Below are 72,089 nucleotides of genomic sequence, written 5' to 3'. Positions count from 1 at the left end.
AATTACACAGGCTTTTGAGAATGCAAGTTTTATATAGGAAGACAGTTGGTGGGCTTAGAAAAAATATATGTGTAGAGTTTCAGAAAATGGGGGAAGGAAGCTTTGTTGAGAAAGATGTGCAGAACTGGTGTGTGGAAGCAGGCGTTCCTCTATTTCAGCAGTCAGGTATACAGGAAGTGGGAAGTATCCAGGGGATGTAAGGCTAAGCCTACTTCAGAGCCCCTCTCCTGAATTCATGGTCGTTCTATATATATATGCAGAAAAATGAGTTCTGAAATAAACTTCCCCCTATACCACCTGCAGAGGTGTATGAACTTTAGTTTTGCTTAGAGAAGGTATTAAAAGGATGGCTATGCATGAACCACATGTAGTGTATATGAAACTAATGCAAATAAGAACTGAATGTATGATTTTAAAATGTGAACAAAATGAGACCAAATCACTGCTTCCTACTGATATATTTCTTGTCTGATTGAACTTGTTTTCCATAACCTATACAAGAAGTTTTGCATTTTGCATGAACCATGCAAATAGTTTGATTTTTATGTACCAGTTCCAATATCCATAAGACAAGTAACATCTTATCCTACAAATGGTCCCACTACAATGGATCATTAGCAGAGCACAATGTTATAAGAACATTCATGTTACAATCTGAAGGTCTGACATACAGCCAATGATCTTTAATCCCGGGGGGGGGGGGGGGGGGGGGGGGATGATGTAGAATCACGTATGGGTGCAGATTTTATCTCAGTCAGGAGTTTCTGTTAAATTAGCCAGACCACATAAACCCAGAGCTTATGCTCATTTTATGTTTGTTGTGGAACAACAGATAGTACTGATTTGCCACAAAATTATGACAGTATGGACAGACTACAATGCTTAATCTCACCTGGGTTCTTCTGATTAAAAGTAAACATTCTCTTACTATCATTTCTGAATAAACAAACAAACTCTTACCATGTGAATAGTCATATAGTTATGTGTTTTAATCTTGGACTCTAAAATTGTATTTAATTTACTGCTGAACACCTGCCTGTTTGCCCACACAACCCAGCCAGGGCCACTGCTGCCTGAGAAGAGGATGAAGGCTGAAGATGGGAGAAGGTCTGAGCTGCATCTACACTGGCCATCTCAAATACTCTTCCCCAAGCCACTATCCTATTTTGGCTTAGCCCTTTCTATATTGGAAGCTATGAATTTATTTGCTGCTGATTGTCAGGGCTGACAGGCCTCCCTGTCCCTGCCAAGCCCCTTGAGGCCTCCCCCACCACCCTCATGGTTCATGGCCCATTTCAGCTCCGTCCCTCAGCCCTGCCCTGCCTGGTCACAGAGTCCTGTCAAGCTGAGGCCACCTGTGGGACTATGTCCCAGCCTGAGGTGGCCTGTACCTGTCCCAGAGAGGACGCCCAATGCCTGGGGCTGGGGCTGCCTGCACCACCCGCCAGGGCTGCCCTGCTCTTGGCTGGGGCTAGGACAGGCCCTGCCAGCCAGGCCCCAGGGACACACACCTCCCCGCACATTGCTCAAGAACTGCTCAATTCTTGGTACTTCTTATTTGTGGCCATCAAAGGCGCACGGCACTATTGCTCCCTCGTGTCTGGATGGCAAACTGTAAACAGAACAAAGTCTGTCATTAAAAACAAAGAGAGAAATATGTCCTTCTTGCACACAAATAATACCTTTGGTCTACAGTGGGCCACATGGAGAACCACTTGACCTCAAGCAGATACATGAGTAGAAAGCCATTGTGAAAATAACATGAAAATAAGTTCAAAGAGCAACCCAGATGGCTGAACACCAACAACCCTTTGCAGCATACCAGAGCTGCCGCTCCACAGGGGAAAGTGGCACCGCTCCTGCGCCCACAGGCCAGCGGCTCACCCAGCAAAGAGCACCGGTCCCAAGGGCTGCCCATCTGACCCACCGTGGAGCACCGGTCCCAAGGGCTGCCCATCTCACCCACCAAGGAGCACCAGCCCCGAGGGCTGCCCAGCGCTGGCAGGTGACTGCTGCTCTTCTATAACACGTATTTGTGTGAGGTACATTGAGTGCACCACTTCAGGTTCTTAAGCTCTTTCTCTGCTGACAAAATTGCTTTCTGTATCTACAGAGAAAGCACATTTTGACTGCCAAGATGTGTGAGATGTTCGGTACATAAGGAACATTTTTTACCTCCACCCACGCTGGCATTTTACACACAGAAGTTTTGGGAAAAGACTCCTTTTTAAAAGGGACTATCCAGTGAATATTTACAAGGAAAAGAGAACGTTTGTTAAACTTGTTTTCAAATGTTTTTAATGAGGCTACATAAACCACTCATGTTTTCAGCAAGGCAAATATATCTGATGGTACACAGAATTTATAAACACTGAAAATGATCAGGAAATTCCACACTGAAAGAAACATCCGTTTCTTTGCAGGTGAAGCCAAAAAAGTAAATTTTAGGCATGTTTATAGTACCCTCTGATGGAAATAGGAAGCATTACAACTCCCCCACAACATTTATTTCCTTAACTGTAAAGATAGCAAAGACATTTTTGTACCTTCTGTAACTTCATACACATCTGAAATAAAAATTGTTTTTAAAAATCCTAGAAACTTTTAGACACACACACACCCCCCTCTTAACCAATAGAATAACCTCTTATTTAAGTCTGACTTTCTGAAGAAAACAAACAAAACATAATATGAGTTCTTGTGAGCTAATCTGGGAGAAACCTTCCCAAAGATATAGTTTTGTTCTTTTCATTTTTACACAACTCATATTTTTATTTCTGTTTCAAAAGAATTGGAAAAAACATGATATTTTGAACATTCTGTTTATTAGATTACCTATCGGTATTCATCCCATTTGTTTGTTCAAATGAATCCTTAATAACCCTTAGAAAAACAGGTAAAAATTGCAAAACATCAAGGGATTTTTATGACAATGTAAATGAAAATTGTCAGAGAATTAGCTTTAACAAGCAGTACTACTTTTAAGGTTTAAAGTTGCCACCATTTCTTTTTTCCTTCTCACTGAGTCATAAAACACTTCAAAATTAACTTTCATCACTAACTGGCAGGTCACTGAGAAAGTATTTTACATATCAGCATTAGAAGGGTGAATATTTTTGAACTCCAACTAAAACTCCATTTCAGCAAAGCTTTCTTTAAGAGAAACAGTGCATTATTTTTACTTGATTGTTGTCGATAAGCCCTATTCTATAAACCATTCAAGCTGTTGCCTAAATCCTTTTTTCTGTAGTAAAATCTCATAAACATATGAGTAAATATCACAAAACCACTGACAGTTTTGAGCAACCGAAACTTTAAACGTACTGTTAATTGTTGTTGAATTAGGAACTTGTTATATTTATGACAAACAATAAATACCTGAAATTTTTTAAATCCAGTTCAAAACTAGAGTGAAGGAAATAATTTACTTTTTATTTGAGCTCATATGTCTTCCAAAAAGCAGTGTTACATTGGGAAATGTTCAACTATTTACCCACAAGACACTGAGAGAAAGCAAAACCCGCATACTTTACTCACATTAATTCAAAAAACACCTTGGCCTTCCTTGTCACCTCCCTGCATGATCTGACCACATCGCTATATCCCTCCTGAGTGGTCTCTCCCTTCTCCCACATCCTGTGAACTTTCTTCTTCTGTATGAGGTTTGCTAGTATCTCCTTGCTCATCCATGCAGGCCTCCTGCCTGCTTTGCTTGATTTCTTACTCATAAGGATGCACCAATCTTGAGCTTGGAAGAAGTGATGCTTGAATATTAGCCAGCTCTCTTGGACCCCCCCTACCTTCCAGAGCCCTAATCCATGGAATCCCTCCAAGCAGGTCCTTGAAGAGGCCAAAGTCAGGTCTCCTAAGTCCAGGGTTGCAATCCTACTTGTTGCCCTGCTTCCTCCACGCAGGATCCTGAACTCCACCATCTCATGGTCGCTGCAGCCAAGGCTGCTCCCAGCCTTCACATCCCCAACCAGTCCTTTGTGTGTGAATACAAGGTCTAAAAGCACACCTCGCCTTGTTGGCTTTTCCACCACCTGCATCAAAAAGTTATCATCAATGCTTTCTCCAGCGGGTGTTAGGGAGGTGGACATCCCTCATGACAACCAGGGCCTGTGATCATGAGGCTCCCTCCAGCTGTCTGTAGAAGGGCTCACCGACTGCCTCTGCCTGATCAGGTGGCCTGTAGCAAACACCCACAGCACCAAAATTTTTCATCTGCACCCCAGGGTTATATAGTTTTCCTTGATTCTGCCCGGGTTCTGGCTTACAGTGTTATTCCTACCCACATGAAAGAGTACCAGAGGATAGTAGCCTGTGCTTTTGTCTGATAGTAGTCCATGCTGAAGGCATGCCATATTTCAGCTTCATATGGGGCAATCCTTTGAACTGAAAGAATGACTTATACCATCATTTGTCAGCTATTAGGGTGAGACTTCAAATAAGCTGAAGATAAAAGTTTTAATGTTGTGGCCACAACTACATACTGCTGGCCAGGATGTTCCTTGTACTCTTGCCTGAAAAATAAGGAAGAAAATCTATATCAGGATTTTCTAAAGGTATTCATTGCATTATTGAGATCATCTAATAGCTCACCACTGTTTAGTACAACAATTTTCCTGATCTCTCAGTAAGCAGATACACCAAAATTACTTTTAAATTGTCATGTGTTGGTCTTCTGCTGGCTTAGTAAGCAGATTCAGCTCCTCCAGAACCTGACAAGCACCAGGAATGGTACAAGGGAAGACATGGAAGTCTGTGCCTCAGACCGAGGGAGAGGGCAGTAGCCAGGGAGTAGCACAGGGGAGAGCTGTTAGATCAACCAAAACACGATGTTAAATTCACCCTAACAGAGAATTGCCCATCAGTATATATTCACCTCCATGTTTATATTGCAAAAATTACAGTGCAAGATCTATCAGAGAAAAGATTAATCAGAATGTATATCCTACATGCTCATCTAATCCATTAGTAGGTCAGCAGAAAAAGGGAAAGGCACTGGAGATTTACTTTATGCTATTAAGCACAGTTCCATGAAAAATACCATGACAGAAAATAAAGAAGTAGGTGAGTGATCAAGTTCTTTAGGAAGTGGTCAGCAAAATTGCATTAACAGGAACTGCTATATTAGAATTAATGAAAACTGAGTATGCAGAAATCCTGGGAGCTCTGGAGTTCCTAGAAAAGATAGAACTGTGACTTTATTCAGTCAAGCTCAAGTCATTTAATCTTGGTTATGAGTTCATCACCATGGAATGTACATGTCTGGAAAATTAAATGAAGGAGATACATCGTCTGTGGAAGGACTTGTAAAGATCTTAGCAGAGCTAACTCAGTGGAATCTATGAAATATAAATATTTGGAAAGGCTTATCATTTTCAGTTATACAATAGGCATGTCAGAAAAGGGGTTACTGAAATGCCACGCAGGTTAGAGAATAGACCTGTTGCTTCCCTTACATATTTCAGTTGTGAATGTGTGTGGAAGTCACAATTATCAGTGAAGCTCTATTACTCTAGGTTCTATACAAACACATCATTGATTTGAAGAATGTGAAGCATTAATAAACAAGATATTATAAACTTAGGACAAAGGAAGCATTTTCCCTGTTTTACAGACAGGGGAATAAAGTAGGCAGTTTGAATGATTTGTTCAAGGTTGCAAAAGATACCTGTGGCAAAGCTAGGAATTTTATCATAAATTCATGAGACTCATTAAAATGAATCATGTTACAGTTTATTATAAACATGCTATACAGGTAATTCCTTTTGTAATAGTAAATTCCTTTCATGTTGCAGTTCTACCCTGAGTAAAAATAAAGGAAGAATTCCTAATGAGCTTGGTAGGATTTAGATCAGTCCGCTGAAAAGTCCACCAGTAAAAACATACTCTTAATTTTACAGATTGCTAAGAACAGTTTCATTGCCTTGTATTGAAATTGCAATCTAAATAATGGATAAGGGCACAAGTAGTTCTAAGCCTGCTTGTTAAAAGAAAATGTTCATATTCGTTTATGTGGAGAACTGAGTTTTATGAAATTGATTAATAATTGTGCTGCTTCTAAAATAAGTGCCACAGTTTATAATATATCCCTTAAAATTTTCATGTAATGTACAGTGCATAAAATCAAAACAAACACATATCATGATTCTGGATTTCCCTCGCTCTTGGTGTTGGCATGCTGCTATAACTGGCATCCTCCAATTCCTACCATAAATGCCAGTTAAAGCTATCTGGGAGAAATAGTCACGTAACACTTCAACTTTTACAACTCAGAAGTCAAAAGATGATTATTTATTTATCTGAAGAAAAGGATCAGCTTTAGCTATCCAACTAACAACTGACATTTTCTGTCTCCTAAGATATGAGAAAATTCTACGTCAAGGCTTTTAGACTGTATGTTCACAAGTCACCTACATCATGTAATGAAACAGACAGGCATTTGTTACAAGGACATGCAAGGGAAAAATATTTAAAAGCACCTATTTTTAAAACACAGTTGTCTAGAATTTGGAAATTATGTTAATCTCTAATCAAGCTCCTTTTTTTTTGTTATCTACATTTGAAAATTTATGCTAAACTGTAACGGTTTACATTGTTATCAAAAACATAGGTGCAAACAAAAAGAAGTCTTGGAAAATAAAATAAAGCACTCTTGCAGCCAGTGAAAATGGAGGAGGGAGGAAATGATTACTTATGGTTAATAGAAAAAACTTATTGGAAAAATAGGTACAAAATTGGATCATAAAAAGTTCTTAGGACATTGCTGTTGATCAAAACACATGGTAAAAAAATGAGCATCAGGCTTTCACGGGTTTATAATCTACTACATAGGAACCAACTCATCCAAGTCATATTGTTTTTATTCCATAAGAGCACTGATAAACTCTCCATTATGACTGCAAGCCCCTCTAGGGTCTGTCAGTCTCATTGTTGTTTAATCCTAAATGAAGTATGTCTTATCAATTCATTCCATGCCATGACCCTGGTCAAGGTTAGATGAGGGTCTAGCTATAAAAGAGCAGGAGGTAGCAAAAAGCGTTATTTTTCCTTGACAGACTAAGAAAGCGGTGATGTGCACAGAGGTAAAAATTCTTCACTGCAAATTCATTTCCCCAAATATGTTCCATTTACTCACTAAGAGAATATTTTCATTCTTCAATAACATTTTCAAATGCTAGAACATCACAGTAGGCTTTTTCTTTCCTGTACTTTTTAAAGATGAGATTAAAGCAAGGATTTTTTTTTTTATTTTTTTTTTTTTTTTAGTAAATCCTGTTTATGGGAAATCTATTTAAATTAATGCCACTCTTTTTTCAAATGTCTTTTAGAGTCAAAGAAGAAAGTAAGTCACGTGGCAAAATTATCCTGCATGCTATTATCAGTGGAGATAAGCCAGCCCTCCTACTGTTTGTTGATGCATCTGTCTAGTGAAGAGGGGGAAAAAAAAGAAGAAAAAATCCCTACTCTGGGAAACTGATCAGATCAAAATGGTTTGTGAAAACCAAGAACTAGATAAAAATTACTTATTGGGCAGTGTGTAACAGCATTGCAGCCGCACTGTATATTTTCCCCTATGGCAATGAAAGTCTAAGCAAATCTTCTCTAATTTTATGTTGTGCTTTCTGATTAATCAGCTACCAAGTGCAAAAGAACACCCACTATACTCGAGGTAAACTGGTACACTACCTGTGAATAAGGCCAGTAAACTACTGAACTGTTGCAACTTTTAAGAATAGTGACACTTTCTGCTACAGGGGAAAGCTACAATACATTTTCTGTCATAGATTTCTGGGATAAATTGCCACTTGAAAGCTGTGGGATTATGATCAAAGGTGTCAGCAGGATTTCACCAGGGGTACCTACTTTGTGTTAAGCTACCTTGTGCAACCTTGCTGACTTGTGCAACCAAACAGAAAACACAATAAAAGTTGTTTCATTCAAGCGATGTCCAGCATTACTAGAACCAGCATTGCTAGTTTTAAAGTCTCTCTTTAATTCAGGATTAGGTTATGCTGTCCTTATTAACAATGAGGTATGCTTGACAGGTGGACTTCAGTACTCTTCATACCTAGTGTAAACTGCAATTTATTGGTTGCATGTTAGCCAATAGTTTAATTTATTCCATGCTCCTAAGTAACAAAGCTCTGTCAACAAGAAAAATGAAGACAACGAGAAGAGACGTCATGCTAGGAAAAATATCTAAAATTAATATTTTGCCAAAGTACTTATTCAGTTTGAACAACTACATACTTTAGAATCTTAGCTGTCCTGGGAATGTCTTACTATCATAAACAAATGGAAAATCATTAACAGAATCAGAGCCCTGTGAATCAACCAGTCTTGTGAGTAAAGCAGAGGTTCCTACATCTGATATTTGAATACCAAGTAGTTCATAAAACAAACTGTTCTGAAAAAAACTAAAATGTTCTGAAGAAAAAAAAGATTTAAAGGCACCAGGGGTCATGGTAATGGATTCATTAGATCCTTGTGCTTCCAAAAAGTCAACTTTCAGAGTCTACGTATTGGGCCTGTGACTGACAGAGGACCATGACATTCCTTTTAGGGAGACTGGATCAAATTGTAACTCCTTGTACAACTCCTGTGGCCTTCCTTCTTCAATTGTCATTTATCAAGCCACCCATATTTTGCCTCCAGCCGCAGTTTTTGATCACCCACTTTAGAAAGAGGGCATGGACAATCTATTTTATCATGTTTCAGTGGCAGATCATGCTCTCCTAATACTAGATCCTTTGTGAATCGATATTATGAAAGCCCAGTTTCCAATGAGTTTTGGGCACCTGAATAATATTTACCAAGGAAATATTTATGTTGCAAAATGAAGCAGTGGAGATGTGGACTGTTATGACCACATGGCACAACACAGCATCAGGTAGGCTCCACCAGTCTAAGTCAGGAAAATCCACAAGTAACGTTCACACAATAGTCTGCTAGCAGGTTTTACTTACTCAGATGCAACAACTAGTTCATGAAAAGGCAGTGTTAAGGAGGACACACTGGAGAAGGACATGCTCCTTTGACACTCAGTTGTCAAGAAATCCTCACAGATGACCTAGCTGCTTTCTAGGAAAGCTTATTTAGGGAAAATATCTTCTATAACATCACACCACTGTACAGGGCAGGCTCAGAGTTTAGAAATTCTATAAATTCTGTATTTGTTGACCCATCATAAGACAGCACAAAAAAATGAAAGAAAAATTGGCACTATAGCGGTTAAATGCATATAAATACTTTGTCTGTATATTGATTTGTTGCAGGAAATTCCTCCATGCACGAATCAGAAGCAGTCAGCTTAAGGGAGACCCAGGGCTGGCAGAGCCAGAGGGCTTGCAGGGTGGGAAGGAACTGCAACAGTGCTCTCAAGACCCAGTAACAGGTTTTACCTTCCCTCAGCTTATCTATCAGCAGTTTTATCAGCCCCTTGTTTACTTAAACACTTTAAAAAAAATAAAACATTCAAATAGAAATATGAAATAAAGGGGGGAAAGATTAAATTACTCATTAATGAAAAGCAAGTGTTCAATCAAAAAGTGGTTTTGATGTTGTGCCATATCATATCATGATGAAACTATCAAAGCTGTTATTTAAAAAAAAAAAAAGAAAGAAAAAGAAAAATGGAAACTGTTCTGTCTCAGCTCTTCAAACAGACAAAAGCAGTGACAAAACAGTACAGTAATGTCTGTGTTATGTAGAAGACAGCAATAATAGCAAATCTGCTACTATCAATTTCTAGTTTAAATTATTCGGTACAATTCTTATTAAACCAGGAAAAGAAGAAAATGTCCTTTCTATCTCTTTTGTTTATAAAATATCTAGTAGTTTTTCACAACATTTAACTCAGCATATTAACTTTCAAAATTATCCAGTACAGATAATAACATAAAATTATTTTACAAGCACAATTAAATGAACTAAATTGTTCTGAAAAAAAATTGTTTTGAATAAAAAATTAAAAAGTTAAAAGAGTCATAGTAATATTCTGGTTTGCTGCTACTTATAGCAGCAAAATTCAGATTATTCTTTCTTTAAAAGCACCTGTGCCCACAGTAGGGACACACAGAGTAATAAGTGTTGTTATACACAATACTTGCTTAGCCATAGATGGACACATTTTTTAAGCTAGCTGACTGATTTATTCACAAAAGTTTTTTATATACATATCTATATATATTGGTATGACCTGAAAAACCTGAATTCTTTTGTGCAAATGGACATCTGAATGAAATAAAGAGCAACTCTAAACAATGTTTGATTCTATTATAGTACACAAAATAGCTCTCTAAGGACAAAGATATTGATGTACTAGAAACAGAACAGCAACACGGCTTGTCTTTTAAACATACAGCACTGTGCAAGGGGTGACTTAACTTTGTGCATATCTCTGTGGATATATGTATATAATTAATATTTAATAACATGGAAGATGAACTGTAGTGACTCTGTTGCAACAGTTAAAGAAATTACCACCCATGACTGTTCCAAATCTATCCTGGAGGACACTACCCTAACGGCAGTCATCAGAAGAAAATATGTGTGTGAGCTGCAGGAGCTCTGACTCCTGCAGAACAAAGTCAGATGCCTTTGCTCAGTCCCACCCTTATCAGTGGTCTGTGCTATGATGCTGGAGTGGAAAGGCCCTGAGGCACACACACATGCTCCCTCCTGCCAGCTGTTCTGCAGACATAACCTGTGGCAGATGTGTAAGTACAGAGAGCTGAGTTAAAAAACAGAAACAAAATTCTTTAAGGTCTTCAACTACAACCCTTAGAGGAAGTTTCAAAATACCTCTCTCCCTTAAAGGTTAAGTCTAGATATATACATAAGAAGATATATAACAATATTTTGAGAGAAAATATATTTGTTTTTAAGGAAAAAAAGAAATTCTACTCATTCCTTCCATAGATTGGGTCCAGAGAACATGTTTACATTGTACTTTGTGCTTTCTGCGTAGCTGATTAGTTATTTATGCACAGCTTAGACTGGCAGCTTTGTGTACAAACAGCAGAAACTGCCATTGGTTAAACAGACATAATTATATCTAAATATAAGCCCAGAAAGTTAGTGGCTGAATATTGACATCAAACCAGTATTGGTCTGGATTTAGTTTCAAAATTTGGTCAAGTAAAGTGTATCATCCAATTTAAAACCAATATAAGAAATCTATAAAATTAAATATAAAGGTTATAAGATGGCTGAAATTGAAGTAGAGGAAAAGCAAATAAAATAGAGATCTGTAAAGGAGAATAAGAAAAGTAGGAAAGTGAGAGCAATGCACAACGAATGTTTGAGATTTTGGGTTGTTCATTAGCAAAAATACTTGGATGTTGTTTGTTTGCTTGTGTTTTCTAACCTCCAGCAGTCTGAAGAACATCGAGTTTGCAACTCCAACACGCAGATTGTTACATTCTGTTTTCAAATGCTCATAGTAGTGTATTTCAGTGTTCAGAGAGTCTGTTCAAAGTATAAAGAACAGACAGATTCATAATGTGGTACCCACAAATCAGAGGAAACTCTCCTTTCCAATTACATTCCTCCACCTTTCATTCACTCATTACACTCAGGAATACCACTAACACAAGGGAAATACATAAATTACCTATCTTATATTAGAGAAGGATGTATGGGTAACATATAATGCTAACTCTTTGACAAAACAAAATTAATATTCTCTCTTCATTTCATGTTATTAAAATCATAATAAGCTGGTAGAACAGTTTCTCTCATCCCAGCTACAGAAAAATGTAAAAATAAAAATTCTTTTGCTATGTAAGTTTAGGTTTTTGTCTTTTTTAAGTGTTTGTTTACAAATAGCGTCAACATATTTTTCACAAAAAAACCCTATTCTCTGTTTTCAGAATTTCAGCTCATTTTAGGAGGGCATAGACTGATTTGGGAGAAATATTTTAACACTGGTAAAAAAAAAATCTAAAAATTGAAATATTCCAACATTAAGATGCAGAATACAGAAATTTCTCATGATTCTCAGCCCTTTTATAGGGACTGCTGCATCTTAGCTGGGTGCAGATGTGAGGAAATGCATTTCTATGAAGCTATTTTATACTAACAAGGCTCTGCCATGAGTTTGCAATGTTACTAAAGTTGCCTCAAGCAAGCACTAATTAGAATTTCCTTCATTTTTTTAATTCATATTCCTTAATTTCTTTCATTTGTCCTTATTATGTTTTTTCCCTTTGTGCTTTACCTGCTGTCATATTGTACTACTTTCTTCAGCTGTTTCCATTAATAACTATCCTATATGAAATGAATAGCAACTATTCTGCTTTAAAAGCTTATAGTGAAAAGAATTGGTAAACCTGTTAATCACAAGTGTATTTTGATGAATCATCATCTTCTGACCAAAATTACTCTAATTAAATGCATGCAACTACCATTTTGGCCAGTTCTAAAGTAGAACAAAAAGGGGAATTACAAGCTACAGCTGCTACATGGTGTTTCTTGCACACCATTATAGTAAGTTTGTTAAGGTGGAAAGGCCTACCAGCAAGAAGGGACAAAGTGGGAATGAGGCACTGCAGCTCGTGAGAGCACAAGCAGTTTGAAGCTATTGATATGTTCATTATTTATGTATTTTAAAATGTCCACTAAATATCCAAGTTATTTAAATGGAGCAAGGAAAAACAAGGAAGAGCTCTGTAGAGAAAAGAGTAAAATATCAAAATAATCTAAAATTATAAAATATACAATCAAGAAATAAGTGTAGGATGAGCTAATTTAGGTTCACTGAAATACATTTCATTCATCTTATATTGTCAGTTAACAGCAAGTGTGGGTTGTTCCAAAGGGAAAGTGAGCTAGAAGACAAAGGTGATGGCAAATCAGGCAGGGGTTGTGTCCCGCAAGACCCAAGCAAGAAAAGCAGCAGGTCTGATGATAATCAGCATCATCAGCCAGTCCAGTGATCTCCAGACAAGTCCTTGGGGGTGAGGAAGTCCTGTGGTCAAGATAAGGTAAGTCAGCAAGGCAAAGTCAGGATCAGCAAGGTTCAAGGCCAGGTGCAGGCATACCTACAGCATAGCCCAAACAAGGACCAAGCCTGAGGTTGCATGGGTGAGGATCCCAGATGAGACTTCTTACAGATCTTTCTCACATAGCTCATTTCACAAAAGTCTAATCCAGATTTACACAGTGGCTCCATATCTGAGAAGACCTTGAAGACTGTCAGCTAAACTGCTATGAGTGGGTACTGCTAGTACACTCAGGACCATGGAACAAATCCTGAAACTCCTGCTGCTGGATATCTCCAAGTTCAACAAGTGTCACTAAGACCCACTTGGTTCCTAAAGTGCTATTTGGAGGCAACTGTGAGTGACTGCCCGGGGGCTTCCATACCACCAGCTGATAGCCTTTCAAGTGCTCTACTGACTATACCAGCATTAGACCTGCTATGGTTTGAGGCAAAAGCTGGTGAAAGCATTCAATCAAGTTATGGCCAGAACTCTGAAGACATTACTTTGCTATGCACACCCTTGATGAATTACAGAATTTCTAAATTTATATTTAGATTTCTAAATGCATATATCTAAATTCTTCCTGAAAAAAAAAAAAATAAGAAAAGTTTCTCTCTTGGTAATGCTCTGTATCTAGAGACAGACCCTTGCAAAATGGTAGTGCAACTGTGAATCAACAGAGAGAGAGAGGAAAGAGCAAATCACCGGTGGATAGTGATGGGAAAGTAATAATTAATGTTAGATGTTCACACCTGAAAAATTATTCTCAAATCTGTTTCCACCTGTAGATTTGTTTTGATTAAGAAATAAATTACAGGTGCAAAAAGACTCTAGTTAGTGATCCAATTATACCAATCGGACATGCCTATTGCTCAGTGAGTAGAAGAGCAAAACCAACATCTGCAGTCTTAGCTGGAAACAACCTGAGCATAGCCAGAGTTCCAGTGTTCAATTGGGAGCAACAAAGGAAGGTTGGCACATGGCCCTCAACACTGTTACCATCGACATATGTTTCTATTATAATGAACGTCAAGCTCATTTAGGAAAAAATATTACATCTATCAAAATCGAATGGCCAGCTGAATGTTTTCTTGTAAATGGCCTTTGGGATAGATTTTGGGCATTTAAATCTTACCAGTGAAATATCTACATGTGTTAAATAGATTGAGTGGCCTCTTCTATGTCAGCAGTTATTCTATTTCCACCCTTGCTGAAGACCAGAACTAGAAAAGGAAATATATAAACCTGGGAACAGAACTGAGCTTATGAAGCTATGCTTCTTTCAGCTCACAACAGGAGACATAACACCGATTTTTTATGTGGCATTGCACAGCACTAAGGACGCCAAGTCAGACATTCTGCAATAGGCAAATACTAGTTTTTTGAGGATCATTTTCTAGATACTCATGAAGGTCTCCAAAACTATTCCTTTTATCTTTCTGCTCATCTTCTCTGTGCTCCTTACCTAAATAAATAAGACACTTAAGTGCTTGTTACCAGATTAGCTTCATAGACTTCAATAGTCATATCTAATGCTTAAGTTGAGCGTGTGCCCAAGTGTTTTTCTGAATTGTGTCATAAGACTCTCTTCCAGGCAGATGAGATGATATTCTCTAAGTTCAACCTCCCATGTCACCATGTCATTAGGGGCCAAAATTCAGGCAACACCAAGTCTAAAGTGTGTGTTAAGTACAAAATGTTACAAAATATATAGCTTTTGAATACAACACCTGATTTTTGTTTCAAGAATGCAAAAAGAAAATATTTTGATCAGGTTTACTCGTACTATATAAGTACTGATTTTTGTATTGCTATCTTCTCTCTGGTTTTTTGAAACTTATCTTCCTTCTGCCTATACAGACTCTCAAGAAGCTAGAGGTAATATGCTAATAAAATACTGCAGGATGGAACATTAGGAGGAAGATGTTCATAACTAAAAGACTCTGAGTCTGGTCCACCATTTCCATGTGGAACATGGACCAGAAGCCACCTGCCAAGTCACAGATTTCTAGCAGTCATCTGCCTGCCCCCTAAGACATCTCTTCCCATTTCCATTTTTGCACACAAAGTTTTTTTTGTGAGTCTATTCATGGCAGAATAAAAAAGGGCATTATGACATTTAAAGTTAAACCATCTAGATATTGCTCTGTAAAAGTGCTTCAGAGAATTTTCAGCTCCTCATTGACTTTTAGTGTCTGTATTAATTAAAATCAAACTTTATCCAATTAAACAGTTTCCAAAAGCAATGAACAAAAGTAATGAAAAAGTCCAATTCCTTATATAGCAACATTATCTGAAAACAAAAAAATAATAAATGAAGGTATTCATGAGGTATTTCTACGTATTTACAACTGCTGAGAAACCAGACCATCATTTTTTCTGAATTACTGAATGTGTGTACCGTATTTGCTCAGGGAACCACTGCTGTTTTCCTTGGCCTTGTTCTCCTAGTCTTAGATATTTAACCAAATAGCTACATTAGTAGACAAATAAACATAAAATTTGTAGAAACCCAATGCTGAGATTTTTGATTGAGCAATGACTGATTTTTATTATTTCTTCCCATGAGATACACTAAATTTCCTCGAATCAACAGGAAATACATAGATTTTGCCTAGTAGATATCACATTTTACCCCTGTTGCTCAAGACTAAAACTTGAAAGAATGAGTCATGCCTATGAAATTTTAGAAATTAAAGAGGATTTTTTTTTTTGCTGTATATTTGGTTAGGAACTGAACATCCCTTTATGCAAGGCTCCAGATACACCAGACTTTCCATATTACTCACATAGTAATAGATGATTATACTTAGATAGTCTGGCACAGTGTTTTTAAAGGCATTGAAGATCCGTGAAGACGGATGAGTTTTAATTCCTCCTATCAATAACAAGGACTATAAGACAAATATAAAAGTATAGAGATCACCTATTTTAGGTAAGAGCTTTAACAACCAAGTTGAGTCAACAATTTTCCTTAAGATGGACAAGGTTATTTGACCTTTCTGCATCAATCTACTTAGCTTACAGCACATGCACTGCTTTTATGAATGAAAAATTTCAGAGTGGCTACACATAAAGGAATTTTTTGGCCCGCCATGATTTCAGAGGCTTTACTAGTGGTGCAAAAACTGGAATCAAATCACAAGACTGTGGAATGGAATCCAAACATTCATCAGACAGAGGTCTTAATATAGTGCAATATATTTCATCTATACAAACACATTATTTGCCTCTGGGGGGGGAAAAAAAAAAACAAAAACCAAACCAAACCAAACCAAAAAAAACAACCAACCAAACATCACAACTTTCTCTCATGAAAAATTCATCTGCATTATAGTTTTATAATGCCCTCCATATTTACAGCAGCTGAACAACTTTTCAGCAATGCTAGAAACAGTAACAACAGTAAAGTCCCTACTGGACTTCAGCAAGTCTCCAGAACATCTTTCATGGGGTCGTAACTCTGCTTGGGGAACATAGCTTTTGTGCCACAGCATGTGTGTGAATAGAAAAATGGGATTTCCAACTGCAGAACATCATTTTTTTTGTTTAAATTTTATCTGATCTCCTGCTTTCAGTGGGTTTTGGCTCCAGTTCTCTTTGATCCTGTGGAAAGAGTAGTTAATTAAAAGAGCTCTGAGCACAAATAGGTTCAAAGTATTCTATCAGAAGTCAGTGACTACAGCTTATGGCTGATCCTTAATCATCTGCATTTCCTGCTTAATGAAATAGGACACAGCGTGAATTCAAAAATAGCCAAAGACTAATTTTTTACAGTTCTGGAAATGAATGTATTCAATTATTGACCAAAGACATAATGATTTACATATTTCTGGGATTTTTTATTTTGATATACATTTCTCAAAGGATTTTTCATCTAGATAAGTTATTCACAAATGAAAAATGAGTGCCACTCAGTTACACTCAGTTCTTTGAAAGAGAGTTTAGTTATGCACATTAGCATTTATGTATTCCTCGTCTCTCACAGGCCTTAAAGACAAATCCACTTCTGCTTAGAATTCAAGACTGGAAACTCCCTGCCCATCCAGTCACTGCACAGCTTCCAATCAGTAACAGTTATGTAGAGTTATGCTTTTCTTCCACATCTCACTCTTGATATACACACACACACACACACATACAGCAGTCACTCACAGCTCTGATAAGAGATCTGGAATGATACTTGCCATCTTTCTGAGAGGCCCATATAAAAACTCTGATTTTCAATATCTGCAATAAGCTACATGAAAACGTAGGTTCTGGTTAGAGGTCACTTTTCCTGGAAATCAATGTTTAGAAGAGTCACCCCATCTAAGGTCCATATTCATCTTAGAAATTAGAAAAATGCCTGCTTTTTGGATTGAGTTCTAAAAGAAACCCAAATGCACTTGTCTTTGAAAAGTTTCCAAGTTATCGACCCAGTAGGTCAAGAAGGGAAAGAGGAATGTTAGGGTAAAGAATTAAAAAATGTCATCTGTCTTCAGTAAAACACCTAACCCCTGAATGGTAAAAAAACCCCTAGTCTCATGACATTTCTACGCAAAAGGTCAACTACACGCAGGATGCTAACTGTGTAATCAGCACACCCTGGCATTTAAAAGAAGTAGCAGAAAAAGGCCTCATTGTTATACTCTTTATAATGAAATCATAGAAAGGCATTAGTCCAAAAATGATTACAACTAAGCTTTGCTGAACCACTATAAGTACAGAGTTCAGCATGTGGAGAGATCAAAGCCTTGTGCAATCACTGCCTGGAGACTGCATGTCATTTCACATCAATTGGCATGATGAATCTTTTACATAATGTGAATCACGGTCTAATTGTGAGTTTGATTGCATCTACTGTTGTTCTGATCACACAACCTCGGCACATAGAGGCGAACAGGGAACTAAGCTATTGTAAAGAGTTAAAGCAAGAAAGAAAAGCTGTGTAGCATGAAATGAAAGTGACATCTCACAGGTTATATATTACTAAAAGTTGCTGAGCAATTTAACAGCTATATGTAATATATATATTGACATAATCAAAAAAGGCAATTAGAGGAGCATCTTTTCCACCAATAGAAATACATCATTTCTGAAATCAGCAGGCTGCTGCCAGAAAACTCAGCCTGGAATCCTTGTTGCCAGTGAGGATGCATTTAAGACAATAACCTCTCCATTAGCTGCAATACAGGCAGAACGTAACTAACCCAGGATTCTCACAAGAGCTGGCAGAAAAAAATGGTACAATATGCTTCAAAGATACGTCTGAAGATCAGGTTCAGTCATGGATTTGTCATAAATCATACTGCAAAATAACGCAAAAATTGATCCTCTATGGAAATTATATTGCTTCTATTAACATAGTCGCTGAGACATACAAAATCTCTAATGCATTTGTTTCCCAATACCATTACAACTATTGTCTTCACTTTATAAAAGTAAAATAGAGTATCATCTAATTAAGGAACCTGTCCTAGGAACTAAAGGGAATCTACAGAATAGCAAGTGATGCTATCCAGATGGTCAGGTAGCAATTTAATACTCTGGTTACTAGATAGGTGCTGGACTCTAGCCCCTGCTTGCCTGTCAGTGAACCATCTGGCTACAGGGCACAAGGCATTATTACATTCATTACAGGACTATCCAAATTTTTAGTAGTGTCAAAAAGAGGTATGATCATCATGACTGAAATGGAGCCACTTATTTCAGATTTTAGGTAGGTTGCTTCACACTCAAAACCATTTTAATGTAGTCTTTGGATGCCAGTCCACATAGGATAGATGCAAGTTCATTATGATTAGTACTGATTAGCTCAAATTCATAGACTTTAAGGCATGGAAAAATAGTGAAGAAATTATTTGGTTTGCCCAGTCAGTTGCTATAGTATCTAGCTCACTGTTATTGCATTCATTAAGGATGTGCTTAAATCCTTCCCTATATTTACATGGAACCCCAAAAACTGCAAAACCCATATTTGGGAATGACAGGATTGTCAGCAAGACATTATAGGGTAACAATCGACAAATCTGCATAATGTAAGCAAGAGGCATGCCCTGGACACAAGTGACCATAAACTTGTCTTTCCTTGAAAGAAATTAAAAGATTGCAAAATGGAATCAAAACCAACTTTCACAGGGACATGCTTCTTATTTGATTATCAATTACAACATCTAAGAAGGAATTTTCAGTCCCACAAGAGTGTTAATGACACAAAAATTGGCTGTTACCCTCTGGCCTTCTAAATAAATTATATGTTTAAGGCAACAGAACATTTGGGTTGGTTTTGGTTGGGATTTTTTTATCTCTTGGGTTTTTTTCGACATGGCAACCCACTTTTTCTCTTGGCATCATTTCAGCTAAAGACCAGGGAGTCATTTCAAGCTTGGATTATGTGTAGGTGGTTATTTATGTGTTTATGTTGCTTCATTTTGATTTTAGATGAATGTATAAAGAATTTGAAATGTTTCTAAAACAAAGTGGTATCAATAGAAATAAATACAAGTCAAGGGCTGACATATCAGTTGACATAAATCATAACTCCAGTGATGGAACTATGCCATTTTACCACTGCTAGACAACTGTTCTGAGAATTCTGAAAATAAACTAGGACTCAGTGCAAAACTTTGCTATGCCAGCAGGTTTTTCTCTTATAAAGTTGATAGCTTGGCTTTATAAACTCTAAATGTTTATGGAGCCAGTAAAGATATTTGCACTAAATTTAAGTTTTGGGTTTTTTTTAGAGACTGATCTAGGATCTTTCTGCTAGATGCCTCTGCTAGGCCTCTTTCTAGCCTACATTTGAATGTTTTTCATGTGCTGACAGTCAACCATGCTACTTTGTCCTTAAGATTTTCTGACCCACCACAGGGTATAATTTAGTGTAACTAAGTTGTGTAAATCTGAGTATGGAATTACCACTGTTCCTCGGGGATTTGGATTCTATTTGTTAACAGGAAATTAAAAGCAGCACATCTCAGTTGTCACTACAGTGCACATTGATACTTACTTGAGAACTAGTTGGCAAGAAAAAGTACACTGAACTATATTTCACTTTTTAGAATTCAAATATTTAGCAAATGGAACATACAAAATCTTGCAGATAAGTAGTTCCTGAACTCTTTTTTTTCTGAGGTACTTCAACAGAAGTCAGAAATAAAGTTGATTATAGTGAGGTCCTCCTCATATAAGTTATTACACTATAAGGACTTCTTAAAACCCAGGAAAATGCATATAACAAAACCCCACAGGATTTAGTGAATACAAAAAGCAGAACTTGATCATGCAGACAGAGAGATGAAAAAAATCTGGAACTGGGTGATAAGAATGCCACATGAATTTCCCCTTATTTGATATCACAGATATCAAGCACCAGTTGGAGTACTGTGGTTTAGAGTGAAAGTGGTTTAGAGGAAAGTGGTTAAGGTAAAAAACATTGCTGGTAATGTGGATTTCATAAGGCAAACAACATTTTTCCTCAGTAATTCCATTGCCCATGTCTTGCAAGGATTCAGTATCATCATGAGAACTGAAAACACTGTCTTTTATCACAAACAGAACACAGAATAGGCTAATAGGTATCATTAAAATACAGGTCTGCCAAAAGTGATGACCTGAACTTCTAGATTTTAAAAGACTTCAAATTTCCCTAAGGCAGCCTCCACTCTCCTCATGCTAATGAAAAACTTCTTTACAAAATACTCAGGGAATCATACAGGTATACCCTAAAGAGCCTTATCATATATAAAGAACATTTCTACAAAACTTAATTATTACTTGTAAATGCTATTTGACTTGTCAGGTGCTGAAGGAAGATTCATACCTCTAGCTATAAACAAAGGGCACTCGTTAATTAGTTTCCCAACACAAAAATACTATGAGATGCAAACACAAGTCAGTGGCTCATGCCAGATGCCCAGGTAACAAATCATAGAACTGGACACATCTTGCACCATTATTGCTGGCATAAAAGCCATGGACCTCCTGAGAGGTAGCCAGTCAACCCAGACAGACTCATTACTGCAAGGAGCATTAAATTAAACAGTGGCATAAAGAGTCACACAATATCTCATAGTCTAACACATTGATAAGCTGATTACTTAAGCAAAATACTGTAGAGGGCTGTGTGTGCCAGTGTGCATGCATTTAAAGTACTACACATGCACAGGTCACTCAGATGCTGCATTAAATTCAATAAATTAAACATGAATCATTGGGCACGTTAAATGAATTGCAACCCATAATCATCTAAGTAGCAACAAGGCATTCATTTAAACTGATCTAGATGGATTGTATAAAGAGTTATTAAATATAATGGGAATACAAATTACAAGTTAGAATCCCTGGAACTCTTTTCTGGTTGAAGGGATTTTTATAAGAAATCAGCAACTGAAACTATTCATATGTCTTGTATTTTGGGAACTCCTTCACTAGACACTGGTTTACTGAGGTAGTTTATATGCAAATAAGATAATGTGAGGCTGTAAATAATGTACCTGCATGATGGTCCACTCTGAAATCCTGTGCTTTGTCTGGGATAACAGGGTGGTAGAATACAGAGCAGTATTGTTGATGAGTATACAAAACAGCCAGTTGGGTCAGGTATCTCCAGAATTTCAAAGCAGGCATATTTGGTCTAATGAAGAGGAAAAGGTTTATTTGAACTTATTCTGGAATATATTGCGGTTACTTAGATTTGCTTTATCTGCTTATTCAGAATGATTTCATGGTCCAGAGAGAAAAGCACTGTTCCTTTAGTCAAAAGATTTAGAGTGGAATTCATCCAGCTAAATGCAGAGGCCTGCTCTTTATCTGAGTCACCCCGCTCTCCATGTATAATCAGTAGAAATCTAGTCACTATCGACTGTGAAGTCTAAGACAGAATTCCTCTAACTCTAAAATAGACATTTTTAATACATCACATGGACTGAATCCTAAAAAGCTCTATTTCTCTACAATGAATATAAAGGGAGGCTTAGCAATAGCTGTGTTACATGTGTCTAAGGAAGATGAGGTGATTCCTATTCCTAGAATCTTCTCTTGGCTTTCTGGCTAACCTGATGGATGACTCTGGAAGTTGCAAAACTATTTAAAAAAATAATCAGGAATGCTATTTTAGACTTCATTACTCTATTGGTGACATCTATTAGGCAATATCTGTACCTTTCAGACATCTATATTTACCCATGGTGACTGCCACCTTTCATCTCTTTGTACTTGTGTTCTGCCTCCCGTTCTGTCTGTTTTGTATATTTACTGGGTAGTCTTTAAACAAAACCTGTTACTTTTGCATACAGGATGTAACAGGACAGAACTTCAGTATCAGATATGCCTCTTGGAGTAACACCATACAGGTAGCTAATAATGAATTTTAACTGTCATTGGTATTATCTGAGGTCAGGAAATTTTTCTTACCATCTGATGTGAATAGGCCATGGGATTAAAACTAAATCATTATTCACATTGGTATAAAAGAAAAATGCAATGCCTCACAGTATATTCCCAGCTGTACTAGGGAGGTGACACTGAAGATAAATATCATGGGCAGGTTACCTGAGGATAACAGAAAAAGGAATAATATAAAAAACCTGCCTAAACTTACACTTGGAATAGCATATTCTGAAGTGGATTGCTAAATTTATTAAAAAACAAACAAACAAACAAACAAACAAAATCCACAATGGAAAAACAGAGATTGTTTTAGACTGAACCATAATCTTTTTAAATAGAAGTTTAATTTAGTCACTAATTTCTAGTTGGTTACTAGCAATACTTTCCGGAAAATCTGAAAATTCAAGAGGCAGAATGCTACTCTAAGTTGCAACTGATAGTCTCAGATGATAACACAGGGGTAGCCTGCTCTGTGCACACTCTTCCTGGCCTGTTGTGCTTGCCTAGCATCAGAATTCTGCAAGCATTTTGCATAACTGTCCACGAACAGTGGCCACCTATGGTCCCTCCAGTGAAGCCTGGGAGTTTAGTGTGACCCTATCATTCATTATAGAACAGATAAGAACATACTGAAAGTAGAATTTGTAGAATTCCAAATTAACGTAAATGATGTCCTAACCAAAAGCTGCTTAAGATCATGTCTTAAAAGAGATTAGTAAGTTTTTTTATTTTAATTCATTTGCAAGACAGTAAAGAAAATGTGAATTATGAAATTTAGGAGAGTTACCTAAAGTTGGGTTTTGTATATAATATAAAAAAAAAGAGTGACTGAGGATCATTGATGAAGCATATTTTTAAATTTGATACTTTTTCATGTCTGTGACACATTACAAGAATGCTTTTACTTTTATTAGTTCAATGCAAGGCCAAATCAATCTCCAAGGAAAAATCCTGGAATGAAAGAGAAAGTATTTTTGTTACCGGGCAAAAAATAACAGAGAGGGATATTTAGGCAAATTTCAAAACTGCCTATAGTTTTTAATCGCTAAAACAATTTATTAATGGTTTAGAATTCAAATATCAACATATTTGTAGAATCATAGAATCACAGACATTCCACCCCTCTGCCACAGGCAGAGCCACCTTCCACTAGACCAGGTTGCTCCAAGCCCCATCCAACCTGGCCTTGAGCACTGCAGGAATGGTGCAGCCACAGCTTCTTCTGGGCAACCTTTGTCAGTGCCTCACCAACCTCACAGTAAATAATTTCTCCCTTATAAATAATCTAAATCTGCCCTCTTTTAGTTTGAAATCATTACCCCTTGTCCTATCACTACAGACCCTGGCAAAAAGTCTCACTCCATCATGAGTCCCCTTTAAGAATTGAAAGGCGGCAATAAGGTCTCCCCAGAGCCTTCTCTTAATCAATACTAGAGAAGATTATAAATAAAAGTTATTCAGAAAGGTATTCAGAAGGGTTACCAAAACCAAGCATGGTGGCAGAAGAAATGTGGCAGTAACTGTAAGGTTGCACATTTAAGGCAAGAATAACCTTGACTATTAGAATGCACTATAAATTATTATTTAACAGAAGCCAGCCACGGTAATGAGTTATGTGTCACTGCATGACCTCAGTCAAGTTCAATGTCCATGCAAGCAAATGAAGCAATATAACACAATAAAAAATGAAATAAAGATTATTATAATGTCATTACCGTATGTCATTCTTTCATCAAAGTGGCCAGGATTTCACCAGCTGAATTCATTCTACATCCCTAGCACTAATACACAAGGAATAAATACTTTTTGCATCAAGGTTGTGTTGCACAGCATGGTAAACAGCTTGGTTACCAAATAACAACCCATTAAGTCAATGCTAAAGCTTTTAGTACCCAAAGTAAATTACTGCAGGTCTCCAAAATAGCCTATACTGTGGTCAGCCTTCACGGCAGGATATTATTCTGAGCTAAATTCTATGTTGCTGTGAAATTAGATTGGACTTACTCAAGCCAGATAGTTTAAAGGTATCTTGGGTGTCTTTTTATTACAATACAGTCATCCTGAGTGGTTACAGCTCACAGATTTAGACATCTAAATTTAGATGTTTACATGCAAGCTAAGCTCCCATTGCACTCAATGGAGATCTAATCAGATAAATTCAGTGAAACCTAGAGATCTATTCAGTCAACCTAAACTAGACAGTTACTTTTGTATAATTCTTTTTAGGCTATCCATAGAATTTTCCTCAGCATAATATAAGTGCAGCATTGCCTGTTCAATGCAGTCTCAGGACCCTGGGGTGTTCCCTAATGTAACCCCAGTATTATCACTGTTATCTAAGCTTTGAAATTTCAGTCTTTATGGATGGAAACGCTACTCTTTTAATTTATTCCCTTGATTTGATTGCCATATAGAGCACTAGAAAGAATCAAGTACACAATGGTTATTCATTTCAATCTCAATTTGAAACCTCGAACGTGAAGCTCAGTTTATGCATAGGGTATCAAGAGAAAGATCAACAAAAAGCGGGGAAGGATAACACTCCTTTCTGACTAAAGGTTAGTTTCCACTAGGTGAGACATAGTCTCCTAAAACATCTGATGCATAAACCAAAGCCTGACATTTGAGTTAGTCCTTTACTCTTCTGGCTGTAGAAAACACTGTAAATTACCTCTCAGTCTTTCACAACAGTCCAGGCTGCCCAGGACTTACTTTCAGGCTACCAGACTAGTCACAGCAAAGAGCAAAACAGCTGCATGTGTTTGGTTTACTAATTTCTTATTGTACAGAAGGAAACTAAGAGATGGAAGAACAGTAAGATGGAATTAGAATTGCTAGGAAAGGAAATGAAGCTGTAACCAGAAATAAAGATTTCAGGACTTGTTCAGAAACCTGGAATTGGCGATATGATCTTGTCCCTTCACACCTTTCTTTTTAGGTCCAGGAAAATGATGCAGAGATAATGGGTGCTGTGGTCACAGTAGCAATGTTATTAATATAACCTGTGGGAATTACTTAGATCATAAAGATTGTTACATCTACCACAACTGACCACCAGTGTATATATTCTGCCTTCAGTACTAAACATGTCTAGACGTTGCTCTAACAATACTTTACCATCCTCTGGATCCATTAGACTTTCCAATAGTGCCGCGTCTTCTGAGAAACTTCTCTCTCTTTCTACCTTCTCTGACACATCCCCAGCTGTCAGTATAGTAGCACGTGTACAGCACATACCATGGGCCAATTCTCCGCAGAAATCTGTACTCTCTGGAAGGCCGTGCAGACCTCTGCCGATCAGTAGCATCATCTGTTGTGCAATACAAGGATTTAGCTGGCAAAAGTCTATCGATGCATACCTCAGACAGATAAAAAAGTTACCTAGTAGCTTTAAAATATTTTCTACAATGTGGATTGTGGGTGGTATGTGAATCTTTTCGTCTACTTGCTCATTTTAAATGACGGCATCAAATGCAAGTTTCTATGAAAAACCAGTCACGTAGAACTTTGTAGACAAGGATGGGTGAATTAGGTTCTAAATGTTATCTCTCAGGGAAGTTTGCAATGACTATCTAGATGGTAGTAAGGGAGATTAAGTCATCATAAAAACTTGAGTTGGAGTAAAGTCCCTACTAACCTATAGCAAGAATTTCAAAATGTATCCCAAATAGAGTATACCATTTTTGAAAATTTGAATACTATGCAAACCACTTTTATGTTAAATTTGAGAAGGATTAACTATTTTCTATTAAAATGTACCATTCTCTAATATCACATATATATGTTACAGTTTAAAACAATGTGCATTTTTCTTATACCTATAAATGGTTTATAGATGATAATTTATTAGATAGTACATTTCACAGAATCTCAGGATCACAGTACAGCTGAGGTTGTGGGGACCTCTCATGAGTGTGCAGTCGAACCCTGCTGCTCATCAGAGGGTCAGCCAGAGCAGGTTGCTCAGAACCATCTACGTCAGCTTTTGAGTATCTCCAAGTGTGGTGACTCCACCACCTCCCTGTGGACCCTGGCCAGTGCTCAGTCACCTTCACAGTGAAAGGGCTTCCTGAGGTCCAGAGGGACCCCCCTGTGTTTCAGCTGGTGCCCATTGCCTCTGGTCCTGTCACTGGGTCTGGGTCTCTCGCCTTTACATCCTGCCTTCAGGTATTTATGCACATTGGTAAGATCCCCCATGAGCCTTCTTTACTGAATTAATTCTACTTCATATTAGCATCTAAAAGTTATACTTCTAGCCTAACCGAGTCATATTGACTCCAAGTACTTAGGCCTATTTTTCCCTGTTAACGTATTCCCTCAGCAAGACAAAAGCTAAAAAGCTGAAATGAGAAGCTAAACAGGAACTAGTGACTGAGTACTTTACACAGGCATGTCTGTCAATATTAATTTTGGAAGAAAATATTTTCATTCCTATAAATGCAGTAACTCTATAATAAGATCAGTTCAAAAGAAAACCAATTTTGACAGCAGTTTTGAAGGTAACTGGAACCAGTGGACCAAAATCTATCTCCAGTAAGCATGGGAATAAGAAAATCTTACTTTGCTAGAATTTCTTTCTACATATTACAGGAAAATTAGTTAGAGAAGTGAAAAGTTATCAAGTGATTATAAGTTAGCAGATGATTATCAGGTGAAGAGTTTTACCCAGTTAAGTCAAATGCACATGTCTCTGATCGCATTTGGAGCAGCATATTGTGCATATGATTGCCTGCCAATGATTCCTCTGGCAGAAGGATCAAGTCCTAATTTGCTTCAGAGGGCTGCCAACAGGATGACAATCTAGCCTTGCATTTTAGCATTGACTAGAATTTAGCTTGCCACTAAAGAAAGGTATTTGACTAGTTATGTACAAATCATTTACAATGCATTTTAAGCCACGTTTACATATACATTATATATTTCATCTCCCTGATTCGTTCCTCCAGTTTCTCCTTGTTAGAAATCATGGCAGCATTTTGCCTCCATCAGGGAGAGCAGGTGAACAGTTCCAGCCATTCTATACACCTGCATTAATGCTAAATCAGCTCTCATGAATTGTGCATGAGATCCAATATGTTATAGTCATTAACTCTGGCACAAAGTAGAAAAGCTTCTTTAGACAAGGCTTTCCTTTACCATGTCAAGCCAGAAATAAAAACTACACAAGGTAGTGAATCAGACCTTAAAGATTTTTCCCTTTTACTTGTACTAAAGAAGGAACATGCTTAAATTAGGAAACAACAATTGCAGGAGAAGGGAAGAAAAGATGAAACCATGACACATAAGCATTACCTGCGATTAGTTTAATATATAATTTGCTCGGTTGTCCATGATCCATAACAGTAACTGAAGTTTTAAAGTACATTTATATCCGTTACAGGAAGAATAAGCCTCATAACCTACATTCATTTCCTTAGTCCGCTAATTGTGTTTTCTCCCTGAAAAAAATTGATATTGCCATTAAATGAGAGTCTATCAGTACAGCGACTGTTCCACCTTCCTCGTCAGGGTCACAAACTGCTGTAGCCCAGTTAAGTGTTTCCCTCTAGTGTCCACATACATCACATGCACTGAATCTTTAAAACCAGTGGGTATGACCGGAGTTCGGTTAATTTTCAGTGGTGGTTACATACTCATTATCCTCAATATCCCAGGCTGAGGCTCCAGGTCAAAGATAACATAGGATCAGGGTCATAGATTAAATTCTTCACCCCATAAATTGTAATGTTTTTCCTTCTTATGTCTGTTATTATATCAAAAAGTAACAACTATTAATCTCTTAGTTTTCCTTCCTTTTTTTTTTTAAACTCCATTTTACTTTAGTGATGCCAGACAGAAAGGTGGCATCTTCTCCCTTAATTCTTTTATAAGAAATTTGTAGAGATCACTTAGTATGCAGTTATAGATCCAATTAGCATAATAGACAACTTTATATAGCACAGTAAAATGATCAGATTATTAAACAGCCATGCCAACCAAAGTAGTGGACTGATTTTCATTTCTCCTGATTTACCTCCTCAGTCAAATCTGTATTATTTGGTTTGGGGGGGTGGGGGTGGGGGGGGTGGGTGCTGGGGGGAAGCCTTGTTTCAGTTTATTGAATAGACTTGGAGTGATTAATTTTGAGTTAGTTGCGTAACAAAATTATTTTCTCCATATTGACACTTTGTTTCATCTGAGTTTTAGTTGGAAATTCTATGTCCCACTTTTACTTATGCTCATTTACATCTTTTATTGAGCATCATGCAATTCAGAATGATTTCTCTGTGCGTTACTTCAGCTATCATTCTCCAGGACTGGCGAACAAAGCCAGTCTGGAAGCACAGTTTATAGCAGCTCAAAGGCAGTTTGCTGACAGAGCAATGTAATTGATTCATGTATTTTGCAATTGTTTCCTCGAATTGACTCATAATTAAATGCATTGGCTTGGTTTAACAATATGGAAATATTCTAAATCAGATCAACGAAGTCAAAGCAAATCAGTACATTTACATTTTCCCTTTAGAAAATAAGAGGTATCTGAAAATAAATACTTTTTTCCTAGCAGAAAATTTCAATTGTGCAAAATTATAATTTCCAGTTGCAAAATTTGCTTTGGCAGAACACACTTGTGCACTTGAATACTACAGCCCTCTCAGTAGCCATATATATTATGACCTCTTTTATGTTAATTATTATTTAGTATGTTGATGATGATTATTTAGGAATTATCAGCCAGCACACTAAGGTTCTTTAGATCACAGTGCTCCTTCACAGTCATAGTCTACAGATACCAAGTTTGTGATGAATGTATGTGTGGATGTGTGTGTAAGAAACAAAGAGAAAGATAATGTCTTTGAAAATCTGACTTGCCTTTAGGTAGCACATTTCTGTCTTATTGACCTTTCTTGCTTCTTTGTGTACTAGTCTGGGAATTTTATCAAGTCAGTATTTTCCTGTACTTACTAAAATAGTGAAGTCTCAGAGCTTCATAAAACACAAATGCCATTGCAACTGAAAAATGGTAGAAATGGTATAAGAGGCAAAGAATTTCAAGTCCCAGTTCAAGTACCTATGTTTTATTTGCTCAAGGGTATGATGCTGTGAGAGAGGGAGGAAATAAGGGGGAAAGAACATTTACGACTTTAGGAAAGATTTTACTTCTTAATGATTCAACTGAGTTTTAGAAATACCACTGCAGGCTTATGAATTTTTGCAGGACTAGTTTCAGTCACCTTTATAAACATTATCCTTCTATTTACAGCACAGTGCAAGGTGTGCTAGATGAAGAACTATAGAAAAATTACTGTTCTTTTCCTATGGATTTGTTTGTTTGTTTCTTTGTTTTTGCTTCTTCCTTGTTTCTTCTTGTTTCACTCGTTTCTTCCTCACTTCAGAAAATGAGCCTTGTGTGCCTGTACCATGTGGCAGTCCATCTGTCCATGTGGCAATCCTCTGATAACCATTTCAAGCTAATTTCACCTAATAAGGAAGAAGAGGCCTAAAAGACATGAAGAAATTGCAAGCTTTATAAAGCTTGAAAAGGAAGAGGGGAAAATTGAGTACCTTTGCAGAAAGACAGACTTCTATGCACAAGATGTCTGAGAACATGAGATCAAAATATAATTTCAAAAAATCCACACGTGCAGCCCAGAGCTAATGACAGCACGTAGGCCTACCCAGTGCCTAGACAGTAGCTGTGTGGGCAACTAGAGATGTGGCAGAAACTGGAGGTACTACAGAACATTGGCAAGAAAGTGATGTGTCATGTAAGAGTTCAAGAATAGTTATAAAAAAGACAATGCAAAAATCTGTAAAAGGTCATGTTTTCTTCAGTCTCGTGCTCATGGAACAACTCATTAGCAATTTGCTAATTTCAGAGGAAAGCTCAATGGAGGATCCAGCTTTTAGTGTCATTCATACTGCTTTGTTAACTGAACAGGTTTCATTTTTTTCCATAGTTTTCAGAAAAAAAATTAGGAATGTACCAAACCAAGTCTCATTAAGTCCATTATACAAGAATAAAAGCAACTTTCATTATCCTTTGTATGGAATTGTGAAATTTCCTTCCCCTCGCAGTGACCATGCAATCAAGGACAGGAGAAAGCCCAAGAAGCACAACTCCTCTGAAAATGAAAAGAACATAAGAAGAGAGGTCTATGGGTATGGGAAGAAGAGGTTTAGTGCTTAACATGGGATGTAGAATCTGGGTTCGTTTTCCACATGACTTTGGACAGGTCAGAATTCTCTAAGTATCTGTCTCCTTTAGAATGGCAGCTAGTTACCCTATATCTGTGTATCTGTGAGGAGCCATGATTGAGGTACCCATCCCTAAAATCAGTATAATAGCATTTCTCTCTCACAGGAATTATGTAAAAAAAGTATGTTAATGATGATGAAGCAATCAGATATTGCTGTAATCAATGTCTTACATTGTATTTGGGATGGCTGATGCAGCCACTCCAGAGGTAAGCAACAAAGAACTGTGAAAGATGTTTTCCGTATAAAACTTTTTTTTTTTTGAAAACTACTGTTGGGTTTCCTCAGGAAAGACATGATCTGAGTCTCAGTCTGACACCATACATGCTTGAAAGCTATTATAGCCCAGTTTCCTGTTGGTAAGTGATTTCCCATGTCCCCTTCTCTTTGCAGTAGCTCAGGTGACCTCACTAGTTCTCCCAAGCTGTACTGCCATCTGCACAAAGCACCAGCTTTCTTCTGTGCCCTGCTGGTGTCTAGGCACCCAGAGGCTGGTTCAGGGCTGGGCACACATCGAATGGCTGGCAAGCACACGTGGGCTGGGTCCTTACCTGGCAGGCTAAGGAGGACACATACTTTTTTTTGTACCTCCTATAGAATCCTTTTTTTCACTGTGTATTATTGGTACTTCTCTCTTGCCATGTTTCTGAATTTCTAACCTTGAAGTTGAAATTCAAAAGCTAGTAAGGGAAGGCTCTTGTAGCCCAGCAGTCCCATAAATATATCACTGTCATTGCTACTAACAGGCTACAGGCTAGCAGAACTTGAACTGACTTTTTGGAGCCCCAGGATGGAGGCCCAGCAGCCTTTGTTTGAACTGGGACTGGCTGGACCTTTGTTTTAGCTTGTTTAGGTGTAACAGCAATTTTTCTATGTGGACAGGTTGCTATGCCTAATTAGTTTTATTTTTGCTTGTCTTTTGATGGTACAACCATAGTTTTTCTATAGATAGAGTAACAAGTAATTCCTCTGTGTAAAGGCAAATATTTACCACTCCAGCATAGTGATGTAGTGGTGGAGCAGCACAGGGATGGTATGATGGCACTGGGAACACAGGATGCAGTGTGGAGGATTGCAGGGATGGGGGTGGTAAGAAAGAGGTCACAGGATAGCACTGGAAACGTCAAGGATGTAGACAATTCATCAGTGGTAGGTTAAAGAAATGGGCATATAGATCTGGACAAAACTGGATTTAGGGGTCACAAAGTGAGGAAAGAAAACGTACCTAATATCTGTAAAACAGTTTACATACAAAATATGGCTGTAACATGATGATGCAGACATTAACAAAGAACAAGGTGCAAATCTTTGCCAGAAAACACAAAAACTGCCCAAAGTGAACCACAGTGAAGAAGAAACCATCAACAGGATACTTCCCTGGCAAAAGGAAATCCATCTAAAAGATGAAAAGAAAAAAAATCCATCACCATCACTCCTCCCAGCAAAGAACACAGGACACTGAACCTTTCCACGACCCACTGCTCCCTGCCCTCTTCGTGAGAAAGGCTGGACCCATTGATCCAGGACCCAGAAGGGCAGTGGGTGACTGTGCACAACAATCTGAAGTACTTTGTTATTGCCAGACCTATTTGTAGTAATCTTAATTTCTTTATTTTCTTCCCTTTTTTCTGCATTAATTAGATATAACAGTTCTTTTGATTATTCTTTTGAGGTTTCAATTATACCAACAATAAATTCTTGGCTTTACTTGTGAGGTGTGTTTCTTTTTTGCATTACAAGATTTTGAATTTAGCAGAGTAACAGACAAACAAGTACAATGATTACATAAATTCTCTTTGGATGCCAGGCTTAGAACTGAAATCCAATTGTATCAACAGAGTAAAATCCACTCTCTTCTCTATTTCTCTTTTATTTTCTTTTGGTCTTGATATAACTCTTTGCTACTTAAGTCTCTTGTCAAAAATCACAAGAGCTAAGCCTTCCTTTCACAGAATTAGTGTGGATACTTTCACATCAACAATCTAAATAGCAGCACTAATTCAGCAACAAAATAAGAGGCTGGTAGGTTACTATCATTTATTTAAAACTGAATTAAGGGAGATTTACTTCAAAATGTAAGAGAAACTTTCATATGAAAAGAATAATTGAGGTTGGAACAGATTAGGTCTGGAGGTTGTGGAAAAGCTTTGTAATTTGAATTTTTGAATTACAAGTGAACCAGGGTACTACAGATTAATAGTTCGAATGGAGCCAAGTCTGAGCTGGGGCAGCAGGATGGAATAGATGGCCTCTTCAATCCTCTTCCTGCTGTATTTTCTCTGATAATTCTATACGTAATGCATTAACTTTTATTTCCTAGTGGACACTTTTTCATTTGTTGCTGTGTCTCAGACTGAGGCTAGAAGGTGGTTTTTTGTTGTTGTTTTGTGGCACAGAACGTAGAAGAATGTGCAAAACCACAGTGCCAGATACAGCAACTATCTCCCTGAGTGAAAAGCAGCAGCTAATGCTTCTGTGAACATCTAAATCAACTAGCGACCCCTGTATGTATCATTTCATTTCATTTCATTTCATAGGACCTGATGGCTTTTTATGATTTCTTTGAGACTCAATATCCTCCTTGTAAAAATGACATAGAGAAAGAATTTAGTTAGGGAGTTTCTTTTGCAGTGCATATATGCTGATATTTGAGGGAGGATGTTATGGGATATTTGAGGAGTCTTGTTGGACTTCACGAGTCATATTACGGGGCATTTTAAGGGGATTGCAAGAATGTGCAGAACCTACTATGGGATGTTTAGGAAAAAGGACAAAGGTAGGGGCAGGGATCAAGGTGGATTGGGAGGAGCAGGCATGGAAACTGAAGATGAATTGGAACTAAAAGAGGGCAGGTCACAGGTAAGCAGGTCAGTACTGTTGTGTGGCCAAGCCCTATACCTGGCCTCTCCATTAAACTCTATTTCTACCTACCATGTGCAAGCACGCTCTCTGTCCTCTGTGTGTGTGCATATGTATGCTTGTGCACATGCTCTGCTACTGAACTTCAGGCTGGACCACCTAGCAAATACAAGGACAGCATCTGGACAGGCCCAAGGACTGAGCAGTTGACAGCATGAATAGAAGAATTCCAGTGATGGATCCAGTATATTTAGGGTTTAACTGTACTGGTGAAACAGCAAAAAAACAACCACAAAATGTCTGAGCACCCTATAGGCCTCACGTTAATCTTTCCCTGCACTGAATATAAGCACGAGTGTGGTCAAAGTACAGTATGCAAAGAAGCTTGTACAGTTACTAAAATTATGCGTAAACCAATAGAAACATGTTATATACTTCAGGTTTATGGCAATATCTTTAGTGTCACTACAGGCTCTACTTTGATCTGATTACAAAAGGCTTGAAATAGTATAAGAAAATACTTAAAATATGCTCAGTAAATCTATGGGAATAGGTTGTTACCTAGACAACTTGACTCACCTGCAGCGCTAAAACCAAACAAGGAGTCTCTCGCAGCTGGAAGAGCTGTGACTAATGAAAATTCTTAGGGACTTCTATTAAAATTGACACTTAAAATGTAGGTTCTAGATTTGAAACATGAAAACATGCCAAAAAAGAATGGTATGACCAGTGGGTAGATAAAGTAGTTTTAATATTCTATTTATAGAATTGATAGCTTTTCTTTGAAAAAATTTTGATGCTGTAAATTATATTTGCCTAGTATAACACTCTTTGTTTTCTGTTATTCTCACTTTGTCCTAAGACAAGGAAAATCCTAAACACCTTTTTGCAAGCTACATGCTATTTTGAAGTCCAGTGTTTTACACTTCACTTTTTGTGTAGACTGAAAAGTCAAAAATTTCTGTGAGAACAAAATATTCGTCCAGGGGGCAAGAGTGCCATGCAGACACAAAATGTGCATTATAAGGTATGAGGGGTCCCCCTGCTGGAATTTTACATTATTGCAGTCCTAAGATAAATGCACACGAAAGATCACACTCCATAGTTCAAGCTATTTCTGAAGCATGCTGCAAAAAAATTAAGAAATCTGCTAGTCTAGTTGCAGTAATTCTTAGAATGTTGCAATGTGCACCTGTATGGAAGACCATAACCCTTGTCACAGCCATTTCTGAGGAAAATATATCAGCCACATTCATGTACATTTAAGCTATTGCAGAGGCATCTAGATTTCAACTCCAAGGAGAAGTTATACAAGTTGTAGTACTTCTCAGCTACCATTTTCAAGGAATCCATGCAAGTTGAGCACCGAAGATATGCCAGTCAGAGACCTAGCATTTGGTCTTTAAGGGTGTTATAAAAGCCTATACAAAAACAGGCTCAACTTCCAAGTCTCCTTTCAAACTACTCAAAATCTTAATCTTAGAATTTCAACATTATGATGCTAAACCAAACAGTCCTTACAATAAAAGGGAAGAAACTTAGGAATGTATAAAATGGTCAAATAGCAATCATAACTGGAACACAGATGCGTAAGAACACGCAGTCTTCAGGAAAAATACAAGCAAAGTAAGGTAACATGGGTAAAGCTAATCTGTGTCAAAATAATTTTCTAAGCAAAATTGTAAGAGATTCTCCTGGCATAGTGCCACACACGAGATTTAAAATAGAAACAGAGATACCCTGCCCATAATGCTATTAAATAGAGTAATTCTGCTGGGAATTGTATCATGAAGGGAGGCAAGAAGACATAACAGAAAGAATAAACAAAAGTAGTCAAGTAAGTAAGATTGCTTATAAATAATAAATTAGTTTATTGAATTAGCTGAACTATGGACTTCAGCATTCTGAAGGTGGAGGTGTCTTGCAGTTTCTGATAATGGTAAGGAATGCACTAGCAGCGGATCCAGAAAAGCTGAGAGGTGCACAAGTGTTATAGCATGTGCTGTCCAGTGTCTGAGTAACACAGGTACGGCACAGAACTGACTGACTCCCTGTGATGAGTATCTGGCAGTATATATTGAATTAAAAAAAAAATGAAATAGTATGCATTTGAAGCAAAGATTCAAGAGGAATTCTTTAAACTGTTCTGTGCATATCTGAGTTCTTCCAGACAATGATAGTTCCTGAAGTGCTTCTCCACGAACACCTACTGATATAGAGCAATTCATGTATTCTCAAAGAATTTTTGTTGTAAAATAGGAACATCAGATTTCACCTGCATGTTTCAACAGACGAGGCTGAGGTTTTCCCTTTGTACGCATGGCCCATTCCATACATGTACAACAGCTTCAGTTTCATTTTCCTCATTTTATCGTGCCATTTCAGGGATAACCTGTTCTCCTTCAGCAACAATTTGTGGTTTTCTATTGTAATCTGACAAGTGTGATAAAATATCTTACAAGGTCTCATTTCCTGTTGGATACTGGCTGTTTTAGTCATTTCAGCATGCACAATTTATGCAGCAGAGATGAAGTGGAAAGAAGAGAAGAACAGAAAATCTGCTGGATGCAAACAAAAAGCCCTCACGAAAGATCTAGGCTTAACACCGTAATTCAGCACCACTTTGATGCCTTTTTAAGGAGTTGTTAACTTCACATCAACCTGTTATCAACAAAGGTTTGTTTCTAGGAGTGAGGAATGTGAGGAATGCATTTCTAGCATGTGGGGAATAGCTCTATTCTGCCAATGGTGAAGAAGATCTTGAGAAAATGCCATTTAAGCACTACCTGTTGTTTCAAAAAACATTTTGCCTGCTTCCTATTCAGCAAGAAAATGTCTTCTATTCCTTTTTTCTTTTTCAGTCTAAGACAGCTAGAGAAAAGATTTGTATTTAAGTTGAATTCTTTGCAGCAAAAAATAGCTTGGAGAAGTCTTTAGGTCAGTACTTATTACATCTAAGGTGTGCAACACAGGACTAGTTTAGAGAATAAGAAACCTTATTTCCTGGAGCATTTCACAAAATGTCAAAAGGAACATACTGCAGCAACAGTCTTGGCTGTTTACTGGGTAGTTCTTATCTGAACTATTATCAGTGTACCTGCTGAGGTTAACTGCCAGTTACTTCTTTTCCCACATACGTATAATATGAGTTTTGCAATATTCAAAAAGACTATTTCAAATTACGGTCCACTCCAGTCTATTAGACAAAATATATTCTTTATTAGACCCATTCAGAAATATTCCTAAAGTTATTAAAAAAAGGCAAAACCACACAACCCCAAAAAAACCCTAACAAACCCCTAAAAGATAGGGAAAATTAAGTTTTAAGTACCACTTTAGGAAAACACATATTTGACTTTTCTTACAGATTAGCGGTTACATATGTGGATGTAAAGCTATGTAGGACAGGATTGGTATGTCTTCCTAGAGAGCAAAAATTTTGAGATCTTGGCCTTCTAGGGTTAAAAATATCAAGTAAGAGCAGGAGAGATGCTCTGCCACAATAAACCATCAGTCATGGAGCCTGCTAATATCCCTGCACCTACAGGGCAAATGAATGCAGTTCTAAGGCATACTGGATCCTCAGCTGGCCTTTAATGCTCTTTTGGCTTCTGTGAATGCATTTTCCTCAAATGGGAACAGAAGTACAGAAACAGGAAGGGAAACGGTGTTGCCTCATCCCAGCACAGATTCACTTCTTGTTCGAACAAGGTTAGGGCATGCACTAAGAGGTAATAGCAAGTAATTACTCAGGTGTCTGAACACAGCCTAAAAGAAACAAGACCACAAGTTCCATGGAAGATTTATCCACTTGAAGTACAGAATAGGCCTTGTAAATACTAAAGCTTTTGCTTGTAAATTCAGCCTTGTAGTACTAGTTAATCTGACTTTTAATCTGACCTTTACTAAAACACATGGGACACTATTGCATTTTAATTCGTTAAATATAAAAATCAGAATATCCATAAGTGGTGAGATTCACGCCCTAATTCACTAGATCCAAATACAGACGAAAACTATTTCCTGACTGAAACTACTGTGCACTCCTCTGGAATGCATATTCTACCTTTAACATATTCAAAGAAGGGAAAACAGCTGCTATACAAAAGGGTATAGAGTGAATATTGGGAGCTGCAAGGTGAGACAAGTATGAAGATGAATCATCAGGAATGCTTTGCTGAGCCTTTGTAGCTGTATTCCCATTTATCTAGAGCACTCAAATGGCTAAAAGCACAACGACCATGTGACAGTTTCAGATGCTGGCAAATTGCCTTCAAAGTTAATCATTTGACCTCATATTCTGTAGCTCTCTCTGATTACACTGTTGGGCTTGCACATTCCCAAACCTTCAACTAAAGTCTCTTTCTCTGTGCTTTTGTAACTCATTCAATTAATTTTAATATCTCAGCAATGCTTCTGGCATGATGTTCCAAGGTAGCCTTTAGTCAAATTGGTGAAATTCAGTTTTGATACATGGGCTATGAGTGGAAAATTGGCTGGGCAGGCTCAGAGGGTTGCAATTAACAGGATAAAGGGCAACTGACAGTGAGGACCCAACAGTGTTCCTCAGGAGTCGGTGCTGGGGACAGTACTGTCGATGAAAGTCTTTTCTAATGACTTGAACAACTGAAGTGAATAAACTCCCAGCAGGTTTGCAGAGAATATCAAACTGGGGGGAAGGGGTCAGTACACTGGAGGGTGGCAAAATTTCATTCAGAGGAATTTCAATAGACTAGAGATATGGACTGATCTCAAGTTCAACAAAAGCACAAGGAAAGTCCTGTACTTTCCTGTAACCCCGCTCAGCTGCACACACTGAGTGCTCTGGCTAGAAAGCAGCTTTGCAAAATGGACCTGTGGTCCTGGTGGGCATGAAAATGAGGCAAGGTTGCACCCTTCCAGTGAAGAAAACATACTGGCCTCTATTAGCAAATGTGGCAAGTAGGTCTAGAGAAATGATTATTCCCCTTTATTCAGCACTTGTGAGAACCCACCTGGAGTACTTTGTTCAGTTTTGAGCTTTCCAGCACAAAAGATGATACTGTCATTTTTTTTGTACTGTCATTTTGTCATTTTTATGTACTGTCATACATCATTTACCGAACTCGGAGCAAGTTCAGCAAAAGGGTCACCAAGATTATTAGGGGCCTGGAGCACAAGATATATGAGTAGTGACTGAGAGAACTGGGTTTGTAATCCTGAAAGAAAGAAAACTAAAGGGAGATCTACAACCTCTTAAAGAGAGAGTATAGAGAAGATAGAGTCAAATTCCTTTTAGAGGTGCAGAGTGAAAGGGCAGTTGGCAATGGACACATATTGCAATAAAGGAAATTCTGACTAGTAAGAAAAAAACATTCACAATGAGGATAAAAAAAAAAAAAATTAAAATGTGTCCACAGAGGCTGTATCTCTTCATAATGGAGATACTAAAAACTCAGCCAAATGCACCCCTGTGAAACCTGCCCTAAGGCTGATCCTACTTTGAGCAGGGACTTGGACCAGATGACCTCCAGAGGTCTTCCCTCATCTGTTTTATTCTGTTAAGAAGACAGAGTCCTCTATAGGTTAATTTATTCCACCTCTTGCACAAGTCCCACTCTCTTCATTGCCTAGAGAAGCAGCATAGAAAACTGCTTCTATAACTGCTAACTTGTAGATGGTAAATATTACACAAAATAAATTCATCTTTCATCCAGGAAATTGCTCATAACAAAATCCCTACACAACTAGCTTTTTAGTTATTTAATCCCCAGAACAATTTATGAACTTAAAAGAGAAATCCTGGAGAAAAACAAACTAAACCTTACATGAGAAATATGAAGATTAAGAAAATGAAGTAGCAACAACTCCATAAAAATATACTTTCTTGTATACAAAATTCATTTCAGATATATGAACCCATAGGCTAAAAAAATTCAAAGCTAAACTCCTTAGTCTATATACTGAATATTATAAATGTGTTTCAGAACACTCAACAATGATTTCTTTAAACACCAGCTTTTGAATAGATCCATTAGGAGATGGCTTTGGCTAAAACCCTCAAACTCTTGACAGCTGAGATTGATCAAAGAAAACGATGATCAATTTGAGAATAATAGGTTTATTTTAACTGTTAAGGTGATCTTTTGGGGGGGCAACTAAATAAGATATGTTAAACAGACTGATACCATAAGTCTGGATCCTAGCCCAAAGCTACAATTGTAGCTGTTAGACATCATCTGAGCTACTCATTGTAGATTCCTTTTATATCAATAAACAAATAAACATTTCAAGACATCAATCCTGAGAGAGTGTCTAAGTGCCAATAAATCACGTTCTGGAGTTGCCAGTTTACCTTCACTGATTATTAAGGAAGCCTCAGATAACTAAGAGTAAGGGCATGTAACTGTTTTTGGTCAGGAGTGTGTTTCTAAAACAGATCTCCTGATCGTAAGTGAGGACAACGCCTTCATCTGCATCTCAGAGTCATCTTGCAGCCTGTGAACTGAATTCCTTGAGAAGAAAGTAAAGCAGAAGATGCATTCCAAGATCACAACTGAATACTTCTTTGATCATTATTTGACAACGAGATTACAGTAAATCAGGAATAACCCCTCAAAATTTGCATAGTGTAGATCTTCACTCAGAATTACTTGTTTTGGTTCTAGAGATTCATTCCTATTGTTACCATCATTTTCTAATTAAGACATACTCCATGACAGAATTTTAGACCAATATGTTTACAGAGATTAATCTCATTTTAGGAATCCAGTCACTAACAACTCATTCATGTTTAAGACCACTCATTTCACTATGGGGGTGCAGCTGATCTAGTTTTCAGAATCAGATGTCACTGAAGCTCTCAACTGATTTTGTGATTTAGAATGTGTCTACATTTATTGAAAAAAGAAGAAATATTGGCAAAAAAAGTTTTATCTGTAAATATTAAAGGATGTACAGAGGCCTTCTATTGACTTTTGGAAGGTCCCCAAGAATGTCATATTAATGTGGGTTTTAAGAGACAGTGGCTTCCCAGATGATCATTGGCAAAAGAGTTTTTTGGGGTTTTTTTTTTCCTTCTCAGGAGTTCTTAGTTCTCATGTTTCCCACTTTACGGGGAACTTGAAAACAAAGTAAGTTTCCTAAGACAGACAGTGCAGAAGACTATGATCTCTAACTCTGACTGTTCATCAGTAAGATCCTGTCCTATAGGCATGATAATAATTCTAGTGAACTATTAGACAAGTGATTAAGCTTCATTTCAGGATGGACCAGTCAATCATGTCTACCAGACTTGAAACAGTTTCAAAAGTTGCAGCCTCCTGGTATACAATTCAGATGAAAGTGAATGATAAATGAAATGACTGAATCAAAATAATTTTACCTGCTGGAAATCTCGTGGTGTATCACAGGAAACAGATGGCGGCAGAATTCACTGGTGAGACATTTAATAATTAATTTCCATATGACTTTGTTGTATGTTTATATTTAAATTACTGCTGATATATTTGTTAGCGTTTGCTTCAATTTTTCAGGGTTTATTCAAGTTCTGGTGTTCCTCTTAACTTCACTCCATCACAAATTTGTATAATAAACCAAGATAGCTACATTTAGTAAAGATGTACTAAGTTTTGTCATATGACATTATCATTTTAATCCAGCATCACATAATTTACAAATATATTTTTTGCTACTTTTAGTATCCAGTGGAAAATACACACAGCAATGGTGCTAGACTTTGTAAGTTTTTCTGTCAAACTGCAGAGGCCAGTGAGGTGGTGATGCAAAATCCTGTGCCTTTAGTAAACTAAAATCTACATGACATAGCCATGAATTTCAACTTGCAAGATCCCCCAAGCTCGACAATTGACAAACACATTAGTCCTACATGAAAGATAGCATTTTGGGATGCAGCCTGGAGACCAAGTTTGAAATTATGAGTACTGTGTAATACCACACCTTGCCACTATTTAAAAGATGTTCTCTGGGGTCTTGAATCCCTCCACCGACCAAATTAAGCAGCTGGCCTAAGGGTTACAAGTCTTTCTTCCATGCTACAAAGCCCAGTACTACCTACTGAGCTGGGCATATAGCAAGGAAATGGTCAGGGGTAAGACAGAAGGAAAAGAAACTACATATGTCAGACTTTATCTCCATGTAGAGTCATGAAGTGTGGGGTAGGTGTGAAATTTCCCAAGTCTCACTGTTATATCATCGTCAGAGAAGTTCCACTTACTGCCAGGAAACTCACTAATGGAATTCAGTGAGTTAAAAAATAAGAAATTAAAATCAACCCAATCCCAGTCTGGAATTTACAGGAATGCAGTGCACAAACAATTGTTCATTTAGTGAAATGGAACTATAAAACAAAACAAAAACTGAGCTGGGCATTAAAAAGCTTCTGCAAGTTATTGTAAAGTGAGGCATCTAATTTATAGGAAGGGTGGAGAGTATTTTCCAGCTGCTGGTTAAAGCGAAACCATTCAGTGCTGCTCTGGAAAAGGAAAATGAAAGTTAGGAATTGTACATCATGATTTTGCACAGTGAAAATCAAAGTCCGTTAGGCAACTTGAACTATCTAAAGCATAAGAAATTAGAAAGTTTGCTATATAAATTGTTTTAGCTATGTACATATAGGAAGATTGTATATAACTATCCATGTCACACTACTGACATTGCTTTCAAAGCCCATGGTAAAGCTGACTAAACATTTATTACACAGACATAAGTTTTCCTACTTGGAATTAAGGTTTGTGTGTTTTTTGTAAAAAAAATGGAAGCTTTTTCAACCTTGTTTGTTGGTTCTCTTACTACCTTGAGGCTGTTTTTATCAACAAGTTGTGACTTAATTTTTAAGACCTCATTTTCCTCTAGTTCAAAAAAAACCAATCACTATAAAAGTTTGGTTTAAAGAATTATAACAAATGCCACCCTCAAATCTTCTTGCAAATTAGGTTTTTTTCCCCTGTGTAGTAAATCAACAGTGCAACTAATATTTTTATGTATGTGCATATATTTATATACATACACATCAGTTTAGAATATCTCACAATTATATATTTACCATTTAAAATATCTTCCTGAATTCTGATAGCAGCAAGAATGAAAATGAAATCTCATTTTATCTTCAATTAAAAGACAGGTAAATCTGCTATTTCATGGTGCTTTGAAAGATTCTGGATTTGGGGAAAACGGTATTTGTAGTTAACTATGAAAATCATAAACCTTTAAAAATACCTAATAATTAAATGCTATTTCAATTACCTCTTCTAAAAAACTTGAACAACTTGGTGCTAAAAATTTAAACTCATTGAAAGTGCATTGGTTATATATTTTCTATTCAGAAATAAAAGTTTCATACTTTAAGTTTCTAGGTTGTGTGAAGTCAGGTATAGTTTTCCAAGGCTAGACTTTATAAAATGCCTTTCCAATGATGGTGCATTTTCCCATAAGTACCCCATTAAAAAAAAAAAAAAACCAAAACCAAAAAAAACCTAAACTTGTGATTGTTACTGCAAGTCAAGACAGAGCTCCTTAGTACGGACAATCTAAACGCAGACTATACATACCCTCTAAATGTCCATTTCTGGGAACTGAAAACAAACTGGCTTTATTCTGTCCACATTTGTTACCTCCTCTTCCCATTCAGTACAAGAACTGTAAAGAAACAGAAACTGCAGAGTGCTTGATATATGTACCAATTTTAAAAGTATCTTCTATAATTTTGCCATCTGCAAATGATTAACATTAAATTTCATGAAAATCTCATTAATTTAACTCAGTCTTGTTATACAATCCATGGGTGGAGGCAGTCCAAAACTCTTTAGTAACAGTTTCCAAACTACCTTGGTTCACTTACCACATTGTGAAAAATCTATTTTATCATACTAATGTACTTGCCTTGGGTGCATCACCCTTAATTTAAGCATACCTGCATAAGCGCCATAAACCTAAAATATGTTAATACAAATGAGGCCGGCACTGTTTGGATTAGGAGGCTGCACTGTCTAAAGCAGAGGAGAGTTCTGACCTTAGGTCTCCTGCATTCAGGTTGCAGGTTTATTCACTGGGTGTTATATAAATATGAGTCACTTGCTATGAATTTTTAAAGAAATGAGTCCTACGTTTTCCCAAAAAACATAATGAAGTTGCTGGTCTGCAGGGACTTTGAATTACACTGTATGGCAATAAAAATGAGGCATTTGGGTTTTACTCCATACTCAGATATTTTCTCAAATCTAGATAAAAATGGAAAACAGAAGCAGCAGTCATTGTAACAGAAACCATTTTAGATGTTTCCATACTCTTCTACTATGTTTTTATAGATGAAAAAAACCCTAATTTCTGGAGTTGTACGTGAGAACTGAGGACATTAAATTTTCATTGGAAAAAAACTTTTCATTTTATAATGTATTATCCATTCTTCCTGGTTGCCCCCCTTTCTTCTTTAATCTTCAAGCTTTCCCATGCAATAATTAGTAATTAACTATGAACTTCTAAAAGGCTGTGAGTCCCCTAGACATTTCCAGTGTCATTCACTGTATAAATGTCAGAAGTCATGTAATGAAATTTTCCTGCAGGTGGGTGGAATCTTGTGAATAATAGGAGTTTTTTCAGGGTATAGATTAATGTATATTGACCAACTATTACAGTGTACACTACATATATATTTGGAGGGGGGGGAAAGTAGCTGTAACAGTAGGCAGTAATGTCTACTTCTGTAAAAATTATTCTTTTGGAATAATTCCAAAAAGGATTGAATTAATATTGGATTCATGCATTATTCACTTAGTTCAAAACTTCAGTTCTGGAAGTCTTAGAAATGTTTGATTTTCACAGAACTTCAGCTTTTGACATTTATTTATTCCAACCATTTAATGTTCACTTGCACTCTACTAAGCTTGTCCAGCATCCATCTCATTTTAAGCGTGGCACAGATCCAGCGTCTGAAACTCCCAATGGAGCCAAGCAAATGCTTTGGGAAGACAAAATGGATCAGCTCTACTTTGGGAAGGCAAAATGGATCGGCTCTCCAGAGAAGTCAATGAAGTCTGCTTTCAAAGCATATCTGGGGAAGAACAGCAGTGCCTCTTCCCCTTTGTAATAAATGAAACACTTATTCTTGAACGGGAAGGCCATACATCTCTCACATCGCCTGTAACTGCCATAGTTAGCAGTCACGAGGGCAGGCACAAGACTCAACTAAACATAACAGCAGTAACACAGGTTGGATGGTTATTATGGTCACCCCTAGTTGGTACAGCCTTGCTTAATCACCAGGTTACAGTTTATTCTAAACTGAGGGACATTACGCATGTTTCTGTCTCTTCCTCTGTACACGTACCTTTCTTTGGCATAGGGATACCAATTTAACATAACGGTTAGCATTCCTACTTGGATGAGGGTGAAGTTCTGTTACGGTATGTCCAACAGTTTACTCCAGGTCAAGTTCTCTGAGCGTCCCTTCTGTCTAACTGTCAGAGGTCCTGGGCTGATCTGCTACAGGGGAATGTTCAGGAACACTGAGCTTTGGTGCAGGGAGCTCATAAGCAATGCTAACAGCCCACACTGTGAAGGGCTCTGCCTTAATTCCTCCAAATCCACCAACTCACGTCCCACATTTATATGTGATGACTTAACCCACCACACCACATGCAAACCCCCATTGTCCTGTGCCCTACATTAGACATACTCTGCCGAGCCTTCACTGCACAGGCACACAGCATCGCATTTATAATCCTGAAACCACAATGAATGAGAGAGGTCAATTAACGTGAACACATTAGTCAGTCAGCAAACAACACAAAACAAGTAATAAACCATCACTCTCCTCCCCGTGTGGATGCGGTAGTCTCAAGAGATGCCCAAGATCAGCACCAGCATGCACCAACAGAACACAAGTGTACCAATGATGAATGAGAAGATTCAACAGACAAGCAGTGCCTGCTCATGTAGACTCTTCATGTTTGTAACCTACACTGTAAAGCAAAATAATTGTTCTTTCTTAATAATTCCCTCTTGTAATCAATCACAGAATTATAGAACGTTGAGGTTGGAAGGGGTCTCTGGAGGTCATCCACTCCAAACCTCTGCTCAGGGTTTGGCTCACCTACAGCCTGTTGCCCGGATTGTTCAGGTGGCTTTTGAGTAACTCCAAGATGGAGACTCCGCAATCTCCCTGGACAACCTCTGCCAGTGCTCAGTCACTCTCACAGTAAAAAAGTGTTTCCTGACGCTGAGAGGTAACCTCTCGTGTTTCAGTCTGTGCCCGTTGCCTCTGGTCCTGCCACCAGGCACCACTGGACAGAGCCTGGCTCCATCCTCTTTGCACTCTCCCTTCAGGTATTTATATACGTTGTAAGATCTCCCCCAAGCTGTTGCCTTCTCTAAGCTAAACAGTCTGAGCTCTCCCAGCCTTTCCTCATAGCAGAGATGCTCCAGTCCCTTAATTGTCTTACTAGCCCTTTGTTGGACTCTCTCCAGCATGCCTCTCTTGTACTGGAGAGCCCAGCACAGGACACAGGACTCCAGATGTGGCCTCGCCAATGCTGACTAGATGGGAAGGTTCACCTCCCATGACCTGCTGGCAGTACTGTTCCTAATGCAGCCCAGGGCACCATTAGCCTTCTTTGTCACAAGGGCACATTGCTGGCTCATGGTCAACTTGGTGTCCACCAGGAGCCCCAGGTCTGTTTCTGCAATGTTGCTCCCCAGCTGGGTGGCACCTACCATATATTGGTGCATGGGATTGTTCCTCCCCAGGGGCAGGATTTTGCACTTCCCTTTGCTGAACTTCATGAGGTTCCTCTTGGCCCATTTCTGCAGCTTGATGAAATACTTTTGGATGGCAGCACGACCCTCTGGTGTATCAGTGCTCCTCCCAGATTGGCATCATCTGCAGACTTGCTGACCAGGACTTTGTGCCATCATCCAGATCATTAATGAAGATGTTGGACAGGATTGGAGCCAGTACTGATCCCTGGAGTCCTCTGCTAGTTACTGGTCTATGACTAGACTTTTTGCCACTGACGATCATCCTCTGGGGCCAGCTGTTCAGTCAGCTTTCAATCCACCTCACTGCCTGCTCATCCAGCCCATACATACAGCTTCTCTATGAGGATATTACAGGAGACTGTTGAAAGCCCTACTGAAGTTTAGGTAGACAAGATCCACTGCTCCTCTCTCATCTACCAACCCTTCAAAATCCTTCACGTGGATTTTAAAAACTGTCTCTTTTCAACCTGTATTAACCTATTTCTTTCTTTATTCAATGGAAAGCAATGGAACTTGCTGCGTGTCTGGGAATCTAGCTGCACCTGCCAGTGACACCTGTCCTTCAACTGCAGGAGTAAAAGCACACAGCTCAATAAGTAGCAGACACTACCAGTCTCTAAGGAAGAATGCAAAAATTTCCTTTTTTAGCTTGGTCTCTCATTCTACCTAGTGTTTCAGATCTGTTTTGAAGCAGCTGACTTCTCCAGGAACCTTTGTGCCCTTCTCCAGAACCTCTGTGCCCAGCTCAGGAGCCCAGACTTCACATTAGGAATCATGTAAAGATACAAAATATGACAAGGCATAAGAGGTTTGCAGAGATTTGAAAATCGGTAGTTTTCCTATTAACAAACAAGTTTTCTCCTTGTTTTCTTCTGTTTCCATATTTTATTGGCTTTTCTGCTCTTTTATTAATTCTTTCCCAAAGCAGGAATTTCATCTGCCAATCACAAAACATGGGGGTTTTTTGATGAGATTTTTAGCGTTTTTCCACCATTTTAATATTCCTGTACAACAGTATAGGTTTTTCATGTATCTTGTCATAAACGTCAGTCATTTATATTTTCAGTACTGAAGTACATGGCTAACTCCTATGTTTTAATTGCATTTACCTTTATATAAGTGACATTCTACAGAACTGGATGGGAATTAAACAGTTAATTGATCAGGATCTTAATTTAACATTTTGAATTATGAACTCTACTGAATTGTAGAGCTAATTAACAGATTTTCCAAAAACTATTTCTGTATTATTTTCTGACAGAATTGAGTCAATTAATAAAAATTAAGTGCTACCAGGGCTTAGATCCATGCATGTTTTCATAGAAACAGGGTGAGTTCAAAGCAAGTTTTAAGAAAAGGTGCAAGGTTAGACATGGCCATAATTTTCCAAAGAATTGATATTTTTTTAATATTTTATTATTAAGAATGATTTTCAGAGACTGCATGATCAGCAGTTCCAGGAAGCCATGTCTTTTGACAGTGCCTCAGTCTGGATGCCAAAATAATGACAACTAAAACGTTTCACATTACAGTATTAGTAGAGAGATTACATAAACCACAAAGCTCTTCCAAATGTGAAGTCAGGAATACCTGGCACATCGAGCTTGGCCATTGCATGAAAAATTGCACACAGAAAGAAATGAATGAGAATTCTAAAACAGATGCATAAACCTCATGAATAGAAACCAGTGGGCATTAAATGCTATGGAAGGAAATGATACCAAAAGTGGTAAGGCTTAACCATTCTCAAACAAGGTTCAGGCCCAACTAGAATGTTTAACTAATCCAATAGTTTATTTTAATTAGGGAGTGATGCGATTGTAAGAACATCTGAAAAACAGGCAGCTTTTATTTTACTGTCATTTTCTAGCTTTCAGATCGGAACTCAACCTGGCTGAGTTAAAACATTCTCAAGGATGTTTACTCTAGCCCACACCTTATCAAAAACATATAAACAAACATTTAAAATCACCTTCAGCCTCCAGCCCTGGCGCATATTGTATTGCGTTACATTTTACACCAGCTTATAAAGCTTGTATGTTAATACAAAATATACCTTATCCCTACTCCAGTTAGAAAATTCTGCCAGAATCTAAGAGCTCCAGAGGCTGGGAACATTCAGAATGATAATTAAATATCAGTATGTTTTAAATGGTCTCCCTATAGTGCAGTATCCCCAAAACAGCTGTGCTAAGTACTCTGGAAGACCTAGCCCTAATGAAATCAGGAAGCCATCAGTCCTCTGCACTGTTTCCCTAAATACAGGGACCTTTCTTCAGCTTCCTACAAATATGAAGTCACCTGACTTGACATCTGAGGGGCAATGTCTTCAGAACATGTCCACAACTGTCATTCTCCATAACCTACCCATGCCACCTAATGATGCAACTTATTCACAGCTTCAGCACTCAAACAATACCTTGTTTTCAAAACAAATAAAACATTGGTGTGCAATCCAAATTTAATCACATTTGCCTTTTTTCTATACTAAAACACAGGATGCTGAACCAAGACAATACTGACGGCCAAATAAAATAGAATTCAAACCCCATAATCTCAATGACAGGTTCTTAAATCATCATTGGCCTTCTCCGTTCACCTTTTGTATCCTCATATATCTAATGGCCTAAGAGTCACAAAAATATTACAACCTGTTAAGAAATTTCACTTAAGTTGAAAAGTGAGAGAATTTAATAGATTTTTTTTTTAAAGCAACGTGAATTTATTAGCCATGAAACATCAGGTACCTTTAGCTGTCACAAAATACTAGTATTCTCTCCCCTTCCTGGTTAAGTATTATAATTTCAGGATTTGTCATTCTAAGCTATGATAAATTTGCAGGACTACCTTGTGGAAAACAAAAAGCAAAATGTACAGCATGTAAACATGTCCATGGTTTATACCATGCTGCAATTGTCTCCACTAAGAATGATGATAGGAAAGAGTCTCTCCATGTTCACATTGCTGAGTCTCCAGGGAGCTCGCTGCTCCTGGCTATGCTACTAATACAAGCTCTCACATAGGTTTCTGTACTTTGCTCTGTAACAGTATTTAGGTTGCTTTCTGCAGATAGCAAGCCTTCTGTTAAATTCTTACAAGTCAACACAATCCTAATTTTCCCTATGGACACTATCCGAGAGATAAGAATTAAAGTACTAAAAAATAAAAGTGATTGCACAAAGGTCACCAAAATAAAAAGTCTTGATATCCAGATCTTCCAAGTTCCATTTTGGTATCTTAAAGATGATTTATAATCTACATTTATACCAGGCCTAACAAAGGTTAATAATTTCCTCACTATCCACATTCTTGAACAAGTGAATGTAAATTTTTTTGAGAGCTACGATGCTATCATTTCATTTACAGGACTCGAGTTTTAAATTCTAAGCAGTGAGGTTAAATGTTTAATTTTCAATCTTTCTGGATTACTTTTCCTGATCAACAGGAAATTACTTTCAGGTGTGGCTTTCACTTTCTGCAGATAGACGTTATACAGTAAAGTGTGCCTTTTAAAAAAACCTAGTTCACACCCACAACACAAAAAAAGGGGGTGGGGTGGACGGAAACACCTCTCCCACACACATCAGCCCCAAACTGAATGGGATCTTCTAGCTCAAGGAATTCTTGTAGTTACACAGCGATACTGACAGTATTCAATTACCTCACTTCGAGAAAAGTGAGGTAATTGCTGCTGTCTCCTTTGGCAAACCAGCAGAAAGGGGCCAAAACACAACAAAGACTATGGTTCTTATGTTCAATAAATATTCTGTCAAATATTTTTCTTTAGTTCATTCTTTTACAGGTCTTTTTGTTTGTTTGCTTGCAAATGTTTTAATTAGAAACACAGCAGGGCAAAAGTTTTACCACATCACTGCTGAGCATCTTGTAAAAGGAAAACCACAATAGAAAGAGAAAACATGAAAGGAAAAATGCTAGAAGCATTTCAGGTGCCTAGCCCCAGTCACTCCTAGAGTTGCAGTGCATGAAAGGAAATGACATTATCCTGAACTGTGAAGCCTAATGTTGAAAGCCAAGCAGGGTGGAAAACTGAAGTGTTAAGTTTTAAAACACAGACATCTATCAGCCACCTTTCAGGCCAAGAAAAATCTGTAACTCCAGCAACAAACAAGTAGTATTTATGCTTCTATCAGTAAGATAGTCTAATATTAAAAAGAAATTAAAAAAAAAAATCTGGTATTGAAAGATTTGTAGGTTCAAGTAAGATCATTTACACAGGCTAGAAAAAGTGATGCTTCCTCTTTTTATTTTCCTGTTGGTTTTTTTTCCCCTTCAAAAGAACATATTTGAATTCCTATGTCAGACAAATGATTAAAAACATTCAGAGGTGAATTGCAGAATCACAATATGGTTATTTCATTAACCTTTTGAGAAGGAACTCCCTTTAGTAAACATAACATGAAGAAATACCTTTGAAAGCTGACTTGTTTCACTTGCAGCCCCACTGCACTCCTTCCTCAAATATTCTCTCCAAAGTGGTCCCAATGAATTTTCAGTACAATGAAATTATAAAAAGAAAAATCATGATTTAGTCACAAGATACTACACAGCAATCGTGCATCTTTTACTCTTTAGTCTTCATCTCTCAAGAAGCCACAATGGGAAAAGGAAGAAATGAGAAGACAAAGACAAGGACCACAGGCAATTTTCATGCGGCTCTCCTCCTCCCCTAGAATGCTTCTCTAAATTTTTACTATGGAAAGTCTATTGAAGATGTACTACATATTTTCCATTCTTTACTGATGTTGAGTCAAAAGCAAAGGTGAGACTGAATGCCACATGAAAAATCTAGGGTACCACTGTTTACAGATATTTACATTAATATACATAACATGCATTTTAGAAACTGAAACTTAACCAGCACAGTTCCCTAAACACAAAGTAAAATATGTTTACCACCATCCAGTCTACTTAAAACAAATTTACACAGTTCAAAGGGAAACCAGTATTTTCAATCTTATAAACAGGATCCACCATTTTAGAATTTCAGAACTATTCCTTTATATGGTTGGTTGCTGAAACTGAGTATCCAACTATTAAGCTGTTTTCTGTGCTAAATGTTAAGAAATGTGTAGTGAGGTTTGCACACAACTTCAGTGGTCTAAAATCCCATTTTTGAAATTCAAATCATAATCAGTAAATTATTACCTTTCTTATTTTTTGTTAGGCATTGAAAACTCGACAGGTGAATATAAACGAATCCATAAGATTTAGGTTAACATCTGTAGCATCAAGTTAGGTAGCCAGGTGGCTCACACTGAAAGGTGTGATCACAGTGAAATGAGCAATCAAGCCCAAAAACGTTCCGACTTCCAGCACTATACTGTTCCTGGTGTCCCCTTTGCCCTATTACCACAGTTCTCTATCTAATCCTGACGTAGCGTTATGCTAAGAAAGTGGTGCCCTGAATTATACCCTTCCTTAGTGCCTGCATGTATCTTACGGTAAATATTTAAGTCCTGTATCCAGAATCTACCGCTGCAAAGATGTTCATGAAACATCTCCAAGACAAGATAAAATGAGGCCTGTCTTACCACACCCATTAGCTACTTATTCGCAGAAAAGTGGAAAAAATTGCCTTTAATTCCAGATGTTAAGTTCCTTATTACGATTCCAGAAGAGTTATGAATGGTACATAGAGAACTGACATTCACTAGCAATAGTAAAGTAAAATTATTAAAGATGGGCAGGTATTCTGTAAAGGGAAAAATTGACAAAACATTAGAGATTAAAGATACAAATACGATCTTAATGAGCTTTCCAGAGGTTGGATGTTAGATACCTACAGACTTTTAAAACTACAAGTCAATCCATCCAAAAAAAACTTTAAAAAAAATGGTGCAAAATCTTTTCTGTTTCCACATTATGCAGTGCTTAACATTTGGACAAACCAACGCGAAGAAACTTCAGGCAGCAAGATGAAGGGTCTCAGATAGATAGGAAATAACAAGAACAGTACAGTGGGATGCTAGAGTTACTTTAAGTTTTAATGGGATTTAAAAGCCCCAGGGACAAAATTTAATAAAAACAGAATATTATTATTATTAAGACATTTTCTAATTTGGTAGGGATTAGCTCTCTTGGAAATTAATTCTCCTCAGTAACTCCAGCCTACAGTGAATGAAAAACTTAATGCTGATAGTCCTTGGTGCAACTTGGGGAAGTAACATATGTGTATGTGTGTGATGTATGTTGTATGTTTGTGCGCATGAGTTTGCATTTTACATTTGAAGGTCAATATAATACTTACAGAACTATAAAGTTAGATGTTCGCATAGAATGGGTACAGTTAAACTTTTTCACTGTTATGTTCAATGCCACTTATACAATTATAAATCGCATGGGGTAAATTATATGAAATTCTATATCCATTATGTAAATATAGAAGACAGTATTTGTTCATACTGAAGAACACTGGTTTTTATATTTTATTACCTGATGTGAATATTTACAAACTGCTAACTATAAAGTTGTAAAATAAACTCTAACAGTTTGTTCTACAGACTTCAGACATGTATTTTTTCTCTGTTTAAATAAAAACTTTAAAATGTGGCCTCTGCCACCCCCATATAGCCTCTCTATTGCCTGGAAATCAACATACCTGAAGAGATGGAATAGTGAAAGAAAGAAGTTTCACTCTGCATCATCTGCTGAGAGGAGGTGGTCAGAGATTTGTAACAGTTGGAGAAGAGCATTTAAAAGGGACTGAGGCAGCTGCCAGAATGTACCCCAGGAGCCCTACAGAAGTGCACAATCAGGAGCGGACATTATCCACAAGGTAGGCTTTTTTGATTTTCTTGCTCATTTTTCTAGATGAAATCAATTTATTCATTTAACTTCTCCTTTTTATTTTACTATTGTAATGCCCAATGAGTTTATGACAACAAAATCTGACTAAAATATAAACTTATATTTAGAAGTGATCACTCTAAATCATGTTACAAGTTACAGGTAAGAAAGAAGGCTACAGGAATTACTACACAGCAAACTGCTAGGCGAAAAAATATTCTTTTTTATTTCATTATTTAGTAGGCAATAGTTTACATTTATTCAAATTTACTGCAGCAAATAATGCCAGTTTTCTAGATACTGTGGAAATAGGTATTTCAGAAAATCAGAATAGGATATTTAAAAAAAACATACAACCATTTACATATTATATGGATAGTATAAAAAAAGGTTGTCTTATATGATTTTTTTTCCTCTTTATACACTGAGTAAACATATTTAACATTTAGAACTTATTAGGCCTATCACAGCACATCAGTAAACACAGAGTAAAAGTGAACAAGCAGAAGCAATTGAGTGCTTGCATGACTTTACAAAACTGTAAAACCACCCTGATTCTGTTAAGACTTCTGTCTTCTTACTTTTCCAAAACTAGACAATGTATTGCCCTGGGAGCCACTTCTTCCTCTTAACTGTCTGCCTTATTGCTACATCCCTTGGTTATCGCCGCAGCAGCAGTCATCAGTGCTTTCAAAGCGTGCAGTGGAGTGCGCTTTTAGAGGAGATTGAGAAACTGGTAAGTCAATGTGTAAAATATTGCCACAATTTATAGATGTCATTTTCAATCTTTCTTTAGTTTAGGTGCAAGAAATTCCCAAATGCATAACAATTGCCTGGTTACAATTTTTTTTTTTTACATTATTAAAAAATTATGAGCCAGATACCCGTTTTGTACGAAGCCAAAAACCTTACATTTAGATTTTTCAATGTGAACTCCTTCTGTTGAATATATGACATTTATGTGCCTTCCTGAGAACACATCCTCCACACAGAAGTCACGTATTTTAGAGCACACAGTCATCTGGGGTTCCTGCTAATTGGCATCAACTGAAACCATAACACCACAATTTACTATGACTTAATCCCACTCAAGGAAAAGGGCATTCACAGCCATAAAGTTTTTGGTACAAATACTCTCTGAAAGTGTTTTTGGAAATCAGCTATATGAAAAGCATGTTTCCTTTCCCAGTCTGGCTTCTTTTGTGGCCTGCCCTTTCCCCAGCACCATACAGACTGAGCTCCCTGGAATAACTGAGAAAAGGTGAAATAGGTATCGGGCAGCTATTTCTTCCATTTCAGATAGGCTTGGGAACATACGAGCAAATTAATCTTCCTCACACAACCTCATGAGATACATAGTGTCCTCTATGAAAGTGGTCATTCATACACTTCATCGTTAAGTGACCAACTGATAAGTGAACTCTTTTATTAATTGTTTCCGTAATAAGCCTGGTTTTGCATATGCTTAAAATTTCTATACTGATGTTTTCTTTAAGAACAAAAAAGGCTTTTCTTTGGAGTGTGAGGAAATGAGCAACGAAGATTTGTGTTTCCCTGAGCAGATGCTAAAAGCAGTAAGTAGAAAAAGATACATACTTGACATTATCTCATTGTAACAGCTCTACCTTACACAGCCTGTGCAACTTGTTAAAAGACTTTCACATTAGAATTATGACATACTAAATTACAGCTTTAAATGATAAATCTGACTGTTGAGTGTTCAGTCCAAATTCTTTTCCCTGAGAGGTTACTTACGGAAATAATCTTTTTTTTTTTTTTTTTCCTATTATTTAAGTTATTATGTTACTTTCACACGAAAAGGTTTAGGTGCTTTTTTGTTAGTCCTGCTGTTTAAAGTGGAAAATTAGTTGGAATCAATCTGCTAGCCTGGAAACTATCAGCACGGCATGCTGACGCAATTTCAGTCAGAAGCAGACCCCACAAAATTAGGGCTGGGGTGATTTTACATGCTATTCAGTACATGCATGTACTTTATATGCACAGTTCACGTTCAGTCCAGGTCTGCAATGCCACAAAATAAGAAAGAAGGTACTGGGTTGAGAGTGTGCGACTGCAACAAAGGAATTCACTCAGCCCACTTCCAGCTCATCTTATCAATGGAGCTTCTAAAACACAACCAGGGAACAAAGGGGGAAAAAAGTCATCGGCCTCTCTTGTATTTCCATCTTCTCTAAGACAGAGGGAGCTCCCCTTCACCAAATACGTACTGCGATTGTGAGGAAAGAGCTGCACACTCAGTCTGTTGTCTTTGGTCTGAATTCAAAAGATCTGCTTTTGACTCTTGGCTTCTTATTGACTATTCCTTGTACACTCTATATTTCCAAGAATGTCAATAGAATTCAAAAATGCAACATATATTTCCATTCCAAAACACAGATCTACCTTACGAAAGCAAAAATTGCAACTGGAAATGCACAGACAATTCCTGATTTTCAAATAAATACCATCTTTGCAATGCATATTGCTTTCTATAATTTTTGTACTAAAAAATTTAAAGAGCAGAAGAAAGTGGTGAAAAGTCTTTAAGAACTTAAAACAGACTCTGGCAGTTGAAAAACATACCATTAACTGAGACTTAAGTGCAAATTTCAGAAACCAAATTTGTCTGTATTTATTTTTTGTCATCACAGGTTGGATATGATAATGCCGCCATTGTTCATATAGTGCATGAAATTGCTGAGTTTTTCAAGAAAGCAGACACTCCTTTTCAAAACAAGAACATTTTTCTAAGAGGAATGTATGAAGCTCATGCTCAGCTCAAAACTTGTGTAAGTATAATTTTTTTTTACACCACATGATATTCAAGTCAGATATTCATGGTTAATAAAACTGGTAATATGTATGTTGAAAATGTGAGAGAAAACTTTAAAGATTACATTTTCAAATAATGAAAATTAAAACATCTGTATGCAAGTAATGACAGGCATCTTTCGCGCTTTTACTGACCTGTATGATACAGGCAGTTTTAAATTCACATATATGTATTTGTGGGCATATTTTGAGATGTGATGCCTAAAAATATGGCTAAGCCAGTATTTAACTTGCTTCTCCTTAAAGACTGCACCAGTTCTACCACAGAAGTACTTACTATTCTCACTAAATATCAATGTCATGTGCTTTGTTTCAACTACTTATGACTTCTGTCAAGACAAGCTAACGTAAAGAATTAGCTGCAAATTGTATGCAAAACACTTCAGGAAAATATTAGGTCTGCATTCATCTTATTTCAGCTCAGTAAACTACTTAAACATATATGCTAATAGTTAATTCAGTTGGGGTCAGCTTAAGAACTATTTACAGAGGGTGAAGCCTCAGATTAGCTATAGCTTGCCTTGCAACTAATGCCTATGCCATGCACCAGATTTGCTAATTAACCTGCAGGAGAACAAACCTAGGCATACAAATGTACACCCTAACACACCCTTCTGTGCTGCTGTGGAGGGAACCCGCAGCACTTTACTGCAGGAAAGAGAGGTTTCCAGGGCTAGACATATGCCTGAGCAACAGCATATAAACACTGAGCTCCAAAACCACACTGCTGCTTCTGACCTGGCTAGACCCTAGAACAAGATGGGTACAACAAAGGATAATAACTGGTGGTTACTTAAGCACTTTTTTTTTTTAAATGAATTAACATAATCACATAGGTACATGATATGTCAAACGACCACCAGTTACTCTGAAATCAGTTTCCTTCAAAGACAGCGTACATAAACAAAACTAGTATTGTCACAGAACAAAAAAATCCATAGACCCCTTACCTTGCTTTGAACATTGACATATTTTTCTCCTGATCTCTTTGTAGACATAGCAAGTGTGTGCTACACTACCTTTAGTATTAACATATTTAGCAGGCTTGCATCTTACAGAAGCATTACAAAGCTCTCAGTCATGACCATGTCTATCAGAAGGTACTGTTTTCTGAGTCATGTTGAACTTCTATTTACTTGTCACTGTTCAAACTAAGTTTCTTTTGTTTTCCATTAAAATAACAGCTGAAGTCCAGACTTAACACTACCCATGAATCTATAGTGAAAGACTGCTTCCAAAAAATGGATAAATTTGTGGCCAAGGTAAGTAGGCTGTTTTTTTTCTTCCAGCTCACTTTAAGGAATTTTAAAGATACAGATGAGTTTCTTATACAAGTTATACATTGCTGATCAAAGCTGTATGAATCTGTGGGATCGTGCCACATTACCAAGCACTACAGATTTTCACTCATACAAAACCTTTCAGCCCACATCCATTTTAAGCTCAATCATCGTAGGCTTTCTAAAAATATCTAACTTTAATTCAGCACCAAAACCTATACCAGTCTATGCCTTAGTCTATGCCTTTTTAGAAACACTTTACATCACATGGGTAAGGATTAGCCATGCAACTGATGGCACCTATTTCACCTGGAACAGCAATGATCATTTTATACACCAAAGAACACTTGAATCTTAACTAAATTTCCTAGAAGTATTCTTCATTTTTTCTTAAATTTCTTTTGAATAAATTATTACATGCTTGTTCACAAGTCACATTTTGCTTGCCACAATACTGGATGTCATTTTTTATAAGACAGCTAATAAACACTTCTTGACAATCTTTTTTTCATAGGCAAATGATCACTGCACTTGGCAAGAGATCCATGCACAATCCAGAGAGATACTTCAAAGAATTGAAAACTACTCTTTCAAAAGAAGAGTAACACATTAGCAAAGTCAGTTTCCATCAAATACTTTAAGGATCTATACCATGTCATGAAAAATTATCCTATTTTTCTAAAAATTAAAGGAAGTATATACATATAGTTCCTATTTAAAAATATAAACTGCTTAACTTATTATTGTCAAGACATTTTTTATAAAGAACTATAATAACTTTAGCCTTAATAAAAAGGATGCAAAAGAGCATGTAAATATATTTGTGTGTGTTCGTTTTACAAAAAAAAAAAAAGGGGGATATTTTCATAAAATAAATATCATAAGATACAGCCCTCAAAATCTTCTGTCCAGGCTAAAAAGTGAGCATATCAGTTACACTACTTAATTTCACAGTACATTTATCAGTTATGGGAATATGAACCTATGACAGCCTAATGCTTTTCCAACGCACATCTCATACCACACATTTGCACTGCTGCATCTACCACTGCAGTTACAAAGCTACCTAGCTGTTCATGTGTGAAAAGATATGCTTGTTTCCACAACGCTGTGCTGCCAGGCTTCCACAACCATTCATGAAGAATTCTGAGATTTCAGTTTGATCATCCAGATGTAAATTTCATATCTATATCTCTCTATATATAAAACTAACAACTGCATTCCATTATACAGACAAGACCTAAATAGTGAAACACCTTTAAATACTCACATGGTATCTAATAGGCGCTGGCAGCACTGCGTACTGGCACATTTTTCCAAGCAGCTCACTGACTATTTGAAAGCCTGTAAAAGAAGATAACATCTATGAAACTGACAGTTTTGAAGAAGAGAAAGAAGGGGTACTGTGAATGAACAGTGTTTCATAACATCTTTTGGCATCGAAACAACACTCATTCCTGTGGTTCCAGATTTCTAGGCACTGGTTTTCAACCTGCCTCTTCAGATAACACAGGTGTTAAAACAAATCAGGAGACTTTGCAAAACATTCTAATATTCACATTTGATTTAGATTACACAAGGATGAAAAGAGTAAAATTATTTGTAATACTGTATCTGTCCCATCTTCTTTAACTTTTTATTTGTTTTTTTCAATCTGGCTCAAGTCTTCAAAGGCAGCCTAGCACCTCAATTCAGTATGAATTCCCAAAATCCCCAAAATCCCCTCAGCCCTCCTTTCAAAAACGGCTTGGGAAAAAACCCTTATCTTCTTTTTAATAAAAATTAAAGTTACCAGGTAATCAGTATTAACCCTTTTAGACCTACTGCTTTGGCACCAAGATTAAGAACAAACACAGTTTTTATGTTTTGATCATTTGTCGTGGCATATACATTACACTGCCTTACTCACGCATCATCTGGACCAGAAGCTGCTCACTCAGCCAAGACCTGTGTCACAGATCAGGGTGCCAACAGCGTGCAGACAGTGTTCCAGCAAAGACAAAAACCCCTTGAAGTCACACAGTAATCAATATAAAAATCAAAATGCTTCCATGAATAAATTCAACTAAGACAGATACTAAATTAAAACAATGAACAAAATTCCCTCATCTTTGAACTGAGGAAGTGCTTGTGCATCTACTGCACTCTAAGACAGATATTGATATACACTGCAGTAGTTTGGATGTGGATCCAACCTTTCCATCATAAAAGGTACACTGCCAGTGTAAGCACATTATATATACTGATGGCATAAATACCTAGAAAGAAAAATATAAAAAAATTAAAAATTGTCCTACTCTTGCCTTTCCAATGTGTTGCTTTGTATATAGTTCAAAATATATATATGGGTTTGTTTTTTTCTTTTGTTTTGCTTTATTCCTTAACACATAGACATTTGTAAACTGAGTTAGGGTGGGATTATTACACTAATACATCTCTTTGAGTATTTATTTTAACAGTCATAACCTATTTTAATCAGATTAGAAAGGACATCAATTATTTAAAATATTTGATACAGAAAATATAAGCACACAAAAATAACCTTACAAAAATAAAGGAGCAAAGAGATGTGCTGTGCTTTAAAGTCTCAGCTAATGAATCACTTGATGAATACATTGGTTCTGCAATATCTATCCCAATCTCCTACTGTAGAGGAAGATATATTAGGATTATGAAATCTTTAGGCATCTAGCAGTGATACTGTGCATTTCAAGTAACAGCCAAAGACAGACACTAATTCCTGCTGGAAAGGTTGTCATCTTCTAACCTTCTTAGATGTTCAGCAAATAAAACAACCTGTTTTCTCTTCATAGGAACTTACTTTTCTGTGTATTCGCAGATATGCAAGCAAGTTAAAGCAATATGTGAAGCTAAGAAGCCTCTCTCTTGCATCTGGGGGAAAGCAATCAGAAATCATGGCCACAATACACTGTGTATGCCAGATAGTGACAAACAGTTTGGACTAGCAGGTATAACACCTCCGTTAAGGACCATTCTGAGGACATCTTTCTACAGCACAGGGTAGTACAAAAATACCTGAGCTAGCTTTAAAACATTTGGCTAGAACATGATAAAAACTTGAGCTACAGATAATAGTACCAGTTCTTCACTTAGGCAGCAAAGAGCAGATTAACAGCTATCCTAATTTTATACAGCAAAAAGTCAACATGAGTAAAAAAATACCAATGCATATTTCATTATTATGAGTGTTTTGTTTTGTTTTCCTGAAAAACAGCATTAGAATTGCTAAAGGTTTTTATGCTTTGGAAAAAGGCAGAAGTTATTCAGCATCTTCTAAAACACTAAGCATGTACTGCGAAAGGGGGAGGTTGGAGGAAAAAGATTTTTAAAAGGAAAAGAAATAAAAATTTGAAAGAATGGTCATGTTAAACAGCCTATACTTTGTCTCAGAGAGCTTCAGATATAAGTTTAAATATACGTTGCCTTATTTTGCATATTTTTACAAAGTATTTCAGAATACAAATAAAGCAAGGAGACTGAATACAATATGAAACAGCACTTTTGGAATAGACTATCCTATCACAACTATTTAAGTCCAGCAAACTTGATTTTACCTGCCAAGAGGAATTTGCAATAGCAAAATTTAAGAATAGGTTCTTGCACCAGTTGAATATTCACATCCAAAATTTCACCTTAAAAGCACCTGTGTAGAACTCATACCTATGTAGTATAGCCTTCATAAATACAAGATATGTGTACATCCTCAGATGTAGTAAACACAGTCTTTTAAATCAAGAACATTTCTCAAGGGACAGTACTGAGTCAGAGGTTGTATTCAATAGCAATTTTACTAAGACTAGATTTATTAGTGAGTCTCCAATTCCAACCTGTGGAAGAGACAAGAGCAGTCACTTTCCAATATACACATGACTCCATGATGACTTTGAAGATTTGTATGCCTGGATTCTCATTTCTGTAGTCTTTTTCCAATATAATCTCATGTAATTTGACCTTAAATTCTTCCTCATTCTTTTTCAAATAACCAACACCACACTGAAAGTCTAGTGGTACCATCTTTATAGCCTGAACTAATTAATTTAATGAAGCACATTACATGATTTGGTTTGTCATTCGGATTCATTGCATGTATTTTAGTGTAACCAATACGCTAAGGGCTTCTATCTGTCCTTGACCCAGCTATTACTCAGGAGAAAAGGACCTGGTGGTGTACAGGAATGGCAAGAATAGCAGGCAAAAGTGAAAATTGAGATATTTATGTTATTAGCATATGGCAAACAAAATATACACTAGTTATTTAAAGTTTGAAGTTTTTAAAAATTCCATTTGCACACAGGCATCTCAAGAGGGACGTGGCAGAACAGTACGAGGCAAAGTCATGAATGGGAGACTTTTTCTTAATGGTGATTTTTTCTGGCTACAGCAACTGAACTTTGACATTACGAGAACAGTAGTGTATCAGCTTTTTAACATGAACTTACAGCTGAAAACAAGGAGAGATGAGAACCACACACCAATTTCTATAATTTAGTGAGAATGTATGGCTTTCAGTTTAAAGAAGCATGTGGTGCTATCTGCATTCTAAGCTAACAACAGCATCAGAAGAAAGAAGCCCTGCATTACCATTTTATGTGATCTTTACTTTGTGACATACTCAGAAGAGAAAAAAGCCTCGGTATATCAAGGCCTGTCACAAACAAGGGAAGCTATTTGTAGCTAATAAAAAAAAAAATAGCTGCTCTGAATTATACTTCAGAAAACTCTCCTGCCCTGATCATAACAGAGGGCTTCCACTTATTTTAAGGAGCTTAAGCTTGTTAGAGTCAGATAACACACTGCGTACCAAAGCTCAAATACTCTGTGGTGCTTTGATGAAGGGATAGTTTTGTATTGTTTTATAGGACTTTTTTAACAATACACTCTTCATGTGACAACTGTATTGCCACAATCATTCTAAAACAAAGTGTTAGGTTCACTTTAGATAATTCTGAATGACTTATGGAAAAAGAACTTAAGGATTTTATAATAAGCATGTTGCTCCTTCAAATTCACTTTTACTACTTCACTCACTGTGATACAATAACATTACCAAACTTCCACTTCTTGAAACATCACTCAGATTCAGTCCAAGTTAATAGCCTCCTGTTTGTAGCTAGTTTAGAATATCGAAGTGTGTCTTTCTAATGGAAACTGTTCACAGAAAACACTGTCTCTGACAAACTGAACAGCAGTTCTGCAATAAAGAGGCAGCACTTTATGGTAAAAGCTCTTTCCTGTCTGGTTTTGTATTTTATATTCCCACCCCATCTTTCTTCCTGCTTCACGTGCATCTTCCCTGCATACACCATAACTGTATATCACAAAAAAACCCTAGAAAAGTCTATCTTAGATACCAAATCCCTCTCCAAATAAGCTTGCAGCACGGAGTCTTGGAAAAAATTCTATCATCAGTGATCTGAGTTCATAAGACAGTCTCACCAGAAATACTGAGTTCACCTGGAACCCCAGCTTTCCCCTCTGGAATGGGGGTTGGAACAGAGAGGCCCACTTTTAGCCTTTGTCTAGCACAGCAGATGCCAGATTCTTTCCAGACTCAACCTTGAAACTGTCACATTATTAAGACACAAGGCTCTCATCAGCTATACTGCTAAAATTACAAAGATAAGACTCCGCTCTCTTTTGTCATGGAGCTGTTAAACATTGGCTAGAATGTAAATATTATTTCAGATACTCCTCCTGATATTTAGCCACTGTCCATGTTTTTGTTTTGTGGGTAACTGCTGCCTTTTAAGAAACAATATAGATAATCCAGGTAAAATTTCCAGTAAATATTATGCATTACAGATAAATAATGGAAATACTAATTTTTTTACACTCTTAATATAAGCAACTGCCTGCTTTAGATTTCTAGCATGTTAAAATTCAGATATAAACCTAAGAAGGAAAAGTTTAATTGTGTTCAATGTGTTTGGTTCTTGAATAAGAAAACTTAGCTCCAAAATGTGAATTATTCATAAAAACAAAACACTGTACCACCTGAATATTTACTGAACTGCCATACAGTACCTTCTCACATCTGAATTCTTGATTTCTGGTCAAAGAAATTTTCTTCCTAAGCTCTCGAGTCCTTGAAAGAGAAAAAGAAATGCAACCTTTGTTTTTAAGTACAGTATCTACATGGCAACACTGTTTAAAGTTAATTTGGAAAATATTTCAAGCCTGTTTGTTAAACCATAAATATGTGGCATAAGAAACTTTAGAACATGCATGTGCATGTCATGGATTAGTACTGGAAAGGCCACCCACATTCAGAACACAGGAGAACAAAACAAAACTTGACAATGTGATACTATTATCCTATCCTCATGTTTACATTTATATCTTATAAAGGAAGTAGTGTACTTGTCACATTTAATACACAATCAGGACTACAAATCACACAATCACAGAATGGTCAGGGTTGGAAAGGACCTCTGGAGGTCACCTAGTCCAACCCCTGCTAAAGCAGGTTCTCCTAGAGCTGATTGCACAGAGTCACGTCCAGGTGGGTTTTGAATGTCCCCAGGGAAGGAGACCCCACAGCCTCTCTGGGCAGCCTGTGCCAGGGCTCTGTCACCCGCAAAGTAAAGATGTTTTTCCCCATATTCAGGTGGAACTTCCCGTGTTGCAGTTTGTCCTCATTGCCCCTTGTCCTGTTGCTGAGCACCACTGAGAAGAGCCTGGCCCCATCCCCTTGACACTCGCTCTGAAGATAGTTGCTTCTCTTCTCCAGGCTAAGCAGGCCCAGCTCTCTCAGCCTTTCCTTGTAAGAGAGATGCTCCAGTCCCCTCATCATCTTCATAGCCCTCTGCTGGATCCTCTCCAGCAACTCCCTGTCTCTCTTGAACTGGGGAGCCCAGAACTGGACCCAGCACTCCAGATGTGGCCTCACCAGGGCAGAGCAGAGGGGGAGGATCACCTCCCTTGACCTGCTGGCCACTCTTTCCCAAGGCACCCCAGGATCCCATTGGCCTTCTTGGCCACAAGGGCACACTGCTGGCCCATGGCACCTTGCTGTCCATCAGACCTCCCAGGTCCTTCTCCACAGAGCCACCTTCCAGCAGGTCGGCCCCAGTCTGTACTGGTGTATGGCATTATTCCTCCCATATGCAGGACCCTGCACTTGCCCTTGTTGAAGTGATGCTTGAATATCAGCTCTCTTGGACCCCTCTACCTTCCAGAGCCCTAACCCATGGGATCCCTCCAAGCAGGTCCTTGAAGAGGCCAAAAGTCAAGTCCAGGGTTACAATCGTACTTGTTGCCCTGCTTCCTCCACACAGGATCCTGAACTCCACCATCTCACGGTCACTGTAGCCAAGGCTGCTCCCAACCTTCACATCCCCAACCAGTCCTTTGTGTGTGAATACAAAGTCTATGAGTACACCTCGCCTTGTTGGCTCCTCCACCACCTGCATCAAAAAGTTATCATCGATGCTCTGCAGGAAACCCCTGGACTATGTGAGCCTGGCTGGGTTGTTTTCCCAGCAGATATCAGAGAGGTTGAAATCCCCCATGAGAATCAGGGCCCATGATCATGAGGCTCCCTCCAATTGTCTGTAGAAGGGCTCACCAACTTCCTCTTCAAGGTGAAAAAGATGAGTTGAAAACAAACACCTGATTCCACAGGGTCAAGAACACGGATGGTGGTCCAGGTCGCTGACACAAACATTATAGAACAATGGTGGCTAAATGTACTAGAAACAGTGCTTGAAGTGTTTAAGTAGTCTTCAGTGTAAAAGGAATGGACTGAAGACAGCTGACTCTTTTAGATGAATATACATTACTTCATATCTTTAGATTCAAGAAGAAATAAGTATCAGTATCAGTAACACAGAACCTAAAGTTACATATTCAAGTCACATAAAAACAGTCCTACTTTAAAAAAAAAACAAAAGTAAAGGTGAAAAAACCCCCAAAGCCCAGTATCCCTAACTTAGTACTGGTAACAACACTGTTACTATTCACACACGTCTCAATGTAACAGTAACTGTGGGGACGAAAGATTACTATCAGTCAGTTTTAAGTTATGCTTGTTAACGAAATACTAAGTTACCAGAACATAAATTGTGGAAAATAATTTTGTATTGTGGTATCAGACGGGTGGCCTAGCCAACCACTTCTACCTCAAACTTATATGATGTCATTAAACTGCACTTCCATTTTGAGTGGCTTAAGGAAAAAGAAAGTAAGAAGTATTTGAAGCCCTAACCCACGCCAGAGTGGAGCCTGCACTGCAAACAAGATCATGCCAACTCATTACAAGCCTGGAACGGTTGTAAAGCTGAATTAGGTCCATTATAAAGGAGCAGAGTACAAACTTGCGCCCATATGCCCTCTTAATGTGATCTTTGTGCTGGACATGTGTACAGCTGCCTCTTCCTCCAACACCCATATTATTTCTTTCCTATTAAGGATATTTATTACACTTTGCCCAAGCGGTTGCTGACTGACGGCTGCTCAAGGGTAGCATTAAGGGACTGCTGCTCCAGACCTGGCTGCTGCTGCCAGACCTACTCTGCAAGTTATCTTCAGTTTCATTTTCACTACTGCCCTGACCTTATAGCAATATCCTATCTCTCGATCACATCACCTACAGCAGCACAGACTGTGGCCTCTTGCACAGCTTTCAGAGAAATTCTGGCCCTAACAATTACAAGGAAACCAACTGCAATATCAATTATTTTGGCTTCTCTAAACGATTCTTCACTCTGGAACCTAGGTACTCCCCTGGGTTTGACTTTCTTCAAACTATGAAGCTCTCCCTGTTTGTTCAGTAATCACAACCTTGCCATGCTACTCACCCTGTTGGCTGCATAGTAAGAGTTTCCTCTCAAGATCCCAAGTTTCTAGAACTTCACTGGTTCTCTCTTAAAACAAAAATAATTTCAGAGTGGCTGCAACTGGGCTGGCAGCCTAACAGGATGCATAATTTCCTTCAGAACTTTTTAGCCTGTAACTGACACTCTTCCCTTCCATGCAAGACACTATACGATACCCCAAAGTACAGTCACATCCTCCGCTGGGGCAGATGAATACTTGCCGCCTAGCCAATACAGCTAGGAAGCTATTACACACATTCATCCTCTTAGTAATTTACAAATTTGAGTAAAATTTAGAATTACAGAATCATAGAATAATTAAGGTTAAAAGGGACCTCACAAGAGCTAAACTCAACCTCCTGCTACAAGCAAGGTCAAAACTGAATTCTGGGCATTGTCCAGTCAGGTCTTGAAAACTTCAAAGGTAGGAGTTGTAAGAAAAGTGAATATTCCTCACAGCAGATCACATTCTTTTGTGATTCTTGATAAATTATTTTCATTGGTGGGAATATGAAGGTTAAAAAGGCATTAAAACATTTTCCCTTGTAGACATTATCTCTTCTGTCTCTGTTCCTGTCTTACTTATGGGATTAATTTTGTCCTCTGTTCTGCTTCTTCACCTTTCAGTACTCTATCCTAGTCTGGCCCTACATACTGGAAAGCACTGAGGTTTGCCAAGGCAGCCACTTGCTCAATTTATGATCCTCAGATGCTTGTGGATCCTAAGTTAGGGACAATGGCATTGCAGCAGAATTGTTTCAGGGATAGGATGGGAATTCCTATCACTCTCTGTCACCTAGCAAAATGGAAGCAGTTTGCCATGGGTGTCTGGTTCGGGCTTGGTGAGCATCACCTTGTGCCACTAAAATGGAATGAAACTTCACAGCAGCAGATGTTGACTTTATGAAGAAATTAGATTGGCTATGGACAAGTGTATCAGGGAGGAAGACTGAAAATGTAGACTATAACTTACCAGAATTAGCTAAAATACTACTAACTCCTTGTGGGGCTCATCCTGCCCTGGAATTCAGGGATCCCCTTCTGGCCCACCACACATTATATCCAAGACTCCCAATGATGTCTCCTACTCCTGTCTACTCCTTTCAATCATGTCACAGAAATGCTGACTGTTGTGAGCTAAATTGCTTTTTTGGTTTTCATAGTAAAATTTAATTTGATCAAGTTCTGAACTCACAAAAGCAATAATGAAGAGTAAATACCATGACAGGTAACCTCTATATCATGTTATTTAACGAACTAATTTTTCATCTATGTAGAATATTAATTTTCCTTTGTGGTAAGAAGGATCTTCTTTTTAATATCTCCAGTAAGCTGTTGTTATTGCACCTGTTCTTCCAACAGTTATTTCCTTTTTTTTTTAAAAAAAAAGCAAATATTTAATACACGACTTTCATACCTGAAAGACAAAGTACTGTGTAAGGCATTCAGTCTCAGCAGCAAATAGAGACATTCAACATCAAAGAAACATCACCTTTCTGGAAGGGAAACTAAAACCTAAGATTGATTGTAAACAATAAACATTAAAAATCTTTCATCTATGTCTGATCACAACAATCACTGTTCAATTTATTCAAAATATACTGATTATTTTCACTGGTCCTAATGGTATTACACAAACATACCATAAAAGGAAGCTGCTCACTTGCATAGACAATCAAAGAAATCACTTTTTCCTTTATTAGAATTCTTAGGAACTCCAAGGAATTATAATGCAAGTACAGGAAAAAAAAAACCCAACCAAAAAAACAAAACCAAATATGTCAAAAGTCAGATACTTTATACCTCCTTAGGCCTAGCACATACTCTTAAATACTACACTTTATATATGTTTACAAAATTATTGTCTGTAGATAAACGCAAAAACATTTGTTTTTTCTTAGTTCTGTTCCACAGTTTAAATGTTACTTAACTTCTTAGCTATGCCTGCCAAAGTATTTCTAAACTGTAGACTCTGGTATATGCAATGTCTTCTGTCTGAGTTTGTTTGGGTGGGCTTTATTTTTGTGCTACAGAATGTGAGATAAGACTTTTTCTGGTGTCATTCTGTGCAAAGGAGGCATACAAATGCACAGTTACAGAAATTAATATTAAATGCATCTCTGCCAACTATTTACATTTCACAGACAAGGAGAAACAAGACGTTATTAACTGCCTTCCAGGAAGGAAACAGACAACATTGCATAAGGCATCCAGATTGGCTTCTGACAAACGAAAATGACTCTGCTAGTCATGAAAGGCTATTTTTCTTATTTCACAAAGGGAAACATTCCGTACTTTTTACTATCGGTTATGATCTCAGTGTCATAAAAAATATTTGCAAACAAGAATATGAAATTTGCATCAGTTAACTACTATACTATAACTATCAATGGGAGTGAAAAAATTCCTGACCTTCTTATCTTCAGCGTTAAGAAAGGAAGAAAGAGATGGGGAGGAAGTTGCAAGTAGTTAAAGCAAGGAGGAGCAAAGGAAAAGAGATAGTAGGAAAATAAATGAAAGGAAGAAAAGGAAGGCTGGAGTAGGGAGGAGAAAGAGAGACAGCAAATGCATGCTAGGGCATAAGAGGTATTGACTGATCAGGAAAGTAAGTAAAAAAAAGTATGTCCTTTTGAAGAAACAATCTGTGCTGTTATATATTATTCATGACACCACAACAGAATAAAACAATAAATCAAAGGTGAAGACTGCTTCTTGAAGTGCAAATTATTTGGACCAAATACCTAATTTTACTGTGTTGTCAAGTACTTGTAATCGCTCTCAGAAACTGCTGGCTGCTAACACACCAGCTCTAATGATGGCCCCACTATCTGCATTACTACCAAAATTGCTTTTCTAGTCTCCTCAGTCCTTCAGAAAGACAACTTTGTGGCACTGTACACCCAGATAGTTTGTGGAGGAGACAAAGATGCCCTGTACACTCTGGAAGACATTGCATTTTGACCAGTGAGGCTCTCCCCCCACCTCACAGTCCCTCAAATTAATGTCTCCATTAGGTTCATTTTGAACACTGAATCCTCTTTCAATCCAATAGGATGACTCCACACTGATTTGCAAAAGCATTTGAAGCACTAGGGTCATATCAGCTACAATAAAAAGTGCAATCATATATCATTCTATCTATCTAAGCAAAATATCACTAATGGCTGCCTGAAGCCTCCACAACCACTTAGGTTATTTTAAGCACTGCTGGAGCTTCCATTTCCAGGCAAGCCACAAGACTGCAAAGAAAATATGCATAACCTCTATTGTAAAGAGTGAAATCTACTCTCAAAAGGAAAAGATGAGAAATACATATCAAATCCATTGTTTATCAATACTAATAAAAGTAATATAAACACTCTAACTTTTGCAAAAACCTACAGTAAGTAGGAAGCATTTACAGTGCAACAAAGAACAAGTTCACTTGTTTAACTCTCATGTATTATAGAACATGTAAAGACTGCAAATCATAAACCACATTTTAGATTAGTTTTATTTTAAATGAACTAAAATTCTTCAGTATCATGGGAACCGCTACATATTTGGGGGGGACTACATTTTTAATTCACCATATCAGTAACTGTCTAACTACATTTATATTACCTTAACTATACTGCCACGTTAATTCCACATTATAAAATTCCAAGTCTTTGTGGAAGGGAACAACCATTGTGATGTTGTTAGAACATCAGAGCTTACATTTAGAAATGAAGTTACACTTACCAAACCAATTGAATTAGATTAGATTAGATCATTACTCAAGGTATCATTTCTTGAAGTATAGTTAAGGGTACGTAATTTTAAGTAGAGAGTTATTTCTGTGGGTTTTTGGTTGTTTCTCTTTTCCACATAAAATGTTTCCCAAGGCCATAAAATAGGGGAAGAGATTACTCTTTCCTTAAGCAATCCCAAGTTACACAAATAATATAAATTCTTCTTTACCTCTCCCTTGCAGTTATTTCCATCAATTCTGCTGAGGGAAGAAATCAGAGACAGCTTCAGGCCAAATTGTCCATTTGGCCCCAATCCACATAAGCACTTAGCTGATGTGTCCTCTATTCATGCCTATTGGGGAACAACTGACTAAGCATTATTCCAACCAAACTCTGCTGAGGAATATAACAGATCTTCAGAGAACTCCTTAATATCACCCACTTTTCAATAGAAGTGACTTTCATGTAAAATTTACATTGCTCATCTCTCATATAACATAGCCTAACGACTGCAGCATATGAGCAGAAAGTGATGCTCCTGAGATCAGTTCTGCCCAAACACACTGACGTCCTCCTCGACAATCTGCCCGATTGGTCAGGAGGACATTTTTCTGGACGAGGACACACCAACACTACTGCTGAAGCTGTCACAAGGATTCACCCATCCAGAAGTACTGTACAAAGGATAATAACATCCAATAACTCAGTAGTTAGGGCACTCATCTATAAGAAAGAAGTTCTGTGTTCTAGACAATATTCTAAGGTTATTGTTCATATTTTTATATTGAGTATTAAGGTAAACATAATTCACATCACATAAATAGTAAGATTTCTCCTCAAGATCATTTGCAGTACTTAAGAGAAAGCTGCAGAAGGACCACATTCTGAGAATACCATAATTAGTCTGCATCCTTTTAACATGGAATATGAACATACACGCATGGCCCTACTCATTTCCCAACCAGACGTGTACCTTTTGTGGCTCATAGTATGGCAAGCTTACAAATTATCCTGTGGTGCCAAATGATGGCTCACTGTGGAAGACTTCTGGGTGAGAAAGAAAGGATTATGTATTCTTCACCCCCCAAACCAGGAGAAATAACTTAGTCAATTGTATGATTCATTAATCGCTTAATTAGCACAAGTTTTCCTTTTAATGAAGTGTCTTAGGCAGTTTTTTCTGTTTTGGAGTTTTTTTAACCCTCTGAGCAATTATGATACATGTATGACTAGCATGGTTCAATTATTCCAAACCTAGTATATCTGACACAACATATCTTTCACAATAGCACAAATCCTCTTTGCTCTGCAATATTTTTGGGTGGTGCTTAGCTCAGTCATGAATTTTCCTACCCAATACAACAAGAAAAACAGACTTCTAAATTAAGAAGTGGACTCCAGGTCATGTCAAACCCCAGAGAGATGCATTTGTAGGGGCTTAGACCTTGTTTTTTTCAAGAATCAAAGTCTGAAAGTTAGATAAACTAGAAATAGATAGCATGTTAATAATACTTGTTTGATGGTGGCATTGAACAGTGAATTTAGCGGCTGGTAGCAGAAGGAAGGAAAAAACAATGTCACATAATGAACCTGCTGAGCACAAACTAGAAATTTTAGTGAGTGTCATATAAGAAAAGATACATGAATTTACCAGGAAAGAAATAACTATCAAGCCTAAAGACCACACTGACACATTTTCCATATAACCATTTATAGAACATTTTCCAAAAAAACCTGGAAGCTTCAAAGCTGGCATGAGCTGAACAATACTCCTTGGTTTTGAAGTTATATAACATTCCCATTCAAAATATTTTGGCTAGGAAGTAATCTGCTACTGCTTTATTATGTTTTACATTTACATCCTGAGATAAAATCATTGTGGAGGAAATAACTTATAGAAAAATACTGCTCAATCATTGTCTTTTTTTTAAAATAAAGAACAGATAGAGTCAAGTAAACATAGGGATTAGCTTTGTGCTTTTCTTTTATACAAGGCCTGATTCAAGTACCATTAAAAGGTCTTGTCATTTCATTTTAGTGGGAATTTAATCAATGCCTTAGATTTGTACCTAAACTCTCAATTGAAGCGTCGGGGACAGCAAATTTGAAGCAACAGCCATTTAACACCCAAGAAAAAGTTCTAGTTGATGGTCAGCATGTGATTTTCTTTCATTATGAATATGGTGACATTTTACATTATCATCCCTCATTGAAAATAATGAAACATCCTTTACAGTTGGCATTTTTTCCCTCTTCCACTTCTTGTGCCAACCTGGGCATTGTAAATGTCTTACAATTGCTACAGTACATGACTTAAGTATTTTTGTCCCTGTGTAAAACTGGCATATCCATAGGCCACTGATACGACTCTCTCTTTTTTAAAAGCCGATATTACAGTGACTC

The 72,089-nt window shown here is 37.4% G+C and overlaps 1 long non-coding RNA gene across 1 annotated transcript; it reads right to left on the bottom strand.

Annotated features, from left to right (window-relative positions):
• Positions 1-39,064: 39,064 nt before the first annotated feature.
• On the bottom strand, positions 39,065-70,449 carry LOC130149194 (uncharacterized). The gene is made up of 4 exons (XR_008821829.1): positions 69,916-70,449; positions 58,407-58,480; positions 43,013-43,100; positions 39,065-41,937 (listed from the first exon to the last, which is right to left on the bottom strand). It is a non-coding gene; the product is annotated as an uncharacterized LOC130149194 (long non-coding RNA).
• Between the last annotated feature and the right edge of the window lie 1,640 nt (positions 70,450-72,089).

This window comes from Falco biarmicus, chromosome 4 (assembly GCF_023638135.1).
Source record: "Falco biarmicus isolate bFalBia1 chromosome 4, bFalBia1.pri, whole genome shotgun sequence".
Taxonomy (NCBI): domain Eukaryota; kingdom Metazoa; phylum Chordata; class Aves; order Falconiformes; family Falconidae; genus Falco; species Falco biarmicus.
Note: the sequence above shows the minus strand (reverse complement) of the source record. Positions and strands in the feature narration are given on the sequence as shown.